The sequence below is a fragment of the Anolis carolinensis genome, chromosome 3 (genome assembly GCF_035594765.1).
Source record: "Anolis carolinensis isolate JA03-04 chromosome 3, rAnoCar3.1.pri, whole genome shotgun sequence".
Lineage (NCBI taxonomy): Eukaryota > Metazoa > Chordata > Lepidosauria > Squamata > Dactyloidae > Anolis > Anolis carolinensis.
The window spans coordinates 27041657-27113201 of record NC_085843.1 but is presented as its reverse complement, the minus strand read 5'-3'; the positions used below and the strand labels follow the sequence as shown (position 1 = coordinate 27113201).

At 38.7% G+C, this 71545-nt stretch overlaps 1 protein-coding gene across 1 annotated transcript; it reads right to left on the bottom strand.

Moving 5' to 3' along the window:
* Window positions 1–13499: 13499 nt before the first annotated feature.
* Window positions 13500–50207, bottom strand: zc3h12c (zinc finger CCCH-type containing 12C). The gene is made up of 8 exons (XM_062974614.1): window positions 48692–50207; window positions 47646–47738; window positions 46926–47075; window positions 40697–41454; window positions 31351–31490; window positions 27799–28033; window positions 25781–25887; window positions 13500–23668 (listed from the first exon to the last, which is right to left on the bottom strand). Exons 4-8 carry the CDS (start codon window positions 41380–41382, stop codon window positions 22272–22274), a joined length of 2565 nt encoding a protein of 854 aa, XP_062830684.1. The 5' UTR covers window positions 41383–41454; window positions 46926–47075; window positions 47646–47738; window positions 48692–50207; the 3' UTR covers window positions 13500–22271.
* Window positions 50208–71545: the final 21338 nt, after the last annotated feature.

Sequence of the window (71545 nt, the reverse complement as noted above, 5' to 3'; positions counted from 1 at the left end):
AGATGTGTGCCTGCATGCTTGAATCTACTTCGTTGAGATACGTGAGTAGTAAAACATTTAGTTCTAGAACCATTTAGAACACTTTAGAACAGTGGTTTTCAGTCTGTGGGTACCCAGGTGTTTTGGCCTACAACTCTCAGAAATCCCAGCCAGTTTACCAGCTGTTAGGATTTCTGAGATTTGAAGGCCAAAACATCTGTGGACCCACAGTTTGAGAACCATTGCTTTAGAAGAAGCACATTTGAATATCACTGACTTAAAGTTGCACATTAAATAACGTAGCTTTTAAACATCAAAATGGCATGCTGCCTGGTTTGTGAAATTCAAAATATCTAAAACATATTTCATGTGTACATCAGTTTGTTCAGTTTTTAATTACGGTTTGTGAGATAGATTATGGTTTGTGATGATAATTAATGCCTCTTTGGATCAAGGCAAATTTCCATCTGTCCTCAAACAGGCCATAGTGAGGCCTATATTGAAGAAGGCCTCCCTTGATTCGGCCATTCTAAACAACTACAGACCAATCTCGAACCTCCCTTTCTTGGGCAAGGTCCTGGAGCGGGTGGTTGCCTCGCAGCTCCAGGGTTTCCTGGATAACACCGATTTTCTGGACCCATCGCAGTCTGGCTTTAGACCTGGGCACAGTACTGAGACGGCTTTGGTCGCCTTGGTGGATGACCTCCGCAGGGAGCTGGACAGGGGGAGTGTGACCCTGCTGGTTCTCTTGGACATCTCAGCGGCTTTCGATACCATCGACCATGGTATCCTTCTGGGACGGCTCTCCGGGATGGGCCTTGGGGGCATGGCTCTGTCGTGGCTTCAGTCCTTCCTGGAGGGCCGTTCCCAGTTGGTGAAGCTGGGGGACACCTGCTCGGACCCCTGGCCTTTGACCTGTGGGGTCCCGCAAGGTTCCATTCTGTCCCCCATGCTTTTTAACATCTACATGAAACCGCTGGGAGAGGTCATCCGGAGTTTTGGAGTTCGGTGCCATCTCTACGCAGATGACACTCAACTCTACTACTCCTTTCCACCGAACTCCAAGGAAGCCCCCCAGATACTGAACCAGTGCTTGGCAGCTGTGATGGGCTGGATGAGGGCGAATAAGCTGAAGCTTAATCCCGACAAGACAGAGGTCCTCCAGGTCAGTCGTATGTCCGATCGGGGTATTGGGTGGCTACCTGTGCTTGACGGGGTCGCACTCCCCCTGAAGGCGCAGGTCCGCAGTTTGGGGGTCCTCCTGGACTCAGCACTGACGCTTGATACTCAGGTGTCGGCCGTGGCCGGGAGGGCCTTTGCACAATTAAAACTTGTGCGCCAACTGCGACCTTACCTCGTGAAGTCTGATCTGGCCACGGTGGTCCATGCCTTAGTTACCTCTAGACTGGACTATTGCAATGCACTCTACGTGGGGCTGCCCTTGAAGACGGCCCGGAAACTCCAACTAGTTCAACGTTCGGCAGCCTTGCTTCTAACTGGAGCAAATTATAGGGAGCGGTCAACCCTCCTGCTTAATGAGCTCCACTGGCTGCCGTTCACCTTCCGGACCCAATTCAAGGTGCAAGTGATCACCTACAAAGCCCTGAACGGTTTGGCACCTTCCTACCTTAGTGATCGCCTCTCCCCCTACGAACCTGCACGATCTCTTCGTTCGTCGGGGGAGGCCCTCCTCTCGCTCCCACCTCCGTCACAAGCACGGTTGGTGGGGACGAGAGAGAGGGCCTTCTCCGTGGTGGCCCCCCGGCTCTGGAACTCGCTCCCCAGGGAAATCAGGCAAGCCCCCACCCTGGTAGCATTCAGAAAGAGCTTGAAAACCTGGCTCTTTACTCAAGCCTTTAGATAAAGATTGCTAATCCAGAAGCAATCTGTATCTGTGACCATTCTTGTACCGGTTTGCACCTTTTACCTTTGTCAACTCGATATAGACACAGGGTCTATTCCCATCCCAATTTGCACTTCCAGAATTTGCAGCACTTTATCAGTCACCTTGTGTTTACAATATTTATATGGTGCACCTTACCCAGTCTACTTTTACAATCTCTCAGTTTTAATCCATGTTTTTATTAGTTCTTGTTTTTTATTGGCTAATGTTTTATTTTATTTTTTTTATTATTTTTTTTTATTGTGCAAGTTGTTGTCTATTGCTGTGTTTTATACTGCTACTGTTTTTATTCGGGCTTGGCCCCATGTAAGCCGCCCTGAGTCCCCTCCGGGGAGATAGAGGCGGGGTATAAAAATAAAGTTATTATTATTATTATTATTATTATTATAGATTATGCACAACATCCTGCACTGAAATTTGACAGTTCATGCAAATAAAGTTAAGCCCCAACTTTAGTACTACTTCATCTGTCCATTTTAGATGTTGTAACTAAAAATTCTCTGGATAGTCAGGTGTACTCTGCGTACTTCTGGGTTTTCCTCAAGCTCCAGCTGGCTTGACAGAAATTAGATTCAGTTACAACAGTTTTCTCCTCACCCTTTCTCGTCACTCTTTTATTTTCTGCCTTGCCGGCTGGTTTGATACTAGTATTCCATCAAATAAGTGGAAGAATGTGTTGGCTGGACTGTTGGACTTCGGGAAAATCTTGTTCAGCATTAAGATCTTTGCATGGACTTGGATTTGAGATCACCTTGCTTATGTAAAACGGAAAAATTCAGTTTAGTGAACTGGAACTCTTTGAGAGATATGTGAAACTAAACAGGAGTCTATCAATACATGTGCATAGTCTTTGTAACCACCAAAGAATCCAGCCTGTGATTCCTGTAGCATGCCACTATCCCCATTTCAACGGCCAGTTACGCATGTCTCCAAGAAAAGCATTTCAAGCTGTCATTTGTTGAAGAATGATTCAGTAAAGGTTGCTATGCTCACCATTCCCATACACCACTGGTGCTAATTTAAGGTGTACCTGCAAGAGTACAGCACTCAATTGAAACTGCTTATTATAGTGCTAATGGAAGTTGTTGGTTGTAGCGCAGATCCTAAATGATTTGCAGAATATATATGCACATTAACATATCTTTGTGGAAAATGTTGCCGTCTGCTGTTTTGGGTCACTGTGTTTTTCCAAGTGGTGTTTATGTTGTCTAGAACCTGGCTTCTCAAAAATAAAATGTGTTTTCCAGCATGTTTTCTGCCAAAAGGTTGCCTTAGGGTACATGATCTTCCTTCTCCCACAGTATATAAAAATATTTATTGAAAAAGTGAAATATAAGTTTTCTCTCCTCAATTTCAGAAATGATGTATTGGGGCTGAACTAGTATTTTTAACCCATTAGGCTTTTTTCTGATAGTTTTTAATGTAGAAAGGTCACCTGGAGTGGCTTTTTCTCTTTTAATATGTAATGCAACTAGGGTGAAAAAGGAAGGGCAACACCAATTTGAAACCAGAGAAAAGGATAACTGATAAATCATATAAACTGTAAATAATACTATTTATTTACAAAGATGCCTAAATTTGTTGTTTTTCCTAGTGTGTTTCAAATAGAACTGTGCCAGAAAGACATTATCACTTTTTCACTCTGAGATGTCTTTTTGACCAACTTGCCATCATGTAAGATTGTCATTGTTATGGATCCTGTGGTGCACAGAAAGATATGTGTTCTACTGAACAGGGTTATGCGAACTCTACCTTCACAAAGGAGGAGAGGCCTGCCTCTGCTAATGGGCTTGCATGGATATATGCAAATGTATGCATGTTTAAAAATAACTACCCTATATCATATATAAGTCTAAACATTTTTGTCAAAATATCAACTCCCAAACACTCTAACTAATCCACAGATCAGTGTGCTACTATACCATAACTCTTACCAAAGAAGGAACAATCTCCTCTGAGTAGAGTGGCAAAAGGCAAGAATTTAGTCCATCCTGAGTAAACTTATTTCTCTACCATGGCATTGCTTCTGACTGTTTTGAATGGCTGGGTGGGGAAGTAGTGATGGCCAGGGGTGGCTACCTCCTTGAGGTGGTATTGGTGGTTCCCCTCTTTGTGGAATGACCCTCAACCTATGCATAGGTCGTAGCCAAATCCATATTTTTGGCCCCAGCACCTGCCTATGACTTAGAGATGGAGTCAATTAATACATGAAAATATAGGGTAGTATCAAAAGCAGTTAAGCAGTCTTTTTGGTAAGCATTTTCTGCAGAATCCAGATTCATTGCACCTTAATGTAGAGAAGAATCTTTGAGCATTTTGAGGGAGACAGCCTGTGGAAGTATCACCCTACTACTATTGTTATTCTCGATGTGTTAAGAGTTCATCTTTCATTGTTGGCTGGAGTTATTGAAGGTTAGAAGCCCAAAAACACTTGGGGTGTGGGCGGCAGAGGGGGTCACATTTCGCCTTCATTAATATATAGGATTTATTTATTTTTATTTATTACAATATTTATATCCCGCCCTTCTCACCCAACAGGGGACTCAGGGCGGCTTACAATAAAACAGACATATAAAAACAGTACAATACACTATAAATCAGTTAAAAATTAACTTACATAAACATTCATAAAATGCATTTATAAAATATAGATAGGCGTGTACAAGTTTAAAAGACTGGGTCTGTCAATTGAGTTCCAGCATACATAATAGTAATTAATGCTGCTGATTCTTATTCGAAAGCCTGGCCCCACAACCAAGTTTTTACCTTCCTACGGAAGGATAGGAGGGAGGGAGCCTGCCTGATTTCAATGGGGAGGGCGTTCCATAGGCGGGGAGCCACTACTGAAAAGGCCCTGTCTCTCGTCCCCGCCAGCCGCACCTGTGAGGCTGACGGGACCGCGAGCAGGGCCTCATCCGACGATCTTAAGCTTCGAGGTGGGTCATAGCGGGAGACACGTTCGGACAGATAAGCTGGGTCGGAACCTAATCCTAATATATAGGATGTTCTCAATCACCTTCCATCTTGGGTTGTAGAGATCCCCAATTGAAGTCTTTGAGGAATCCAAGTCTATCAAGAAGAGTAGTATTTGTTTCTTCCCCAATCTTATTACTTTTAATTTTTTTCCCTCCCACTAAAACCAGTGGGAGGAGATTGGCATACATTATCCCCTAATACTTGCACAGACGACGAGCCAATTTGGGGCTAGGTCTGGAGGCCAGATGATTTGTGGATCTATGGCCCTTCCTAGCCTCCTCTTCCTCCAGTATAATATCGAAAGGTAGGCACCCTAGGAAGGGGGGCTGAAAAGAACTATTGCATCTCAAATATCTTCTGCAGACCATGGAATTCCAGACTAAATCCTCGGGTAAAGACATCAAAGCAAAAGCAGTAAATCGATTTCTGTAAATTTTGTATAACCCCTCTTCAATTTTTAAAACATTTTGTTCAATATCTTTCACTACAGTTAATAATAACAATAAAGCTACTGTGCACCAAGGTCCCGAAGTGCCACAGCTAAAGAGAAAGATAGCTTACACACTAACAAGGGATCCAAATGCCCTTGACACAGCAATATTGGTAGCTGAAAGGCTGCTGGCAAACGGATGAAAGAAATTTCCCACAGGACTGACAGAGTCGCAGAAACACTATTTATAAAACAGCAATAGCACTGTTTGTTATTCTAGTACAGGATGGGAATTATGCATCCCTCCATAAGTTGATAAATTGCAACTCTCAGCATCCCTAGAAAGCATAACTAATGGTGAAGAATTCTAGAAGCTGCAATTCAATAACATTTGGAGGGCTACGTGTTTCTCATTTTTTCCATACTAGGATTTGATCCCTTCTCACAATAATACCTTTGAGTCTTGTTTACGAGAGGAAATATAAAAATTACAATATAAAGTAAAAGAAGTATGATTAAATAGTTAACAATTAAGAACCTGTTGGCATTTCAGCAACTAACATCTTGCACAATATTTTATGGACTGCAGCCCACTTTATTGGATGCTGTCCCCTTTGACCAAAAAGAAAAAAACTTGATAAAGATGAGTTATGGCAATGGAGCTCCAGCACTGTAGCTACTTTTGCCATTGCCAATCCCTTCCAGAGGAAAATCTCTATCCTGGGCAGCAGCCTCCAACAGAAACCCCTGTAGATGGGATGCTGACAAATGAAGACAGCTGAACTCTTCGGGTTGTGCTTAGATGGGTAGCTGGAGAGACCTCTTGGGGTTCTGCTGCAGCTGCTTGTCTCAATACACCTGGCAATCAGAAGAACGCAGAAGTCATAATTTCGTAGCCAGCACCACCAGCAATGCCTTGCTTGAGGCACTGCCTAGGTTAAGAAGTAGGCCATGGGTGGCAGGGTGAGTCACATTTAGTCATTAACTAATGTAAACATTAATGCCAAAGTGATGAAATGATAAATCTGGTTTACAACATCATGAAACAGGACACCAGCCTAACCTCAGACTTCAGAAGTTAGTAACATAACTTTAAAGATTGCCCAACTAAACTTGAGAAAGATTGAGGAGAGTACAGGAAGTGTGTACAAAAAATCCCAAGTAAAACAAAACTTGGCTCATTAAGGAACAGATGGTGAGTATTGCTGATGTTTGGCAGTGCGCTCAGTGATGCTCATTTGAATTGTGATCTAGCAAATTTTGCATGCTTTGTCTGTTGTCATCATGGCATCACATGTATATGTAACTTTACAGAGAATAGTAATCCTTTCACATTTCTGTTGGAAGCTACACAGCTCATCATTTAAGCCAGCCATGGAGGACCCATCATCCTTTAGATAATGGTGAATTTAACATCCCATCTTCCCGGACAGCTGGCCACACTGACCAAAAGTGATGGGAGTCGGGCGTCTTAACATCCAGAGATGCACATTTTCTACATTCTTGCTCTGGTCTTTTCACAGCTATAACCATACTTGTGCAGGTATGGTCCTTTTCTCTTTTCATAATCTGCTTGATTTTTCTTCTTCTGTGTCTTTATGCAGGTTACAAAATTACGATCACTTGCAACCCTTAGGATAGAAACTTAATGGGGAACAACAGAAGAACCTGAGGTCTACCCAGGCCTGCCTCTGTGCTTCTGTTATTTGGGAAAAGTTTACAATCTTTTAAACAACTCAAAGGTGCTAAGTGGTTTTCAACTTTCTTGAAGGAGTTCATCATGGCTATAGGATATTTCTTTTTCATGTTTTTCCCTAAGTATTGCTTGAAGGGGATGGTGGTTCTTGAAAAGGTATTCATAGTTTAGAAATGCCTGATGTGATAATTCCCACCAATGTACAGGGGAAAGTTTTTTTTTCCTTGTAGTTAAAATGAAAAGCAATAGAGCAGCAAACAACCAGTTCTGTAAGAATGGATTGTTCAGATATTCCCTGCATGGAGCCTGGGCAGAAACAGACGCCTATGAGTCATTGCGGTTTCACTTGCCTTTATGTTCTTTGTTTTGCAAGTTTTCTATTATGCTTTGATGGCACATCTGGAGCAGAACAATGGAGGATTTGTCAGCAGTAAATGAAAATTTTCCACCTTTTTTCTTTTTAAAATGCTGTAGCTGATTTTTGTCTAATATACATTGCGATATTTTGTGTATATAGATATATTGTACATTGTTTCTGCATATGTATTTGAATAAATTAATTCAAATTGTTCCTGAGGCAGCTTGGTGACTCGGCCTTTCTTGCTGTACCATTGTTAAGACATCTGGCCAAGAAAATAATTGTCCAAACATCCTCAATTAGAGGCTCTTCATATTTGGTGGTGAAGAACCCTGAAGAATGAACTTAGCTATGCTCAAGCATTTCTAGTGTTTGAATTAGAATTCGTTGCCTGGAGAAACTAAAAGTAATCTCAGAGGGAAAAAAATAGCAGAACACATTCCATTCTATTGCTTCTTCTGATCTTCTGATACTCGGAACCTCAATTTGGCTTCATTAGAAATGTTTCAAACAGCTGGCCTTGCCTGCCTTCAAGGCAAAGTGGCACCAGGCCAGATGGCTTGACACCCTCCTTCTCCTGCACAGACCAGAAAGCTAGGAGAGGAGCATCTGTGAACTTGAGCCCTTTTGTTCCCTAACTGGAAGCCATGGCAGCAACTGTTTGGGGGCTTTTTCTGGGATGTGCAAATATTTTCTCTCTTAAAACACTATCACACTAGCATGAAAGGGCTTTCCTGATCAGTTCCCCAGCAGCTCTTTGGTGTATATTTGTTGTGAAGTCCCATCATTCTGTTCCAACCTGAAAGCAGGGCTCTATAGTCAACATTGTGGAATAAGCTAGCCCAAGAGAATGGAGAAAAGCACCCTTCAAAGACTCATAGCAAAGGTTGAGATTGACCATGGAGATACTTCCACTATGTTTTCCCTGATAAGGCAAGACATGACAAGATTGGATGCACAATGCACTGAAGAGAGCAAAACTACTGTTACACTATTTTTAGTCATGGGAATGATGACAAGGGAAGTGACAATTATGAAAACAAGACAGTCTCATGCTCTTCATTGGCAAGAGCTGGACTTTTGCAGGTCAAAGTAACACTTCTCAGCTGTATTTTTATCCTGCCTCTCAATTGTGCTCCCACCAAGGGAGCTTTGAAATAAAAGCTGCCGGTTATAAATAGTATCCAATGGCCTCTTTCTTCTCATCTTAAAACTCAAGGTCTGAGAGGAGGGCAGAGTTCACAGCAGTTTCAATAAGCTCAGTGGTGTCGCTATGGGGATGCGGGGGTACACATTGCATCAGGGTGACACCAAAACGACTAAAATGTTTGAACCTTATAATGTGCATGTGTTTGGGTCAGAAGTATTAAGGAATTACAATTATCTTTCAAATTACATGGTTTCATTTGCACATGCAACAAGCATTAGCTTTTTTTCATTGCTATTCGTTTTTATTGTTGGTTTTGTCAAATTTTCTGGTGTTGTAGCTACATTACTGTGGTGTGCTCTGATATGGAAGGAGGCTCATGAGGGTGACACCATTAATTACTATACCAGGTGACACTAACTAGTGATGCTAGAATAGGCTAGAACCACATTTCCTGAAATTAACAATATTTCTGGGAAGATGTGGTATACAAAACCAGGTACATTATTAAATCAGGACCCCACCCCCTTGAAATGTTTGTTATTGTTCAAGCTGATTTCATCTTAAGGCAATCTTATGCTAGGGTGAGTCTTTTGGAAAGATTTCTTTAGAGTTTACTATTACTTCTTGGGCTGATAGAGTGGTTTTCCCAAGGTCACCAGTGGGTTTCCACGGCTGAGCGGGAATTTGACCCCTGATCTCTGCGAGTCCTAGGCCAACACTAAAAAATTATAACATTCATATCATTACATTCCAAACCATTGGAGATCTGGTACGCCATTTTAAAATATGTTTAAGAAGCATGTAGTTCATCTACAAACTGCTGAATAGCAAAAGGAAATGTCAGCAAGCCTCTTTTAAGTATTGGTGGTTGGGGAGCATTAACTGGAGCTGCTTTTGCAATTCCTAAAGGCATTTGTAGGACCAGATAGACCTTTCCTGTGATGCACGAGAACTCTTGATATGTTCATAATTTCCGTTTTGTTAGGTGTCACATAAAGGCTGTGCATCAAGGGTACACGATCTATGCCAACCTTAAGGTTACTTCCAATTTTCAGTGGTGGTGGTTCTGGAGCTGGGATGTTTCCACATATCCCAATACATCTCCCAACACGCCTCCTCAGTTCCCTCTCTCCTGTCATGCATCTCCCCATTTGTAAAATGTATTTTAATCAGTGAAGGTGTTCATAGCAGCAAAGAGATGAAGTTCTTTAGAAAGTTGCATTTTAGCTTACTATCCCTGCTGAACTTTTTATTGCCTCAGGCAGGGATCCTCCTTGCTGCAACTATCCAGGACCAGAATCAGAAATATTAACTTCTCTTACCTCGCTTTTGTGTCCTAAATGCCAAGAGCAGGCAACAAGAGGGACAGGCCTTTACCTGCATCACACTTTCCTCCACAAGAAACTTACCAGTACATTCAGCTTGAACATTTAAGAAAGATGCAGCTCTGTCACTCTCCATTATCTCATTCCTTTTAAAATATCTGCACGATGAAGCCTCATCATGCAGACTTTAAAAGCTTGTATAATGTATTTTGTTTGCATTTATTAAGCATTTGGTTGCCTAATAAAAGTATCACCATAATGCATTTATTTTGAATTTTGCTGTATTTGGATCCATGACCAAAGGATCTACTGTAGCTTGTACACTCTAAACAGAGCTTACTTGGCTGCCACCTCCATTTCCAGTAAGTGACATAAACATACGGTTATCAAAACACAAGCAGTGTGAATTTCTTGATGTTCTCATTTGAGTCTAATTTTTTCTGAGCTCCATCTCGTCATATACTCTTCATTTATGGCTTCACATCATGCTTGGCTATTAAAACCCTGAGGCTAAGGACAGAAAGAAGAAACAAAGAATTTCAATGTGGGGGTAGCTGGTATAGCGTTCCTGAAGAAAGCATCACCTGCTGGCTGTACAACGTCAAGACTCAGGAGAATTAAGGCCTATTAAGAAAAACTTTCACTAACTTGGCACCTGAGAAATCCATTTGTGTTATTATTCACTACTGTCTTGTAGAGGTTGACTGGAATTGATAACACTTGTGCCATGGAAAACTACAAAAATTCACTAGTACAAAAGAAAGGGAGACCTCAACAATAAGTAAATCCAACCATCTTAAAAAGCCATAACTTTAATCAAAGATTTGTTAAATGCATTGTGTATGTGAATTTATATGTGGCTGAGCCCTTTCTTCTACTTTACTATCCTACTCAGATGGAGGTTAATAATAGCTTTCCAGTTGCCTTGGAGAACACTCCAATGATTTTCTAGTCATGGGGGACACCAGAGCTTTGCCCGTGTGGTATTATGTCTGCGTGGGAAATGACTAGTATAAAAGGATATTATACATCTCTTTACATTTAGTGCCTAAACAGTGCAATTACTGGCTTAGCCAGGAGTTATGCTGGCATAATAACTCAAAAAGAGTGATCATTATCTATTCATCTATATCCATATCTATATGTAGTTGTTCTGAAGAAAACAGTACTAGAATCATTGAATCCTAGAGCTGAAAGAAACCCTAAGACCCACCCAATCCAAGCCTATGCTATGTAGGAATACACAATCAAAGCACTAGATGGCTATCTGGGCTGTATAAACACGTTCATGGGAACTCTTGCAGCATGTTCTACTGATGAACAGCTCTTATCTAATATTTAAGTGAAATCTCTTTTCCTGAAATTTGAATCTATTGATCCGTGTCCTAGTCTCTCAAGCAACAGAAAACAAGCTTGCTCATTATTTTAAGCACATTGTACCAAATATAGCTCTGCTGGTATACTTGTAAGGCACATTGGAAGAGATATATTTGGCTCAAATATTCAGTGTAGATTTTCATGAAATCATAATGTAAGCAGTAGCTAAAATTGATGAACAGGAACACAACTGACAACTTTTGTTCTGGAAAGAACGTGTACAGTACCTGAAATGGAAGGCTACAACACCAAAGACTGAGTATTTCTCTTGTCAGGAAACTTCAGAGAACAATGTCCTGGGTCCTTCATAACCTGTCCCCACAGACCAATTAAACCACGGTTTCTGCAGGATAAGGAAGAACTAAAACATCTGCTCTGCAAAATTAAGGATGGAACGTTCCAATGGTATTCCAGAAATCCCAAGTATTTTGACAGGCAATCACGATCATCCATTTTGAGGCTTCTAATGTTTTAAATGTAGAGTGTGGAAGTTATCTTTTTGGGCTACAACTCCCAGAAAGCAATTCTGGCTGAGGGATTCTGGGAGTTGCCATCCAAAAAGTAACTTTTTCAAGCCTTGCTGAAACATACTGGATGTGCCAAATTATCTTAGTAGGGGTACACTGGAACCTACATTCACAAAATGGTTTGGGACACCATATCAGTAATAACTTATATGCCTATGAGCCACTACTAATAATGCAAATCATATGGATTAACAAGGTTAACTTCCAGACATGGATAGAAAAATCTATGCTATTTTCAGGTTTACAGGTACTCTGCTAATTAGCACCCCTACTACCAAAAATTATGCCATATACACAATCACTTCAAAACATTAATATTATATCTTGATATAAGGCGGTTATGTTTTTCTTCAGAAAATGAGTACAAACTGAGGGTGAGGACCAGCTTTCTTCCCAACACTGGTAGTGTCACACAGACTGCCAAAGTGACCACTGAAGGAAACAAGCAAAATTAAAAATGGCAAGAAGCCTACCTCTGAATTTTTTAAAAAATGTTTAAAGCAATGCAGCATACTAAAAAGTTTAACTGCTATTCCTGGAGGTTTCCAGAAGCAACTAACTTTTTGGGGTGAGCAGAAATGAATGGTTTAGGGAATATAGAACAGTCATGTACTGCAAAAACAGTCTTTGGGCCTTGTGTGCTCACAGGGGCTTCACTTTCCCTACCTCTACTTTAAATTTATAAAAATATTTCCTCGTTGTAGACAAAAATGTTTAGATGTGTGTGTGTGTGGGGGGGGACGGGACGACCATAATGGCCATCCTCTTTCACCCGGGTCTAAAGACACCTTTAATCTAGATTCCTGGGAAGAGAAACTATAAAGTATCAGTCACAAAACTCAGCATGATGTAATAGCTGACGTGATGTGACAGTGCAAAAACGATTTAGCCAGATAGCTGTACGTTTGACTATCTTTTTATCAGTTTCCCTTTCCTGAACTGAAACATTCATCAACTTTTTATTTGGCAGTAAAGTCCCAGTAATAATCTGATTTATGCTCGTAAAATACTGTGAGGAAAGCAAAGAGTCTCAGCAGACAGGCATTAAAATGATCTCAAAACAGCCATTTTTCTGTCCTTGGATGGAGCAATCTTTGCTATCTTCTACTACATTGCTCCTCTAGCATGTTGTGTGAATTCTGGAACTATAACAAGGTATACAGTAGAGCAGTTTACAAGAGGTTTGTCAATGACCATTCGTTCCATACTTTCATAACATGGAATCAAATATGTACTGACGCCAGTGTTCCATTTAACCCGGTGCAAGATCTGAGGAGACAAAAGATCTTTTTGACTGCTGCTCCTTCTTTCACTGTAAAATTGAAGGTCTGAGGCTGTTTTCTATTTTCATATAAATTCTGTGAGATGCCTCACTATTAATCCTGAGACCAAGCAACTGCTACCAGGGCATCAGTCTTTGAGCTGCACTTCAACTGCCAGCAACAGCAGAGGATGAAATAAGCGACCCATGTCTCTTCTTCATTCCAAGATTCTCATATAAAATCTCCTGCTGTGTGACTGATCATGCATCTGAAATATACCAGCAGCACAAATCTCTGGTAAAGAAAATGTGGCAGTGGTGGGAGAAAAAAGAGGGTCTGAGGTCGATGGCCCAGTGTACAAGTAGCATGTTTTTAAAATGATTTGACACGTTAGGAGGGTTTTTAAACAAGTCAACTCAAGTAATGCAATTCTTACCATTTTGTTATAAACTGTCTTTATAGTTTTGTACTGTTCTGGCAAGGTCGGTGATGTGAAACAAAAACAGCTCAACCATAAAGGGGGAAAAACCTAAGCATTTTATTTCTTGAGAGCAGGATCCATGTACATGTTTTGTCACTGCTTTCATATAGTCCAAGTATTGCATTATTAGATGTAGATAGCCAGATCACAGAGAATATACAAAACAGCCAGTGGAAAATGGAATTAACAAGTGTTTCACACACATGAACCTTTCCCTAAAAATAAGAGTTTCCAAATGGATATTAGCATTTCACCAGATGAAATCAAACAGAATGTGGGAGCAGAAAGCCAATAACCTAGGTTCACCATTACACCAGTTATATCTTCTTGTCTTTTCCCAGTGATCTACAAACTTGTATGTAGTTGTAGGATAATTCAAATTTCAGAGCTATTTGAGTAGGAATTGAAATAGATTAAAACAGTGGTTCTCAACCTGTGGGTCCCTGGATATTTTGGCCTACAACTCCCAGAAATTCCAGCCAGTTTATCAGGATTTCTGGGAGTTGAAGGCCAAAACATCTGGGTACCCACAGGTTAAGAACCACTGGATTAAAAGGAAAGCAAAATATAGAAAACACTAAATGGTCATGCATTTAAAGGGTACCTCAATAAAGAATCTGAATAAATCCATTCTGGAGGATAACATTTCACTATCTTGTACCACTTTGTTGATTTCTGTTCCTAATTGTGCCCTTTTTTTTTTTGCAACTGAGCAATATACTACACATTTTGAAGTTCATATCCAAAATGTGGATACTGCTAACAATCACATTTAAAAATAAACAAATATCACATACATCAGAATGTCTAGTGAGTACTGGTGATCACATATATACCTTAAACTGTCAGCATTTCAATGGTACAATGCCATAATACTGAACACATTGATACGTTCTATATTGAACAAGGATTTGGGGCATTTATTAAATGCACTATCACCACTTCATGCAATCATCTATGGTTAAGCTCTAGATCAGTGGTTCCCAACGTGTGGGTCCCCAGATGTTTTGGCCTTCAACTGGGATTTCTGGTAGTTGTAGGCCAAAACACCTGGGGACCCACAGCTTGAGAACCACTGCTCTAGATGGAACTGTGAAAATGTACATCAGTGGTTCTCAGCCTGTGGGTCCCCAGGTGTTTGGCCTACAACTCAGCCAGTTTACCAGCTGTTAGGATTTCTGGAGTTGAAGGCCAAAACATCTGGGGGCCACAGTTTGAGAATCAATGGTATACCTAAATGGTTTAAACTAACTTCTGTTTATCAGTAGTTCCCAACCTTTGGCCCTCCAGGTTTTTGAACTTCAAATCCCACAATTCCTAACAGCTGGTAAGATGGCTGAGATTTCTGGGAGTTGAAGTCCCAAACACCTGGAGGACCAAAGGTTGGGAACCACTTGTTTACATGGACAACACAATTTGCTTATCAGAGGAGGGAGCTCCAACACATATTTTTGTAGCATGAAGCTATCTCTTCTGAGATGTGAATGTAACAAATAAAATATTGTAGGAGCAATGTTAAGACTTAATACTACTGCCAATCTGCTCATCCCCAAGAGCTTCATTCACCTGCTCCTCTTTTTCCTTTTATACAGGCTGCATGCTTTTGCACAGTGTGGAGGTAAGCGAAGCCAAAAAAAAAAGAAGGCAAGTGGATAAGGGGCAGTGTCAATGGCAAAGAAATTCCCTGCTGCCCTAATATGGAGCCAAGACCATACTGGAATCTCAGGCCATGAAGGCTGGATAACAGGACTGCAGTTGGTTCAACCCAGACATCTCCACAGTTGCATATAACAATAAGATCTCTCAATAACAAAATACCCCAAATGGCAAAACAGACGTCTGTTTTGCCATTTGGGGTGTTTTGTTATTGAGAGATCTGGGCTGAACCAACTGCAGTCCTGTTATCCAGCCTTCATGGCCTGAGATTCCAGTATGGTCTTGGCTCCATATTAGGGCAGCAGGGAATTTCTTTGCCATTGACACCGCCCCCTATCCACTTGCCCTCTTTTTTTTGGCTTCGCTTACCTCCACACGGTGCAAAATGTATTGCTTCCTTTTTAAAAGGGGTCAAATCCACACACCTCTCCAAATACTGTTTGCTATATTCTACATAATATTATCACCATTTAATTCAATACCACTTTAAATAGTGTATATTCATATAACATTTAAACTCTAGGTTAATTTCGTTAACTTCGCAATGCTATGGACTGTGTTTATTTGCCTAAGTAGAAAACCATTTTAAACATACTATAAAAACATTAAATACCCACACATTATTTTATCATCATACCAAGTGTTACTCAAGATGGACTTTTATGTCTAATTAAAGCTCTGTTAGTAACACAGAGTTTTGCTTACAATTGCTTAATGCAGTTTTATCTACACTGGACTACAAAAGATCAAGTAAGATGTGCAAAATATACACCAGCAACCACAAACCTCTTGGAAATGTCAATCATTTACAAAGTATTAAAATGAAGACCACTTACTAAAATTGTTTTTAAATAAATAATGACCAGGAGACAAGTTGGTTTAGAGGAATCTTGTACAAAATATCTTTTCTCCTCCCACCTTCACATTCTAATATGAAAAAGGGCAGATCTCTCACTTCCCCATTTTAAATGAGAATTAAATAATTTCCATGACAATATGTCAAAATAAATAATTCCCTACACTATTATTTGAAACAAAGATGAACAGTCTTTATAAAACAGAATACAGTGTTCCCTCACTACTTTGCGGTTCACTTTTCACGGATTTGCTGTTTTGCGGTTTTTCAATAAACTCTAAAAGACTATTATAAGTCATAAAAAATTACAATTTACAGCCTAAGGAAGGGAGGAAGGAGAAGCCAAAGGGAGAGAAAAGGAGCCCAAGCGGCAACAGGAAGAAAAGAAGGTGATTTATCCACATACGGCTGGTTGATAAAGACTTTAAATAGTGTATAACTACTAAAATAATGTATAAATATTAAAATAAATATGGTATCCCTACTTTGCGGATTTTCACTTATTGCGGGTGGACCTGGAACCTAACCCCAGCAATAAGTGAGGGAACACTGTATAACATTTAAATATTAGGGAATATCCCAAATTTTATCACATATTTTCAAAAATGTGCATACCTGTTATATAAAACTTGCAGGCAGCAAGAGTGGGTTGTGCCCTTTGCTATTTGGGTGACAAGAGCATTGAATGGGCATTGATGTGTAGAGTCAAATTTGAGAAAAGTGAAATAGAATACAAATTCTCAAAGAGGGTAGATGGGGGCGAGGGACAATAAAATCCTCATGACTAAGGATTGAGGGCCTGGAAAGGAGCAAGATCAGTAAAGAAAAGAACACAAAGCAAAATGGAAATGTTTAGAAACAGAACAACAAAAAACCAAGAAAGAAAAATAAAAGTATATATGAAATTACAGCTCATTTGTACTCTATCATGTATCAAGACTAGATCAGGCATGGGAAAGCTTTGGATCTCCAAGTGTTTTGGCCTTCAACTTCCACAATTCCCAACAGCCTATCCAAACACCTGGAGGACCGAAGTTTTCCCATGCCTGCTCTAGACCCAAAACTTTGCTTTGTATTTGATGAAACCTAGCTTGCTGATTTACTGATGTCACCGTGATAAGTGCGTGTGATATTCATGTGGAGTATTTTTCTTCTCACCAGATGGCCAACAACTATAAAGCAGGGAGAGACCAAGACTCCATAGAGAAACCTGAATATTTAATATTTAACAATAAGTGGATGACCACATCCAAGCACAGTGAACAAAGCAGTACCACTGAGCATTAAAGAGGTATATTTAGTGCTCAAATCAAAGTTAAATGTAGACTGTGTGCAATTGCTACACCTTACAAATACTAGTTGAGGGATTTTGACATTTAGAAAAATAAGGAGAAATATTACACAAACAAATATTTTTGGCTACGTCCAGTCTCTCTCTTGCCTGAAATGTTGGGGAGTTCCAGGATTCAGCTTCACAACTGCATCTATGTTTAAATCTTCCTGGAGAAAAGGAATAAACTTTTTGCTTTACTAGTGTGATTCATTCCAAGACAACTCTTGGTACCATTCCTGCCTGTTATACTCCCACCCCCAACTTTGGGCTCCAAACTCCCCTCTCTATTTCTATGGTGTGGCTTCCAGCCAGAAGGAAGACTTTCCTCTTTTCCAAACTGGATCAGAATTGCTAATTATTTTGGCATGAACTAGAGAAGGGCCACTATGTAAAGGCAACTGTGATGGATTCATGTTGAAAAGTCTTCAACGATAATCTTATATTCTCTGCAATGTCAGCAGATTCAAAATATTTCAGTTTATATCAGAGACACCAGCAAGTTTTTAAAATCTATATATCCTTTCTTCACATAATTATGTTCAAGATATATATCTGTAGATATGTCTCTTGAACAATACTCAAGATACACATCTGTGAAGAAAGCAGTTAATAATGTCAGTTTGCTAAAAATAAAACAAAAATGTTTATCTTCCATTCATCTGAAGTCATATTAGGAAAGTTAAAAAAACTTCCAATAGGGAACATGTGCATTCTTTTAAAAGCTTAAATTTGAGATCACAGCTAGATCTCAAAAAAAGACATCTAGAATATAAATACAAGGTATAAGTACAAAAATTTACATATGCAATGTTTTCCGTATTACACAAATGCTGACACATTTCCAGTTAGCAATGTATATGGTATCTTCAAAATGCTTCTAAATTAATAAGGTGACTAAGTCTCATTTTCAGTATAGATAGGGGTCAATGTAATATATTTTAACTTTTAACAAAATGTTGTCCATCCAAAACTCTGACAAGGCCCTCCTTGTTTTTAGTGCAGCACTCCATCAGGTACAAACCAAAAGGAAAAATTACTCCTCTATACGTGTGTGAGTTGATATACTATCAACAGTATATGTGTTTGAGCCTCACCCTATGTCAGCACCTATGACATTTCTATAATAATACCTTTCTTCTTTTAAAAACAGTGCAATTTCATTTTCTGGAAGCCTATTAAAATAATATCTAGAATTGTGTTGTTCAGGCTTTCTGATATAGGGAACTGGCAATTACCATTTTCCAGTGTGCCAGAGACTAATGCAAAGTTAGTGCCTATTGGGTACAATTATTTCTTTCTTTCCTCAAAACTTGCTAAGAACAAACAACCACTGTCTCAGGAATTGGCACCAAACCAACGACCCTCACTTTAAGTAGCCCTGCTCTAGAACAGCTTTGGAGACAGTGGTCTTACAAATATTTGGGGACGATTGCTCCCACATTCCCTCACTATGGTCTACCTAATCCTTGGGAGGCAACTCCAGTACCATCTGCAAAGCTGCAGAGGTTCAGGAGATATACTTCAGTGAATTAATGTGTACATCATGGGAAAGAGAGAAGGAAAATAATCAATCCATTTTGGTATTAGTAAAAGGCAGGCTTGGAACTGAAAAGGGTAAAGTGAGTAAGCCCAGTAATGGCATACTAGGGGAAAAAAATCCTGGCTTCTTCAGAAAATTACTCTTCAAACTAAACATATTGTTGGGCTGAGTCCAATCAATTGAGAGAGGTAAGGATCTGTTCAGCAGACAGCACATTTACAGATGGACCAGCCAACCAATTCATTTCAGAATAAGTACTGAGGCCAGGCATATTAATCTTTCAAAGCATGAAGTGTGTGTGTGTATTTTTTTAAGAAACAGTAACGGAAAAGCTCCTGCAGCAGTGGAGCCATGGGATTTTCTTTTTTAACTACTATCTTCTCCTGGAGAGCAAGAAAGGATACATGTTTCAGGACTAAAGGAGGCCATAAAACAGGGCCACCATGAGTTCTGGACTCTCTAGACCAGCAAACCTCTGTTCATCTATGAATGTAGGCATATTCTTGTATAACCATTCCACATTAAATGAACACAGAAAAAAGCTCACTTCATATTATATCACACAATGCACAGACAACCGTTTTTTGCACTCTGTACCATGTGACCAGGCTTCAGCATGCAACATACCACAAGCCAAATGAAAATGCAAATTATGAAAATATTCCATTCCAGAAGACATACATTTCAACACTGTGCACTCCCTAGGGATAAGGAATCCCATTACACCTCGGATAAGGGCATGGATACAGAGGTGGAAGAACAGTAAAAATTCAAAGTTACAATATAAAGCCATTAAACAACACATGAATTCACAGTCCACCAGGAATCTTTGCTGTAGCAGTAACAAACAAGTCAGGGTTTTGCACAAATTCTATACATGTAACGGGGAGGGGAGTCCTGTGCACAGTACACTATATACAATCTCTTAATTAGAGCTACTCTATACAAATAGGGAACAAACAATTGTAGAAGAAGAAATGGGATCTATATTCTTCTTCAGGAGGGATGGACAAAATGTAAGGTAGTACCTACAGGAGGGCAGAGGAATTCAACACAGGCTTTCCCAACCATTTGCCACCCCCAACAGTGTTAGATTACAACTTCCATCAATCTAACATGTTGAGAGTTGTAGTCCATCATACATGGATGCTACCAGGTTAGGAAAAGCAGGCCTAAGAGAACTCAGATCCTATGTCATCAGTCAACAGTTAAGAGCAGTACAGAAGAACAATAATGAATCAAAGTTGCTGAACATGGTTCAGATTATTGGATATATCTATAAGCACAATGCTTTATAGGAGCATTTACGGTATACCAAAATCCTACTTCTTACAACACACAGTGTTGCACAAGTAGTCAAATGTTTTCCTGTTCAAAGGTGCTTGGACATTCTATTCAGGCAGCATTTTATCAATATTTTCTGATAAGATCTTATTCAATATTGTTTTAGAGCATGAAAAAGAGATATCTTTAAATAGGAGGAAAATGTGTGCAGTATATAAGGACTCAATAACTTTCTTTTAGCTTTTTCTTTTCCTCTTTTAAAATAAGTGATAAAATGTTGCCCAAAGTCTCTAAAATCATCTATAGATGTTTTATGTGTGTTTTACCGTTAGATCTATAAATTAAAATCGTTCTCATAGTTAAAGATACAATTTGTATCAACAGTAGAAGGTACTTTCTGGTTCCACAGGGTCTTCAGGTGACAGCTGCACACACATTGATCAGCAATAGCACTGAATACTAGGGGAATATCATAGTATGTTGCTCTGTAGGGAATCCTAGTGTGTAAGCAGCTGACTGCAATGCCTATAAATTTGCTGACTACCAGATCAATTGCTATTCTATCTATGTAAAATTACACTTTAAAACAGCTAGCAGAACTCATAACTTAAAACCAGAAATCTCCCTTAGAAATACCAGAAGAGACAACCTTATTTTCTTTTAAAACTACGTGGTTTCTAGTGAAAATGAGACCTACATTCAACAGGCTAGACAAACTAACTTGAGAACACAGTCTACATGAGCCAAGATACAGCACTGCACTAGTGTACTTCCCCTAGCATAATAGGAGTTTCTCCTCTTGTCCTCCTCCTTATGTGTTGCTTGAAAATCTGCTCTGGATAATTTCCCAGCTCTCCAGAGAAGACTTTGAGATTATAAGGGAGCTGCATGCAATGTGTGGGATTGAACTCAACCCCTTCCACAGGTTTGCAGACAATTTGCTTCCATTAGCAACACCATTGGATCCTGGCCAGTATATCACAAGAAAGAGTGGAACATCCCCAGTTATAATACTATAATACTATTATTACTATAGTGCACTTAATAACATGTTGCATATATTCAACACAACATAAAACCTTCTCAGGCAGTTTGATAAATAGGATGAAAAATATACAATATCTTATATACAAAAATTGCATTGAGAACAATTTGTTTCATTTAAAAACAGGTGTTTTTTTATGAAAAAAGCATTTTGTCCAGTATACCTGCACATTAATTAGAGGAGCAAGAGACACACCTTAAACAAATCTCAATTTCATTGCCATTTCTAATGAACAGAACTACACATCACCTGGGTAACGGTGTTGCCTAAACTGACAGATTGTTGGCCTAATTTTAGACAACTATGAATCAGATGAACTCAACATCTTCAAAACTTGCATACAAGGCTTTTGCCTTCTACATAATAAATTAGTGATAGCAGGTATCTCTTGCACTGATTGCTTTTGCTTACAGAAAAAATAAAAAGTAATCACACATAATTTCAATTAAAATGAAATAAAAAGTGCCATACTATAAAGTACTAATTTCATTACTCGTGTCAGTGTAAAAACTGATAACTCACAAATTCTTTAAAAAAATAATGTCAGTGATGTAGAAGACATTTGTTTTCTATAAATAAAATGATTATAGCACAAAAAATAACACAATAAAATTAAATAACTTAATTGCAATTAAAAGAGTTCATAAGCTTGGCTTAAAGAAAAAACATTGGCTAGGTGCATAAAATCCTCCTCAGTTATCTGGAGTTTAGAAAAGATTTTTTTTTGCACTTGAAAGACATAACACCCCAATATAAACACATAACAATATTAGAAAGTGCTGCATATAAACCCCCAATGCACCAACGAATCTATTCAGAGAACGCATATATAATAATATATTAAACTGGAAAGACCTCCCAGCTATAAAATATTATTTTTTAAAATTGCGTAAGTATTTAAAACCAAGCCTGTTACTTCCAATGCATGGGGTTTTACATACAGATTCTATGGCACAGTATTTCACATAAATGGATTACTATATAATCTCCTTGTTGAGAAGGAGATCAGAAATGCTATTGTAGCAAACCTCCCTCAGCATTACAGCTGAAACTGAACTAATAGACACCACAAAGATGCATTGTCATCATGTCATCAATAACCTAACTGCGATTTTTCTACTAAAATGGCTGCAGCAAGCTGCTGAGCGTCTGTCATGTGAGGATTCCTTTTCATAACAATTCTCACAAGGTCAGGGGGGAAAATGTTGCACAGGTTTATGTAGATTTTCTCTCGGCTGTCCAAGTACCTTGGAGGGTCTTGAGGCATTCCGCAGTAAGGTATCCGCCAAGGCTGTTCTTGTTGCTCAGGCAAGCTTTGGAAAGCAAATGGCTCATAACATGGCTGTGAGGGGTTACTGGGCAAGGAATACGTTTGACGAAAGCTATACGCATCCATTCCATAGCCTTGCCTATCCCAACTTCCAAGCCCCTCTTGACCAGAGTATGATTTTCTTTGTCTCAGGGGAGAATTGTCATACAAACGCGAATCTGATATGCTGTCTACTCTTGTGGATGCAAGGGCTCTCCCCAGGTGCATACTCTTTGAATGTTGTGAACTTTGAGGAGCAGGGTAGTCACCAGGACAACTGGAACGAGCCCCAACACTGGGGTGGTGAAGGTGTACAGCCATGTATGGAAGTGGAGGTTTGTGATGATGCTTTGGTTCTTCATGACTATAACTCTGAACTCTGGAGAGCGTATCATGGTAGCTCTGCAAGAAAGACTGTGAGTTTACATGGCTATGGGGGTGCATATGTTGGCATTTCAGATTCTCTTCCAGCTGAGGGTCAGGAGAACTCATATAGGACCGATCATTGTAGCCTATGTAGGAATCGCTACTACCACAACTCATGCTCCCTTCGCTACTACAATCAGAGGCTACAGAACTGATTCTGTAATCTGTGTCCAAAGAGAAACGCCTTTCAGGACTTCGTGGACCAGAGAGACTCAGGTTTGAATATGCACTCAGCATAGAGTAGTAGCCTACATCCACAGGAGACTCACATTTGGGATACGGCTCATAAGGCATGGGCGTGCCATGATTTTTGGTTACCATCATCACTGGAGGATACGGTCCCTGTGGTCTTTGATCCTGAGGTGGGAAATGGACTCCAGATGGAAGGCCATTGCTTAAAGGTGCAGTACTTTGGGGTTTTGCAGCAGCAGAATTCGGTATACTAACTAAAGAAGGAACAGACCTGGTTTCCAATTTGTTTTTGGTGGGAAGCTTTTCCTCCAAGTCTTGGTAGACTTGAGTCCTTATACTAGGATCTGATTGCCTCTTTGGAGCAGCTCGCTTGAGATCGGAAGTGCTATCTATTTTTGTGCTACAAGGAACACTGTTGCTCTTCACCAGCCCGCCTTCACTAGCAGCTTTGGCAACTGTGTTCCTAGACATGGCACGAAGTTCATCAGCTACTGACCTCTGAGGCTGATTTCCTCTTTCTGGATGGTAGTACTTGCATTTGTGTCCATAGGTGCATTTCTTCCCTGTATATATTTGTTTGAAGATTTGAGTAAACAGAAGGGAAGGAAGAGATAATTTAATTATCCAGCAATGTTAAACAATATTTTGAAAAGGTACTGAAAATAAAACAGAAAATATTGGCCATGCTTTTAAGCTAGTCAAATATTCTGGTATTAAATCAGAAATAGAGACACATCAGCTTAATGAGACACATGCCACTAGTTGTAATTTTGATTTCTAGACTTTAGCAATCATTCTTTCCAATGACCACTAGTGGGGTAAGTCAATATTCTATTCTCGTACTGAGGAATTTATATGACAAAATACTCACATTAGCTTCCCAAAACACATTTGACTGAGCAGAGAAATATAATAATAATAATAATAATAATAATAATAATAATAATAATAATAATAATAATAAAAACTTTATTTATATCCCGCCACCATCTCCCCAACGGGGACTCGGGGCGGCTTACATGGGGCTATGCCCAAAACAACACAATGTAAACAGCATATAAAAAAACAGCACAGCACAATACAATAAGCAATACAGTAAATAATATCCATTACAAAATAAGTTAAAACTCGGGGTGAGAAAGACATAAAAATAAAAACCACAGCGAACAGGGTCATAAGGGAGTGGGATATTCTGGAGGATAGATATTAGAGGGAACAACGGAAAAGAAATATAAAATGGTTACTCTCCAAAAGCACAGCGAAAGAGCCATGTTTTCAAGTCTTTCTTGAAGGCTGCTAGTGTGGGGGCTTGCCTAATCTCAGCGGGCAGAGAATTCCACAATCGGGGGGCCACAGCAGAAAAGGCCCTCTCCCTTGTTCCCACAAGGCGGGTCTGGGATATCGGGAGTGGGGACAGGAAAGCTTCCCCTGATGAACGAAGGGATCGTGTAGGCTTGTGATAGGAGATACGGTCACGAAGGTAGGTGGGTCCCAAACCGTTTAGGGCTTTATATGTGATGGGATACACCTTGAATTGGGACCGGAAAATAAAAGGCAGCCAGTGGAGCTCCTTGAACAGGGGAGTAGATCTCTCCCTGTAACTCGCCCCTGTAATTAACCTGGCAGCCGAGCGCTGGACCAATTGTAATTTCCGGCCGTCTTCAAGGGAAGCCCCACGTAGAGCACATTGTAGTAGTCCAGCCTAGAGGTAACTAAGGCATGCACCACTGTGGTCAAGTCAGACTTCACGAGGTATGGTCGCAGTTGGCGCACAAGCTTGAGTTGTGCGAAGGCCCTCCCGGCCACCGCCGACACCTGCGCCTCAAGCGTCAGCGCTGAGTCCAGGAGGACCCCCAAACTGCGGACCAGTGATTTCAGGGGGAGTGCAACCCCGTCCAGCACAGGTTGCCACCCAATACCCCGATCCGACGAGCGACTGACCAGGAGGGCCTCTGTCTTGTCAGGATTGATCCTCAGTTTGTTCCTCCTCATCCAGTCCGCCACAGCAGCCAGGCACTGGTTCAGCATCCGAGGGGCTTCCTTGGATTCAGAAGGGAACGAGTAGTGGATTTGCGTGTCATCTGCGTAGAGATGGCAACGCCCTCCAAAACTCCGGATGACCTCTCCCAGCGGTTTCATGTAGATGTTGAATAGCATGGGGGATAAGATAGACCCTTGCGGGACCCCACAGGTCAATGGCCAGGGGTCCGAGCAGGTGTCCCCCAGCTTCACCATCTGGGAACGGCCCTCCAGGAAGGACTGGAGCCACAGCAGAACCGTGCTACCAAGCCCCATCCCAGAGAGCCTCCCCAGAAGGTCGATGGTATCGAAAGCCGCTGAGATGTCCAAGAGAACCAGCAGGGTCACACTCCCCCTGTCCAGCTCCCTATTAGGTCTATATAGCATCATATCAAAGCTTGGAAGCTTTTTAAAACTACAGCTCCTAAAATTATGGAGGATCTATGGAACCGAAGTACAAATAGTAACTTCTCCAAGCTCTGATCGTAATTATTTCACCAGATTGATTTTGTGAATCACAGATCCTGATGCTTTCTAACTCTGGAACCATTGTTCAATTAAAAGACTGGAGACAAAAACATAAATCTGCAGTAAGCTATTACAGTATCAGCATTTACAAGTAAACAAATAAATAATGCTGGGTTAAATGAAATTACCATATGGACATGGTTGCTTCCTATGTTCTGGAACAACAGGTTTCTTCCTCAGAAAATTATCTAGACTTGGACCATGGCGTCCAAGTGGATCATCTGGAGGCATGAATCTACAGAGGATATAATACAATGGAAATCAACAAGGCACTTCAGACATATTCTGCATATTGCCCTGAGAAAATGAACAAAACTGTGTATAGGCCAATATTGCTAGTTTTAATAGATATGAAAAATTAAAAACACTTTAAGGCTGCAATCATGAGATATAAGAAGGGAAAACATGTCTGTTCATTAATCATATGTATGGGCCTATTTAAAACAGTATAAAACATTTCAAACATAACAGAAGTTTAAAAAGGGACCACATTCGCAACATATTATTAAAAGACCCTTCTGCAGTCATATAATCACCAAAAGCTTGTTTAAATCAACAGGTCTTTTCTTGCTGGTATAAAGAAGGGCAGAGAATGGACCAGCCTGGTCCTCTGTGATAGAAAATTTCACAACCCGAGAAAACCCATGGAGAAGGCAAGGCATGTGTGCTCACCAGATAGGCCTGTGGCAACAGTGGGGCTGGGAGAAAGCTCTTAATTGAGGATCTCAAAACATGAACAGGCTCATATAGGGAGAGATGGTTTTCAGATTGTCTGAAACTTCACTGTACCATAGAAGCATAGAATTGGAAGAGATGGCCATCCAATCTACCTGAGTTAAGGTTTGTTTGAATTAGACACATTTAATAGAGTCAGATCAATTGAAATGAATGTGGTATAAATTCATTAAATCCCATTGATTTTAATGGATCCAGTGCTTTAGTCTGCAAAACAAATACACAGGCAGTCCCTGAATTATAAACATCTGACTTACAAACAACCCATAGTTACAAAGGGGGGGGGGGGGTGAGACAACAGGAAGTGAGAGAAATCTCAAAAGAGAAAGTCACCCCTGAAAGAGTTATCATGGGGGAAACGTGTCTTCACTGAAGCTTTATCACCAATCCTTATTTACACAACAAGCCAAATTTTTCAAAATCCTATTATAATAGGGACAGAAAGTGGGGTGAAATATTCTGAACAGGAGCAGACGGGAAAACAAACACCACAGGAATGTTCACCCTTCTCTATGCTATCCAAAACTAGCTAGCTAGATGGATGGATGGAGTTCAATAGGAGCCCCATGGTGGCGCAATGGGTTAAACCCTTGTGCCAGCAGGACTGCTGACGTGAAGGCTGGGTTGCTGACCTGAAGGTTGCTGGTTCGAATCTGGGGAGATTGCGGATGAGCTCCCTCTGTCATCTCCTCCCCATGCAGGGATATGAGAGAAGCCTCCCACATGGATGGTAAAAACATCAAAACAACCGGGCGTACCCTGGGCAATGTCTTTGCAGACGGCCAATTCTCTCACACCAGAAGCAACTTGCAATTTCTCAAGTCACTCCTGACATGAAAAAAAAAAACTCTTAAAAAGTCATCTGAAACAGAAGTAATCTGAAACAGAATGAATTGCCTGGACTTTTGTCTTCCAATAGATGAAATATTATCCTATTTTCAAAAGGCTAAACCCTACAGATGGAATTTAATACAAAAATGTTCTGAAATTTTCAAAAATTCAGAGAATCTAATAAACTTTAATGAAATTATCCAGTGAATCTGAAAAAAAATGTACCTATTCTGACGTACAAACAAATTCAACTTAAGAACAAACCTACATAACATATCTTGTGCATAACTTGGGGAATGCCTGCCTGCATGCTCTTCTTAAACTATTGTTCATGGAAAATAATATGTGAATCTGATGTTCAATGCAAAGGTCCATACATATGCCTGTCTAATTTCCATGGTTTCACTATATTCTGAAGGAGACTAGCAGCACAAATTGGGCCCTTGTACATATATCACATATATGATTACAGTCAAACATGCCAATATGGTACCAGGTATATGTGAAAGCATCTATCATGTAATTCAAGTTTGTTGCCAGTGACTTTTTATGAAGAAAGGGAAATTTTGGCATTACTTACTTGTCATTGACAAATGAATACATCAGCAGTCGTTCATCAATGAATTTCTTCCATTCTGGCTTTTCATTAGCTAGATCCCTGTAGTTATCATTAGACACAATTATACCATCAGATTCAAAGGCCAACTTCACTATGAATCTGTCGTCATAGCATACCACCCTTCTCCCCTGAACACGGCGGGATGGGGTGAACACCAGAATTTTCTCTTTTTCTAATTTACGTAAGATTTCTTGATCTAGAAATATTAAGAGAAAAGGGGAAAAAGCAGAAACACTGAAGAGAAGTCAAGATTAAATTGAATCTACTGAGCTCTGTTACATGATAGCAGATGAAAACATTTCAGGTTTGACAACAATGACTTCAATATAGAAGTACTGAATGAAAGCACTTCTGATATTAGTGGAAGTAGGTCGCCAGCATTCACCAATGCATTAACTACATATAAACAAAATAAATTCATCTTGGGTCCTATTGTCATGCTTACACATATTACTACAGTTAGTTCCAGTAATCAAAATGAAAAGTGTTACTGTTTTCACAGATTGCCTAACTAAAAGATAAATACATAAGTATATTTCTATCTTTGTAAATTATATCACTGAGCAATTAAGCACATATACATATATTCCAATCTCTATTAAAATAAGAATGTGAGCAGATTTTGCCAAAGTAGCTTTAGATAGTCATTCTAAAGAGCAACGATTTTTTTTGGTGCTCTTGGTTTTCTAACTCTCATCTGCTATCTTCGAGTTTCATTATGAGGGAGGAATGGCTGCTACAATAGACAGTAATGAAAATCACATTGCGCAGTAAAGAATGGCAGGGAGGGAGGGCAGAAAGAAGTATCCCATGACTTCTGACTTATGGTAAAGTATGTGTCCATAAGAAGCAAGCTGCTGAGGCAAGGGGGTACTCCATTGGTACATGACAATGGGAAATGATGAGAGATGTAGTGTAAATGCATGGATTATATGAGAGAGAGAGAAAGAAAAAGTCTATAGGGAGAGGGTTAAGGGAAACATGGCAAAAGAGGAAAAAGCAATACAGAACAATGGACTCAAGAGGTGTTCATAGCACCTAGAACTAGAAAAAAGTATGACAGATGAAACAGAACACGGAGAAGAGGTAAGGAAAATAGGCTGAGAGAAAATTTTCAAAGAGCTGAAGGGTCATTAAAAGGAGAGAAAAGTCTGAGCAACTGGGAAGAAAGGGGGTGAATTCATTATGACAAAAAGTAACAGGATTCATAAAATCAAGGATCACTCAGTGGGTAATATAATTAATTTTCAGTGTTTTAGCCAATATAGTTTTCGTGAGAAGTAGAAAATAGTACGGTATATTAAAAAAAATTTATGGTTACAAATTTGCAAGATTGAAAAGGAAACACATTTTTCCTAAGGTTCAGACCTGCTTTAAATATTATTAAATTGAGTTGTTTTGGGGGGAGGAGGTTAAGAAGTATAGGCAGTCCCCGAGTTACAAACATCTGACCTACAAGCGACTCATAGTTAAGAATGGGACTGAGGCAACAGGAAGTGAGATAAATCTGCCCCTTGGAAGGGAAATTCACTCCTGTCAGTTACAATGGGGAAAAGGTGTCTCCACAGAAACTTTGTCACCAATCCTTGTTTCCATGACAAGCCACATTTTTAAAAATCCATTAATTACAGGGACAGAAAGTGAGGTGAAATCTAGGGAAGGATTAACACTACAGGGCTGTTAATCCTCCCCATGCTATCCAAAGCTTGTGTGTGTGTGTATAGCTGGAGTTCAACTTAAGAACAAACCTACAGAACCTATCTTGTTTATAACTTGGAGACTGTCTATATTTCAGTATAGTAGTAATTCTTCAAATATAACCCATTATGTTAAAATGATTTCAAACACTGCTGATGGTGAAGTGAACTCTGAGAGATGATATGATCACAGGTTGGAGGTTCGACTCCAGGGAGAGTGGGTGAGCTCCCTCCGTCAGCTCCAGCTCCAGCTCCAGCTCCCCATGCGGGGACATGAGAAAAGCCTCCCACAAGGATGGTAAAATATCAAACATCCGAGCGTCCCCTGGGTAATGTCCTTGCAGGCGGCCAATTCTCTCACACCAGAAACGACTTGCAGTTTCTCAAGTCACTCTTGACACACACAAAAATCACACTATTTAAACAGCTCAAATGCAGGCACAAAAAAGAGGGTGCAGGCTTGTTCTCTCTGCTCCAGAGGGTAGAAATAATTCCATTAGTTTTCAGTTACGAGATTATAAGATCTCAAAGGAACATCTTGACAGTGAGTGGTTTGGCAATGGAACCAACTGCTCAGACTGGTGGTGAGGTTACCTTCTCTTGTCTAATTCAAAAAGAGTATGGAGAGCTATCTGCTGGGGATACGAGTCTAACTGAAGGAGGCTGGACCTGATACCCCATGGGGCCCTTCCGATTCTATGATTCTATGAAATAATGTATAAATGAAAATGTATGCCTAATGATAAATGTCAACATTTAATAGCTGGATATAGGCATCTTTGTTTAATATGTGACTAAATTTAGATTATAATTTTTCCAAATAGTTTTATACTGAAAAATTACTTTATGTACCTTCTTCCAAATTGTGTTGCTGGCACTACTGATCCACCCAACACTCCATACTAATATGCAAACAGCAGCCAGAGCATCATTTTAAAGTAATCATCTTCAATGTTTATATTTTCCAACCATATTTCTGATTGTGTTGTTGAAGGCTGATTTCTGATTTCTGGAGAATATGCCCTTTGTGTAACAGGAAAAAGATCTCTGTCCATTCAGCTGATTTCCCATTAGATTTCAGTACAAAGTTCAGAGCTGTAGCAGGGAATATATCCTTCACAGGGAAATTCTTCCTGGCATCATTGTTGACAATACGTAGTCCTGTTTGCATACTTAATCAGAAATTTACTAAGCCCTTTATGTTCAGGAAGGAAGATAATACTCTTAAGAGTCACTGTGCTGGATCGAACCCAAGATCCACCAAGGACCTCATCAATTTAAATCCACTTTAAATCCACTTTAGGGAGAGGGCTTTATACAGCTCAGCCAGACAGGTCCTGGGCCTCACCAAACTACAAACCCCAGAATTCTGCAGGAGGCAGAAACTGGATTTAAAGTGGATTCATGCTCTAATGTGATGAGGTAACTAGTCTAGCATTCTAGTTCCATCAGTGGCCAGAACAAGGTGCCTCTTGGAAACTTAAAGACAAATAGAAATGTTTCTTTTTTGTCTATTCAAAACATCTGCAGCTCAGAGATATAACTGATTCTGTATCTGTAGGTTCCAGCCCTTATCACTGTCAATGGCTGTTGATAAATCCATCAATTTAAGACCATACCTACAGAGTGATCATACTTTCCATAGAAGGAAAGCATTAAATCTCAGCATGTAATTGCAACCGCAAAAGCTACTCTAAAGCAAAGAATCTAGAGGCATCATTTTGTTTCTGCAACATTTGTTTAAGCAATCAATAAAGTGATACCATAATTGTCACAAGGTTTGTAAATAAAGATATTTAAGCAGAACAAAATATACCTGTAATGAGAGCATCCGGTCGGGACTGTTCCTTTCTCCACGCTGGCACAAACACTGTGATATCTTTATGGCCTCTTTCCAAAAACCAGTCCACTGCCAGTTTAATTCCTCGACAAGAAAATACTTCTTTGTTTCCATGGCTGAAAAAGATACCCACCCACCCCAAAAAAATCACTGATCTGCTGTAATACAAACATTACTAATCGGTATATATGAATGTAATGTACTAAGTACATTTGAATATTAGTAATGTGTCCTTCCACAGAGCACTGTAATTACCAGATTCAAAATGTCCAATTCCTGTCCACTTCAGCTCACTTACTCCAAGTATTGCAATGTTTATACATTCCATCTCTTGTTTCACTATGTCTAGTTTCCCCTGCTCCATGTTCCTTACATTTGATATTCCTTTAATATGAGTTGTGCAGCTTCAGACTTTCCTTTCATCTCTGAGCATGTCAATAGCTGAATGTCCTTTCAGTGAAAAGTTCAACTGTGTCATTAGCCACAGCACTACGCATAGCTGTCTTCTGCTGTACACCAGTAACTCATTGAGTGCCATCCAAAATAGGAGTTTTATCTTTTGGGTCAATCTCTTTTTAAATTGTGGATTGTCTCATCCTAGGGTTTTCATGGTAAAAGGTATTCAAAAAGGTTTACTGTGCCTCCTATTGCACAGTACTAGCAAGTGTTAGCTATGAAGGCACTGCCTTTGTCTCTGAAAGATCTTCTCTTAGAGCCTGCCTCCACTATGGCTGCCACGCAATTGCTGTATGGCACATTCAGGCTGGCTCTTCGGTAAAAAGTCTGTATAACATGGGAGACCCTACTTACTAATGGCACTGCTGCCATCAGTCTTACAAGAGCATGCAATCCCATCACCACAGAAAGGTAATGCCATTGGTGGGAAAATTACTTAATACTAACACGTATTTAAAAACTACTCAATCAGGCACATTCTTTCAGATATTAAAAGGCAAAAGAAAACTAGGAAGGATGATGTAAAATCAATAAAGTCCACAAGTCCACACTGTGCGCATCTCTTTATTGTTCCCTTCTATTAGGAAAAAAAAACAAGACCTAATTTTTAACTTTTAGAATGCACTTAAACAAATCTGAATCTGTACATAATATGACTCTAAAGTATTACTGGACAAGAAAATGAAAGTGAAGTCATGGCACTCACAGAAATCACACACTTATTACTCTTGTTCTTTGAATTCATATAAATGCACAATTAATCTGTATCCGTCCATTGAAGAGCCAAGCGTTCTACTGTAAATAATAAATAATACCTTCAAACTGAACCTAAAGCAATCTTGTTGAGAGAACACTGTCACTAATTTATGACCATATTTCTCCTCATGATTTGTACTGTGGTAAAGGGAAATTTATGCTAGCATGGGAACAAGAGATGCACAATGAGAAAACAATGTTATGTAGATGCAAGTTTTTCTTTCACCACCAGCAGCTTCTTGGAAATGTCAGTTTGTGTAATTGGATGTACTTTTCAAGGCAAGCTTAGTATGGTTCATTACTAAGGTAGAAGCCACAAGACCTGCTGGGCGAAAGCCTGATTCCATTAAAGGCAGCAGGGTATCTATGTTTAACTGCACTTTGATTTCACAGTCAAGGTTTCATGCCTGTATGATCTCAACAGGACTTACTAAAATTGCTGTGTATCAGCTTCAGCCTTCTGGCCAAATGTTAAATGTAGAATTCAATAAAAGCTTGCTTTAGCTGATAAAAATTCGGGGGCATATTCAATGACAGATTTCTATCCAGCATTACATGCTATGATGGCATTTACACCTCAGCAGATCCCCCCCCCCCCCCCAGTTTCCTTTCTATATAAGCTTGCTGTTCCTCATCTCACAAACCAGGTTCATCCCAGAACAAGGTATTCTGATACTTGAGTGATACACGTTCTGTTATAGTAAGGCCACTACTGGATAAAGTCCATTATTTAGTTTAGGGTGTCTGAGTCAAACAAAATTAAGACATGTAAAATTGTGGATACCTTTTTGCAAGATCTAGCTTTAAGTCTTATGCAACGTCTTGGTCAAGGAGTTTCAATCAATGTGTTATGCTCTATCTATCAGGTTCTGGAATATCTTGAAGAAAATATGTCTCAATATGTAAAAATTGAAACTAGTGGAGTCTCGCTTATCCAATGTTATGGGGATTATCCAACGCAATTGGCCTCCCACCCGGATCCACAACTGTTTCTCTAGGCAGAAACGACTGAACTTTTTACGGATTTAACTTCTGACAATGTTATTACTGTAAGTTCATTTTATGCAATACTATCTTTATTTGTAGTCAATTTGTTAGTAGCCAATGTTTGGGTTTTTTTTGTATTCAATGTTTTCAATACATTGCGATGTTTTGGTGCTAAATTTGTAAATACAATAATTACTACATAACATTATCGTGTATTGAACCGCTTTTTCTGTCGATTTGTTGTAAAATATGATGTTTTGGTGCTTAATTTGTAAAATCATAACATAATTTGAGGTTTAATCGGCTTTTCTTTAATCCCTCATTATCCAACATTTTTGCTTATCCAACATTCTGCCAGCCCATTTATGTTGGATAAGTGAGGCTCTACTGTACATAAAAAGACCCATGAATAGAAAAATTCAGAACAGACTTCAGTGTTATTATGATAGTGGTCATCAATGCCCAGGATAAACTTCAGTGTTATTACATATGATAGTGCTTTACTTTTTATCTATTTTATCTATTTTACTTGCTGTGCCCGACTACGTGTTGCTGTGGCGAAGTATGATGGTATGGGAAATAAAGTATTGAGGAATTGGTGGTAGTTAAGGTAAAGGGTAAAGGTTTTCCCCTGACATTAAGTCCTGTCGTGTCTGACTCTGGGGGTTGGTGTTCATCACTATTTCTAAGCCGAAGAGCTGGCGTTGTCCATAGACTCCTCCAAGGTCATGTGGCATGACTGCATGAAGCGCCGTTGCCTTCCTGCCGGAGCAGTACCTGTTCATCTACTCTCATTTGCATGTTTTTGAACTTTAGGGTTGGCAGAAGCTGGGGATAACAGTGGGGGCTCTCTCCGCTCCCCCAATTCAAACCTGTGACCTTTCAGTCCAAAAGTTCAGCAGCTCAGCGCTTTAACACGCTGCGCAATCAGGGGATATTATTTCCTAAAGCTTGTGAATATACAATATTTCTGATTTATTTTTTTTGGTCTGATGGAGGCAAGTATGAATGCTGCAATTAGGCAAAATGATTAGCATGTAATGGCCTTGCAGCTTTAAAGCCTGCCTGCTTCCTCCCTGAGTGAATTTTTTGTTGGGAGGTGTTAGCTGGCCCTGATTGTTTCCTGACTGGAATTCCCTTGTTTTCAGAGTGGTGTTCTTTGCGATATTTTATGTGCTTCTACTGTCTGTGGCCCTCAGAAAACAGAGGATTTGCCAGACTTTGGTGATGGGAATACATTGTTGGGAGGTGTTAGCTGGCCCTGATTGTTTCCTGTGTGGAATTCCCCTGTTTTCTGAGTGTTGTTCTTTATTTAGTGTTCTGATTTTAGAGATTGTATTGTTCTGTTTTATTATACCACAGTAATTTTTATATATTCTAATTTTAGTGTTTTTGAATACTTGGAGACAGATTGTATTCATTTTCATGGTTCACAGCAACACAATAATAATAATAATAGTAATGATAGTAATAATAATGACTTTGGTAATGCACACTGCTTCACTCCCTTCTCAGCTTCCTTTGTGGAAGAATCCTTTCTTGGGAGGTGTTAACTGGCCCTGATTGTTTCCTTTGTGGAATTCCCAATGCCCCTGCTTTCAGAGTGTTGCTCTTTATTTACTGTCCTGGTTTTAGAGATTATATTGTTCTGTATTATTCTACCACAGTAATTATTTCATATTACAGTAGAATCTCACTTATCCAAAATTTGCTTATCCAATGTTCTGGATTATCCAACGCAGTCTGCCTTTTAGTAGTCAATGTTTTTGTAGTCAAGTGTTTTAAATTTATTGTGATATTTTGGTGGTAAATTTGTAAATACAGTAATTACTACATAGCATTACTGCACATGCAACTACTTTTTCTGTCAAATTTGTTGTAAAACATGATGTTTTGGTGCTTAATTTGTATAATGATTACCTAATTTGATGTTTAATCGGCTTTTCCTGAATCCCTTATTATCCAACATATTCACTTATCCAATGTTCTGCCGGCCTGTTTATGTTGGATAAGTGAGACTGTACTGTATATTTATAATCTTATATTATCTGCTTAGAACTGGATTATATGAGGCCCCTTCTACACAGCTGGATAAAATGCACACTGGCAGTGTGGAGTCAAGATAATTGGATAAAAATTGGATAAATTGGATAAAAACAATTATTCCTCTCCCTCTAATTAGGACTTTATTTTTCTTTTCTTTTTGTTGTATGAACGTAGAGGCATGGATGAGGGGTTGTGCTGCCAAGTTTAGTGTTTCTGGGATGTGTAGTTTTGTTGTTTTGTCCTAGGCTGAAATTTTATATATATAGATTGAGCAAGATAGAATCCTAGAGTTGAAAGAGACCTCATGGGCCATTCAGTCAAACACCCTGCCAAGTAGCAGGAAAACCGCATTCAAAGCACCCCTGACAGATGGCTATCCAGCCTCTGCTTAAAAGCCTCCACTACACTCCAGGCAGAGAGTTCCACTGCTGAACAGCTCTCACAGTTAGAAAGTTTTTCGTAATGTTCAGGTGGAATCTCCTTTCCTGTAGTTTGAAGCCATTGTTCCACATCCTAGTCTCCAGGGCAGCAGAAAACAAGCCTGCTCCCTCCTCCCTATGACTTGCCCTCACATATTTATACATGGCTATTTCTCCTCTCAGCCTTCTCTTCTGCAGGCTAAACATGCCTAGCTCTTTAAGTTGCTCCTCTTTAAGTTGTTTTCCAGATGCTTGATCATTTTAGTTGCCCTCCTCTGGACACATTCCAGCTTGTCAACATCTCCCTTAAACTGCGGTGCCCAGATTTGGACACAGTATTCCAGGTGTGGTCTGACCAAGGCAGAATAAAGAGGTAGCATGACTTCCCTGGATCTAGACACTATACTCCTATTTATGCAGGCCAAAATGCCATTGTTTTTTTAGCTGTCGCATGACATTGTTGGCTCCAATACTTAAATGCTCACTTGTTCAAAGAATTTAGGTTGCAAGGCAAGTAAGAAATATACAGAATAAATACAATTACACGATGCCATCAGTGTCAGAGCTGATCCCATCCCACAGCAGGATGAAGTGTTTCATGTGACATTGAACAGTAGGAGAAAGACAGGTAAAGGCAGAGAATCGATTCAGTAAGACTAGTATTTATTTCTATGTTATTATGGTCAATAACCAGCACCAAAAGAGGGACTAGTATGTAACACAATTGTCTGGAGCTAAGTTATTTTTGGGTGGGCAACAAAGGCAGAAATGATTAGTAATATAAAAAGTAAAGGTGACATTCCTTACTGCTATATAATGAGTTGCCATTTCTAATGTCTTTTTAAAAATCGCCGATAAAGGACATTTTAGAGACATCTTTAGAAGAATTGTTCAAGTGTTATGTGACTTTCTTATCAATCCAAAGGTTTTTTTCCTCTTTCCAAAAAGTATTCAAAAGTAACAGAAAAGTAATGATCAATTCAACAAGTAGTCTTTCAACATTACAGCGGGTTACTTTCCAAACAGTAATGGAAATGGATTACTTTCCAAAAGAAACATTCTGAATTACTGGAATGTTATTTGGGATGGGATCCATTTTTATTAGTCTGAACACATTGGAGAAGACGCACTCAAAAAGCCATGATGTTGTGCTTGAAAGGACCTCCCATATCCATACAATCATCATCCTTTCAGTTCCCACAGTGGTGGAACTAGTGGCTTATCTTGTTGGCTGCAGCTGTAGAAGCTGCCGAGAAAGCTCATTTTGTCCCTTCAGATACATGTAATCAGCTATTTTGGCTTGCAGCCCTGGTTTACTAAAGCATTATACTTGACTTTACAGCAGCAACACACAATCTCTCTGTTATGTAATGACTATTTTGTTTTTACAACAGATGTTACGAATCTTTGGCAGGACTTGAAAAAAACATCCCTACGCCATGGCTGTCTAGAGGCATGATGATATGATTCTAACATCTTAAATATATATTCGCTATTGTTTAGGGGATGGCATTTAAACATTTCATTCTGGGCTAAAAATCTTGTGTTGATTCTTGAGATTCAAAGTGTTTTGAATTTTTCACCAAGTATATACTGTAGTTTCTGGAAAAAAAGTTGTGTCCATTCTTTCTTTGTTCTACCCAATCAAGCTTATATTCATAATATGCTACTAATATTCATAATATCACAAAGAATTTTCAGTATCATGGAAGAAAGTATACACTAATATAATGATGAAAATATCTTGTAAAAAGCTTCATGGGTAACTCTGCTCATGAGGGGCAGTTCTACATACAGTACAGTCTCACTTATCCAACATTCGCTTATCCAACGTTCTGGATTATCCAACACATTTATGTAGTCAATGTTTTCAATACATCGTGATATTTTGGTGCTAAATTTGTAAATACAGTAATTATTACATAGCATTACTGCATATTGAACTACTTTTTCTGTCAAATTTGTTGTATAACATGATGTTTTGATGCTTAATTTGTAAAATCATAACCTAATTTGATGTTTAATAGGCTATTCCTTAATCTCCCCTTATTATCCAACATATTTGCTTATCCAACGTTCTGCCGGCCCGTTTACGTTGGATAAGCGAGACTCTACTGTACTTTAATATTTTGATGTTTAATTTTGACTTTCAATAATTTGATGTTTAATAGGCTTTTCCTTAATCCCTCCTTATTATCCAACATATTTGCTTATCCAATGTTCTGCTGGCCTGTTTATATTGGATAAGTGAGACTCTACTGTAACTACTATTTAAGTGGATCTGTGAAAGGGTCAGCAATAGTAACTATTGTTATAATCCAAATAGACAAATGATAATTACAGTTGTTACTTCTACTTATTTACTAAATGGCCCAGTTTATTTTAGGAAATGACTGCTGTAATATGAGAACTATATAGGCTTAAATTCAAAAGCCATTCTATCTAGAATAGACTAATTGAGATGAATGGGTCTTATTAGTTGTGGCTACCTAGTTGTAGTGATTTATATGGTTCTACCATAGGAAGGAGTAACATTAGACTTAGCTCATAGAATGAGTCAGAAGGAGTGAATCTACTGCCTAAGTAGAACTGAACATTCATATCACACCTTTTGCTAATAATGGTACAACACGTGCACTTTAGATCTAGAAAAGAAACTATGCTGCTATATTTCATTTAGGGTAGAGTGAGGAAGATGGGAACAGAATTGGGGAAATAAGTTATGAAAACCACAAAGCAACAATATTGTAGTAGTGTAATCAGTGACCCACACATCAGCAGATATTGAGACAACTGGGTTTTTCCCTATGCAGACCACTTCCTCCTAGTGAACCCTGGCACTAGCCAGAGTTTGCAAATGAGAATGAGGGGAAGAGATAGGAGTAAGATTAGTTAGGCAGATCATCTGGATAATACACAGAATACTTGCCCCTGTGATATTTTATAAGGTTAAAAGTATCTGCCACTATATTGAATAATCTTACTATTTATTTATTGAATGTTTATCTAGCCTTTCTTCTAAAATGTGATTCAAGGTGACTATATATATAGTTGTGTGCCTTCACATTGTTGCCAACTTTCGTGACCCTAAGGTGAACTTATCCTGAGGCTTTCATTGGAGGAAGTTTGGCTTTGCCTTCCCCTGAGACTGTTTTGCCCTAGGTCACCCAAGTAGGTTTCCATGGTTGATTAGGGATTTGAACCTTGTTGTAGTTCAATGCTCAAACCAGTTGTAGTTCAATACTAAAACCTGTTGTAGTTTGGCAAGCACCAGAGGATTTTTCTGAATGTTCAGAGGATGAGGGGGATGATGGGTTCCAAAATGAGGAGTCTGTGAGTGATCAGAAGGAACTGCAGGCAGGCAAAGCTGATGTTTCAGATTCTTCAGCTCGTTCCCAGGCAACAGGGGAAAATGAAAGTACCAGTTCCCTTGAGAAAAGGCTTTGGGAAGACTAGGAGTTTTCAAAGGAGAATACATTAGACCTGATAACACAGGGCATAAAAACCAGCAATATTCTCAGATTATTCGAGATAAGACCTTGAGGTCCAGATGTGTTAGGCATGATGCCATGGGTGTCTTGGAGGGCTTAAATTAAGTGGTTTGCTTCAGGCCTTTGAGAGGAGACAATGTTGCTAAAGAACAGTCTACTGTTAATGATTCCAGGTTCTTGGTTCATGTATTATCAAGGTTCCTGTTTCATGTTCCTGTTTATGCCTGTGTATCTTTGAAGAATTTACCTTGGAAAAATTCCTGTTTCATGTCCATGGATATACCTTTGGATTAAGTTTATGCATTTGGATTCCTTGGTTTTGTGTCATAACCTAGCATTTTTGGATTATGGCTACTGAACTCTGGCTTCTTTTGAGAACTGCATTTTATATCTTTGCTGACTCTTTTGTATTTTGCCTTTTCACTTTTTTATGGACTTTCTTTAATAAACATTCTTTTATTGAAATACTGGACTCTGTATGGTGTTTGGTGAAAGGGTATTCCAGTGTTGGAGTACAACAAAACCAGTATACCATGCTGGCTCTCTTCCTCTAAACCTAGGATACTTCAACTGATTTTTCATTCTGTTTAATATCTGACATTTGATATGTGCATGCCATCCCACACTTTTAATTTTACATTGTTATAGAATCTATAATATTGTACCACCCCCATATCTATAGAATGATACATACAATTTCACTTTTCTATGGTTTCACTTATGGTTATTCACTTAAGGTCTCCTACATAAACCATACTCTCTTCTCAGTATCTCTGTTGCTTGTTGTACTGAAAATATTTAAATTCATGAATATTCACAGATTCACGTGTCTATGTGAAGTTTGGGAACATATCCCCGGTGGATACAGGGGGCATATTGTATAGGTTATTTTTATTCGTTTTAAAGGACATATTCATAATTTACAGGTACTTTTAAAAATTGCATTTTAAACAACTGCTATACTATTCTTACTCTATATCACTGTTTTTATTTGTTACTTTTCCTTGGTTTTAGCTTTCAATAAAACTACAATAAATTTTAATAAAACTACAATTAATACTGCAATTAAATACACAGATATTAGAAGAGAAATCATAAATAAAATCTACAGCTGATTGAAATGTAAATCTAATATGCACAAGAAACATAACTAATATACAAACATACCTCATTGCAACATTGCTGCCATCAATAACAATTGGTCTCAGGTTATCACCATCCACTGGCACATCTTCCTGAAGCGGAGAGTGGGATCTCTGTGATTCAATAGAAGACGCTTCTCGTATTAAGCTACTGTTAACGTTACTTACACTCTGATCTGTTTCAGTTTTATTTCCAAGTTTGACAAGTTCTCCCAATATGTCATTAATTAAAGCATCAGTACCAAGTTTATTGAGGACAAGCTGAACTTGTTCTTCAGAATAACCTAACTTAAGTGCAAACTCTAGTTTGGTTTGATATTCTTTCACAACGTCAGGAGGCTTCTTAACTTCTTTAGACACTATCTGTGCTTCCTCCAGCTTAAGGTCTTGCAAGATTTCATTACGTTTTAATATATGTGGTTCTAGGCAAGGAGACCTACATAGCCGTCTGTGCGTCTTCGGTGCGAAGCATGATTCTGTTCCAATTGTAGCTGATTGTTCTGATTCATTATCAGAATTTGTGCTTTCCTCAGAGTCACAACTGGAACTTCCAGTTTCTTCAGAAGCTTCCTTATTAGCATCCTCCTTCCTAGAATTAATTTTATCCATTGTTAGCTTCTCTACCATTGACCAAGGTGCAATTATTTGAGTCTCTGTGGTATCCCCATAGAGGTGGCCTGCATCATGTCCCAAGTGATCCTTCAAGCCCATGAAGCTGCTGCATGTACTTGACTCCACTTTGTTGGATTTTCTGTATTTTTGAATATGAAGTAGTCTGTATCCCTAAACAAAAAATAATATAGTGAGGACTATTAGTGCTTTTTTATAAATGGAAAACTTGAATTTGCAAAGTCTCCAAAATTATTTTGAGAAAATATAGGCTGGCTTCTGACCTTTGTGTAGGCTTTGAACAGAAGTCAAGTCCTCAACTCAAGAGTCTTTCAGCATTCAACAATGAGGCAGTCAACTTTACTTCAACAACTCTTTACTTACACACTCCATCCAACATACACACTGAGGAAATGTCATGAGAGATGGAACCAAAATGTACTAAAACACATTGTTATGCTAAAGCACAAAATTTTAAGTATCAATTCCTCATCATACTCAAATATTCAGTGCTTTTCTGAATTAACACCAAGTTTGATCAATTGATCCATATATTTCATTGGTATTACATTGGTATGTCATATACGACATTCAACAGGCATAAGCTTATAAAGTTCAAAAAGTTTATAAACAGTTATCTGCTCCATCACTGTCAGGTATAATAGTTGCAAATGTTTCCACTTTTGTGACATCTAGTATATTCTTTAGGCATTCTTATAACTGTTGTAATTCTGCCAAATTCCAGCATCCAGCCAAGACGGTCTAAGTGGTAAAAATGACTTTGACCATCAAAGACTTCCTTGAATCTTTGGATCCCCATGCACTACATTCCTGCTACATTGAAGAATCTAGTATGCGAAGGGATTTTGTAGCACCTTAGAGACTAACTGTGAGAATGAAGTTGGTAGTATAAGTTTTCATAGACTAAATCTAGTTCCTCAGATGCAAATCTATGAAAGCTTATGGTATCAACTTTATTTTTGGACTGAAAAATCTAGATTGCAGCATTGCAAAACCAGACAGCTAGAGACATCAAAGGGCATGAAACCCTGGATGGTTGCTGGTTCTACAGTTTCAGATTGTTAAAATCCCAAAGCAAGAGGAAAGAACCCACAGATTTATAGTTTACTATTCTCATGTCCTATATTGTAAGGATACAAAAGCAGAATTGCATTACCACCAACAAATATATATTGTCTTACATTCTTATCTACTCATTAAAAGTATAACCCATCAATAAAATTGAACACAACACAAAAATTACTCGTACACTGTCATATTTGGGAGGACGTTAATTCAGTGGATGCAAAGCCTATGATCCACCACTGCTATCGTGCAATCTTTATTTGTTTCGAAGATTGTTTACTAAAAGCTTCAACCACACAATAAGAAGGCACAGGATTAAGCCCAAGCAGAGAATTTGGATTTTTTAAATCAATTTCAGGCACACATGATAGCCAGAAATAATATCAATTATCTAGAGAAGGCTATTCACACTAGATGTTCTCAAAGAATCCTTTGAAAACTATGAAGACATTTATGTACTTCGACTTCTACATAAATAAAAAAGATTAACTATATTTCTTCCAGTGAAAAAATGGCAATCAGAACAAAAAAAATCAGCTCTGCATTGGTGATTACTTTTATGTTGGATGTCCCATACGCTGAAGCCATCACTGTAGGATGAAGGCTACACATCTTTCCAGGAATTGCAAAGACTTTTTTCAGGGACTCCTGTTTCGAGTCAATTCTTGTCCAACAAAATCACACCTGGTAGTGCTTACTGTCTGTTGGGCTTGAGAGATCATCACACATGGCAGACTTTGAATGGGGCTTAATACATGTGTATTATATATATATATATATATATTCTAGTCAAAAATGAGTATTTTGATCTGTAATATCCTTCTTTTTCTGTCACAATTCTTTAGTTTCTAAGCATACATTTTTTGGACTTCATCCAAACTTTTCTACCCTGATCTTACTGTTTGTAGTACAGAACAAGAAAAGCAATTTGCCTGTGTACTTTACTTCAATCTCAAAAAATAATTACAGTATTCATTTTCTTGGAATTCCCAAGAAAATGGGAATAATGCCAGTTAACAGAATGTCAGTGTTAACTACATAAAGATGCAACAGTCTTGACTTTACAAAAATAACAATCTCTAGGTTTATTCACACAATGCTGTCATCCAAATGAATGTTAAATTCAAGAAGCAAAGCTGAAGAATATGGTGATTTACTAACTCCTGCAATTCACTCTCAGCCTGTTGCCACTAACAAATCACAACAGTATCCTAATAAAAGAATACAGTTCAAAACCCACACTTCGGTGGCCTTCGTAAAACTAAACCACCAAAAAGTACCTTAAACAAGAAAAACCTATGGAAAGCTATGTTGCTTAGCAACCAACCTTTCGTTGCTAGGATGCGTTCCTTTAACAAGCCATCATGAATGCTAGCAGAGTGCAAGAATAATTTGGTATGAACAAAGCCTATGAAAAAAGATGGGGACTTAAGTGCGTCTGGTATACCCTTGGAGAACAATGCAGCTGCCAAACCAATCTGGAAGCTCCGACATCATTGTTCCATAAACCCTGCAATCTGCTTTGACTGGAGGAAGTATATTTAGTGGGCAATACATTTAAACTGAGCTGGAAACTTTAGGTTGGTTCATGCATTGTAACAGTAATACACAGATAATGGGCCTTCACCAAATCCATGCACTATGAAATGCTTACTTGCTTTTATCAGTACCTGGGCACAAACAATATGGATTGCAGTAAGATTTATTTTCATGCTTTCACATCTATGATTGACATGCAATTATTTTTGTTCAATTTAAATTGGTAGGAAATGAAGATCAAAGAGAATCTTTTTTAGAAATAACTGTTTGCTGCAGATGGTGAACCAGTCTTAAGGGGGATATGAAACATTACTGGCTGCTAAATGAGAAATGTAATATTTACAAAGCTAACCACCATACACATGTTATGGGACTCCTAGGATGTCATGAAGATGGGTTTTATAGTTACTATTAAGATGAATACAACCTGTGGGTTTTAATACTGCCCACATTCTTGATACGTGAATTTACTTGCACAAAATGCTTAAGTTCTATCACACAATTACCTGAAAAGATATCATAGAATGATAGCGCTGGAAGAGACCACATGGGCCATCTAGTCCAACCCCCTGCCATACAGTCAAAGCACCCCCTGTCTGACAAATATCACACCAATACAAAGGAAATGATTAAGAAGTATATATAGGGATCAACAACAGATCTTTTTGGGACATTATTTAGAAATAGTACTATCTATATACACTAATCAAAATAAGACATAGTTATTTCAAGTATCCACGGCTAATTTAACTTGTTTTAGTATAACACAATTTCATCCAAGTTTATCATAAATATATTCCATAATATTCCAGGCACTGTACAACGAAGTGTGCTTAGAATTACAGTCATAATAGCACAACATTTTGATTCAACTTTCCTGCTGTGGAAACGGAACCTACTCCCATTTCAATATATTCAGGACTTCAGCCTCAGGCAGATATTCATCAGAATATAAACAGACACCATGGCTTCTGTTTCCAAAACTGCTTTCCAACTGTGATCTATACATCTTTTTTGTTTTTTCATGACATGTAGTGGTTGGAACTTTACAGAAGTTGGTAACCACATCCTTATTAAGTTTTTGGGGAAACCATCTGATTCACTATATAATAAATATAAATTGTACCCCAATGCAGTGGTATCAACTGTCTGCATATAGCATCGAAAGGAAATTATCCAGCACTTAGCCGCCATACAGCACTGAAGAAGCCTTGCTGAGTTATACTGAAATCCTGAAATGAATTTATACTGAAATAAACCGAACATTTTTCCTAAACAGAATAGACATATTGAAATACATTACACTGAAGTTAAATACGGAATGCAAAGCTAATTTGCTCTACTTTAGGTAAGATTAATGTTTAGCAAACTGATGTAATTTAAGAGGTTTACTTAATTTATCAGCCCATTTCCAATTATCATCAATTTTATTCACATTACTTTTTGAACCATGAAAATAATTTGAAAATATTAATGAGAATTTACCAATTTTATATTCAAGACTATGTTACAGTTTGCCCAGTACAGATCTTTGCCATTGTACATAAGAACTATTAGTGTTATATCACCCACTGCTTCTCAGGTGCAATAGTAAAGTTTGCCACTAATCATCAACACCAAAAATGTCATTACAGGATCAGCATCCCTTATCTAGAATTCTAAAATCTGGCTGAGATAGTGACACCATTCCTTTTCAACATTTCTTATACAAAAATATTTAAAATATTGTATAAAGTTACCTTCAGGCTACGTATATAAGATTTGTATGAAATATAAATGACTTTTATGTTTAGACTTGGGCCCCATGTTCAAGAAATCACATTATGTACATACAGTATATGGAAACAGAGGTATCCATAAATCCAGGACGGGGGGAAAGAATAAAAATCCAAAATACGTTTAGTCTGAAGCATTTTGGATAAGAGATAATCAACCTATACTGTATTTCAAAGGAGATGCTAGGCTTGGGAACTGACAGACCAATTAAGCTTTAGGTATGCAAAAGGAATATTGGAATATCTGGCCAGGGTTATAAATAACAAAACCATGGTGACAACGTAAATCAAAATAATGAATATGTAATAAATATCATTTGCAGGACTTTTAATGTATTTAATTGCCATTGTATTTCAGAGAGTGATGCAGACAACCGTCCTCACTCTAACAAAGGAAGGATGTCCCATTGAACAGATTGGTTAATGCTCTGGGGCAACAGATGTCTACTGGAACTGCAGGAGACCAGCAACTGGTGGCCTGCCCATCTTCTGAAAACTTTCAATAGACTTATGCATATGTTCACACAATAGGGCATGTGGCAGAAATGCAAGCCTCTTTTTAACCCTTCCTTATGGCCTCTTTTCCCCTCCGATCTGATATAGGAAAATATCTTTTTCTTCCCTATTTGACAGGCTCAACATAAATCATTACACGTGGCTTAGCTTAGCACCTAAATCCAAATTTAACTCAAAAAGTTTTGAAAAAATTGAATGGCTGTGAATATGCATCCATACACCAAAACAATATGCACTTTTGAGATCACTAAGGCTACAGATATCAATGGCAAAATATTCTTTGGTTTCAGGAAAGCTGGACTGAATCTTTAATTGCGATATACATTACGAAGCCACATACATTAAATTCAACCTCTAAATACAGATAATAAAGTTTCCAGGCTTGCTTCTATATATTTTACAAATAAAAAAACATTTTCTGAATGTGTTAACTGTTGAATTTTGGCTTGCTACAAATAATCAATTAATGATAAATTGTTCATCAATAACCAGTTTCAAGCTTCCCTTAATGTATCAGTCTTACTTTTTCCCTTATTACTCACTGTAAGTTTAAGATTTGAATAAAACATTTAAATAGTATGTGATGGGGGAGTAAAATGCAATTTTTCAGATTTTAAAAAAATGTCCAACACATATTGTGCTCCTATGATTTGGATACAGATGAATAAACTGGTAGATCAGAAGTTTTTAAAATGTTATTCCCTGGCAAAGGCAAGTGCAAATACTTACGTTCACCTTGCAACACACAGATTTTGGGTGGCTTTTTTTTGCAGCAGTTCCAAAAGTAAGTCCTGATTTCAGCTGCAAACTTCCAGGCAGGCAAGCAGAACAATGAATGGTTGACCAGATGGAATAGCAATGGCTTTGCTTAACCTATTACTGAGGAGAAGAGCAACCAATCACAGGCCAGAAAATGCTCACAATTAGTTGGCCAGGCAGATGCAAGGCAACCTCCCTACCCTGCGTCAGGTTGGTAGGTTTCTAAGAGAAGCAAGTTGATGTCATTCTCGGGGTCTGCCCCGGGCTGCATGTGCATTAAGGAGGGGTGTGCAGCAACAATAGGCCATACAAAAGAGACTAGCAGGCAGCTGCTGTATGAGAGCCAGAGTCATTAGGGAGCAGGCTGCCAACAAGAAACACCTGGCCTGGGCAGACTTCAGCTTTTTCTTCATTGTTTCTAATTCGTGAAACAAAGAAAGGGAATTATTTTTGAGTAGTAAAAGTTGCAAGGTTGTACTAGAAGGACAAAAACAAAACAAAAAAACTTCCCCAACAACCCACAGCTAACTGTCACAAAGAACATTTCACATCTCTTGGGGGAGAAAACACCACATCACTGGAACTATAGCATAATTATACCTGTACTCTTCTCTATCTTTGTAAAGTAAAATCAAAATGAGACAATGAGAAAATTGCTGGAAGGATTCGCATTTGTGCCAGATTACTTACAAATGTATTCATTTAACTTGAAGTGTTTGCTTATTTTCTTTAAAAAGGCTACAAAACAGGCTGTTCATGGAACCAGGAAGTGACAGAAGACAACTGGAAGGAAAATCGCAGTTTTAGAAATCTCTTTTTCGGGAAATCTCTAACAACATGTGGAAACAAATCAGAAAACTTTGGGGGAGGAATAAGTTATGACAATGTGAGCTTACTGAGCTTTATCTAGTTTGATATATTTATAAGACGAACAGAGCAATTCCACAGACTTATTACTGGTGAAAACCTCAGCATATATGGACAGTATTTCGATAATAGGAAATATTGAAATACGTTTTTCAACTTAAATCATGTACAGCTAGAATTTAATTTATAAAGTCAGTACTAATTCTTAACAAGTGTGGCTACCCTTGCAAGGACTGTTCTATTCAAAGCAATTCTTCAGTTTTACAGAGATACCCCCTTCTGTTAAATGTAGGGGCACTCCTTATTTATTAGATTCACATTCCATCTATCCTTTTCTAAATCGGTTTAGGTGCACTAAATACATTTCCTACACCATTCTAAATGTAAATAAATCTTAAAAATTATCAATGTTCAGAAATAACAAGTCCTCAATTCCTAGAGACATACTGAGTAAAAGTTAAATTGAACAGAGAAAATAAATGGTCCTTTATGAGTCTTGCAAAATGTGCTACACAATGAATCTCAATTTCAAAAAAAAGCAAAAAAAAAAAAAAAGACTACATGCAGTATTGCAATGTGTATCTAGTTTTCCCAGAGTGCCCTATTTTAGTTCTGAAATAAACTGCAGATTCCATAGCTTTATTGTATTATTTAACTATTCTTTCTGGTAATGCAGCAGACAAGTTTAGAAAGATGGAAAGAAAGTATATTGAATAAGCTAAAGAACAACTGAAACATTTTAAATGATTCATTTAAAAAACACCACCCATATTCTGCGACAGTCATGGCTATTTTGAGGTTTTTATGAGAAACAGGAATCCCCTCCCTAAATTCTGCCATTGTGAACACAAAGAATAAGAGAAAACTACCTCAAACCACAGCAGGAAGCCTGATCTCCAGCACTGGATTAAGCTTCTTTGCAAACAGCAAATAAAGGCAGTGATCTGAAAAAGCTAATCAGTCCCTGCTGTGGTATTTAGACTACCTCAGTTACTGGTATTGGATAATGTTAAGCGTATTAAAAACATCTGTAGGTGAGATGAGGGATCCCAGTCTGGTTTGCCCGGTAGCAAGTAATACCTTTATCAGTATCACTGTTAGCATGGCTATTTCTTTGCTGTTTTTATGCAGTGCCAGGATTGCTTATTTTTGAGTAAGGTAAGACAGCTTAGGGAAAAAGTATAAAGTTAACCACAAAGCCTCTGAGAATATACACCAAATTGCATTGCATAATAGGCACCCCCCCCCATTTTTTTGGGGAAAAGGAGGGTGTGACTATTATGTGACAGCAACTATTAAGCTGTGAAAAAAAACCCATTTGAGGGGCTTCTTTCACTGTGTCATAGTCCATGTGAGGGTGCAGCATGGTTACACCTTTAAAGGAAACACTTGTGTGGGTGGGTGACACCTTACGCGACTGCATGGGTGGTCGGTCCTTCAAAGGCAGCCATGCAGGAGGGTGGAGCCCAGGCAATTGCCAGCAAAAAGTTTCAACTTTTGGAGTACAGTATTTAGGTTTTCAGGATAAGGGAGGCTCAACTTGTTACTGTCTAATAAACCTAGAAAGAGATACACACACAAAATGCATGTTATGTTCTTAAAGTAACAAAGTCATGAGGTGTGCAAGTCTTCAAGTTGCCTGCCAACTTATGGCAACCCCATGAATGTCATAGGGTTTTCTTAGGCAAGGAATACTCAAAGGTAGTTTTTTCAGTTCTGTCTTTTGAAATACATTTGGCCCTTCTTATCCATGAGGTCTTCGTCCACAAATTCCACCATCTACACATCTTGAAAATATGCCCAAAAAAATCTGAAAAGCATAGCTTTATTTCATCATTTTATTTAAGTTACACCATTTTGCTGTGCCATATATATAATGGGTTTTGGTATCCATGGGTGTGTGCGTATGTCATGGAACCAAATCCAGAAGATATTGAGGGCCCACTGTATAGTCTATAGCACCTGGTATCACTGGTAGTATCTCATCCAAGTACAACTAGAGCTGACCCTACATAAATTTGAAGATCAGATGGGTTCTAGTGCCTTTAGCAAGAATGCTAAAAATTTCAATTTTTTCTGGGAAAAAAAACTGGAATCCCTCATCCTGATTTCTGAAAAATTTATATATTCACTAGGGGCTGAATTTGACATGCTGTGGATTCAAAGCATATGGTCTATTACTGAATTGTAGTCCTTTTCCAACCAGGAAGCACAGGAAGCAGTTGGCATGAACCCCAGGAGCAACAGACACTGCTCTCCATTGTGCAGTCCATGTCTTAAAGATCAGGCCTTTGCTTTTCTAGGCACTTCTTTAATTGCTTGTACTAGAATTCAAGGTTCTACAACTTTACATAACAATTTTATGAAAATGCAGTAGCAGAAACTGAACAACAAAAGGCTATGAAACATAAAGTTCACAATAAAAAGCAAGTAGTATTCCCAAACTATGTGTGTCAAATGGAGTCTTTGTGTCTTACTTCAGTGTTCTAGGTGTTATTGTAACATGAAACCTGTCAAGATGTTTTAGACATGGTTCAGAACATTTTGTGGATGTTTAACTGAACCTGAAAATCACTAGAAATGTAAAAAAAACCAAAAAACAAAACAAAAATCAATGTCTAAGCAAACAGTTTTTTTCAACATGGTTCTATCCCATATAGGCTTTCTGGTGACGTTCTGACTGCTGTGCTAAAAAATTATCTGAAATTCTTTTGTTTCAAGCCCATTTTGAGCTAACAGTTATTTTCAGCAATCTATGATTATTATAACCAAGGGAAAGAAAGAGAAAATGTACATATAAAAAGAAGATAATTCATGTCACATTCCTGGCATCTAAACCATATTTTTGATATGGGCTATTGTAACATATAAATTTAATAATGTGTGTGTGGTTGATTCTTTTTAAAAAGTGAGGACATGAGCATGTGTACTAACATTACAAGGCCATCACACTATTATTTGTTTAGGTTCATCATAAAAGCTGTCAGAAACATTTCTAAAATACTTCCTGAAAAAAACTGAACATTGTTGAAGTTTAGAAATTCTTCAAGATAATTTTTAAAAATGTCTGGGCAATTATACTGCCAGAAATGCATCCATTTTAGGTTTATAACTACTAGACTTGATTCCTACTGGAATCAACAACAACAAAAACCTAAGCAGGAAATAATGTTAGCCCTTTGTCGCACTAGTGACAGGGTATAATGGCATTACTAGAAATGACACACATCAGATGAACAAAGGAAGCTCTAGTTCTGCACCAAAGCATTTAGATCCAGCAAACTGAGCAGTCTGTCCATTACCCACTGGTACATTTAAAACACAATGCTGAAATTTAGGAGGTTACAACAGGTCACTGAAAAATGTGGCTTACAGATCAGATATCTACATTTCTAGGCTTTTTGCCTCGAGGGGCCAGAAATTCTCTTTGGTCCTAGGAAATAACAGCTCTATGTATCTAATTTTATCGTTATTTCTGGGTGTAACCCTCTACAAAGTCCTTGTAATCCAACATTCCTGTTACAAGAATAGCTAGATGATACAAGAGATTTTAGATGAGACTGTTGGTGATAGCTATTCCACATTGCATGCCGCAAACCTTTCTTTTTAATAAGGAAGAACCATACTTATTGAATAGGGTTTCCACTGATAACTCACTGTGATTAGTAGCTATGTCACTTTCCATTAACGAAACATTTTTTAATCCTAGATAATGTAAATCTCAGACAAATTTGACAAAATAAATTACATTAACATGATAGAGGTCTATATGCAGGATTTTTACTCCTCAAAACGAAAACGGACACGAACAGTTTATAACATTTCCTACAAATTTCATCGCAGATGATAATACACCTAAACACTTTTGTAATATTGATATTACAGTAATAGTTAACTACTTCATTTAGAAACACATTCAGAGACAGCAAATTAAATTCCTTACAATATTTCACTTTGCTCCACAGTTCAGAGGAAACCATGAAAAACTACTTAGCACTTGCCTGTGACCACCTCTGATGCATGCAGCCCTTTAGAATCATCCCTTACCTGCAAACCCAGAACAAAAATTGCAGCTATTCAGTTCTCCAGGCCAAGGGAAGAAAGGAAAGTATTATCTGTCCTTTGGTCACATGAGGGGAAGACAGGGTGATTTCTCAGCCTGCCTGATGGGCTTTTCCAGAAGCAGTTCTCCATTGCTTCCCTTTACTGAGAGTCTAGCACCAAGGCTGAAAAATACATTCCTTCTTTCTCTTGAACTGGAATAAACTTCCGAATAAAGAAAAGGTCCTTCCTTCTTGTTTCTACTAGAAATGGAGGGTTCAACAGGGGCCACAAATAATTAGTACCTATAAAGGGTGAGGAGGGACCATGCCTCTAGGCTACACCAGCAGATCTGTAGTATCATAAAAACACTCAATGTCATCCTGAGAGACTGTGCTGATGAAGCAGCTGGCAGACCCCAGTTTAAGTACTTCTTTGTTGCTGCATCAAGTTCAGCACACCTAATCTGATTTATATACAAATATGCCAGCATTAATTGGTTCCTTGGCAATACCCTTCTATTTAGTAGATAATACCCCAAAAGATTCAAATCTCAGGGTTTTGAGGGTAGTGATGTGTCCCTGCTCGGAACGTTAACAAATCTCAAATTTTCATGCAAAACAACAGCCTGATATTTGTACAAGTACATCTTGGTCTAGATCATGCAATTATGCTGTTTTTTTTCCTCTTGCAAAAATTGATCTTAAAATAAACAAAGAGAACATGATTTTAAACTACAATCTAAAAATACAGAGAGGGGCACAGATCTAAAAAGAGAAACCACTAGTGATACTTAAGATTTCAATTATTTTATAGCAAAGTAATCCAGTAACTGGCTCTGCAAACCAAGCACAACTGACACTCGAATCTAATCCAATATTATGCTTCTCACAATAGCTAAAGCAGATTGCCTGAGGAGAAAGCTTAATACTCTCCCCTCCCTTCCCTGTCCTGGCCCCACTGCCTTTTTAGCATTGTGTGGGGAGCTGGATTTTCTATGACCTCAGCTTTCATCAACAGGCCCTGAGGCAAAGCTACTGTTCACCTCTGTGATCATTCTCTGGTTGGAGGAAGTGGAACACAAATTATTCACACTCAGCTACCTTAACCTTGCAAAAATAAAATGATGTAAAAATTTACTTGAGCAGCCAATTTACTAGGGAATATTATGGCAACTCTAATTTCATTTTAAAGTTCCTAGTCACTTTTGGTGCATATTATATCAGCTTTAACAGAAAATATGTTGTTGAACTAGCAACAAAAATGAAAATGATGTGTGTCTTTTCTAGTGCATAGCTCCAAGATTATTAATCACACACTTCTAAATTTTGGCATGGATAGTATGGGCCTCATGAAAGTATACACGTTGTGGTTATTTTTTAAAAATGGATTAATTAAAACATTTGTAGCTTGTAGTATCATGTGGAGTCACAGGGTTTTCAGGAAAAGGAGGACTCTTTGGAAGTGGAAGGGGTCATCAAGAGCAGGAACCTGTAAGATTTGCTCCAAATCATGGCAGTTTGCTTCAAGTAGAGAATCAGAGGGCACGATTACCCTGTATAGTACTGCATAACTCCAGAATTTTGAATTAAAAAAATCAACCCCCGAAACCCGGAATGATTTATCAATGAGTTAATGTGAGTACTGTACTTTAACTCTTATAAAACAAAGAAGCATCCCTTTCTCTGAACATAGTGATATAAGGCAAGAGCTTTGTTTGACCCAAGAAAACCTAAAAGATACACTAATTCCCTCAATTATCCCCACTATGACGTTGTCTTTGGCATTTTAAAATGCCCAGGCAGGGAAATGGCAGTGGCAGACAGGAATGACTGGACCCCTGGGGTTACATTGGCACTCTCCCTCTCCATGTAATGACCCTCAATGTATCCACAGGTCATATCAAAATTCATAATTTTGGCCCCTCGACTAACACATGAACCTATACAGTACTGAAAAAACACTAGTGCTACCTCTGTATAATTCAGCTAAGCATTCTTTCTTTATGATCCCAAATATGTGTATATACTGTATTTGTGTCCACCTAAAATATGTATACATGTAAGTAATACACAGATATTAAGTATCAGGTTTCTCTTTCATCTGAAGCACTTGAAGAAGATGGAAGTCAAAACATTTCACTTATGTTTTATTTTTCTGTTCTGTTAACTGCATCTTTCTGTGATTCAGAACAAATGCTTTGGGTTTGCTTTTTATTCACAGCCATGGTAAAGTGACATTTGTTGGTATTAATATTTATCTATATTGTATTCATTTTAAGAACTCAAGAATATTTGTATGATGGTTGGTGTCCCAGATGGATGGTGGAAAATCAGTTTGAAATCTGTCCTAGATACGGCTAACCCACATTTGTTTCCTATAGTCACTGCATATCATATACCATAGCTGAACTATGTCAAAGTTTATCTATATCTCTCCAACAATGAAGAAAATGAATTCAACTATTTATCTGAAGAAACTCTGGAATCAAACAACTTCTTTTAAAAATTATGGAATCCTAAATATGAAATATTCTTAATCCAAGATAAAGCTATACCTTTCTCCCACTACATTCATTGCAACTCCCTCCCAAGGAGGTATAGGTTGCACTATTAACTAAGTTTAGTTCCTAGTAAAACCAATGAGATGGAAATAATCACAACGTTAGTTCTGTAGGAGCATCCGGTACTGCAGCGGATTAAACTGCTGAACTGCTGAACTTGCTGACCGAAAGGTTGGTGGTTCAAATCCGGGGAGCGGAGTGAGCTTCTGCTATTAGCCCCAGTTTCTGCCAACCTATCAGTTCAAAACCATGCAAATGTGAGCACATCAATAGGTACTGCTTCTGCGGGAAGGTAACGGCGCTCCATGCAGTCATGCTGGCCACATGACCTAGGTGGTGTTTACGAACAATGCCAGCTCTTCGGCTTAGAAATGGAGATGAGCACCAACTCCCAGAGTTGGACAAGACTAGACTTAATGTCAAGGGAAACTGTTACCTTTACCTAGTTCTGTACTTTTGTGCCTGTAAGTCAAACATTTTGAAATTAAAATTTAATTACATTATTGTAACATTTCTGCACATTTAAGTAAATATTTTAGGGAGTTACAGTGTTTAGAGAAAGGTAGGATATAAATCAAATTAATTAAAGGAATAATTTTCATTGCCTAAATCCAATTCTTTAGTCTCAACTAAACCAGGCCAAACATTTAACTTTGCATGGAATCTGTGGGGTTTTTTTCTTTTTAAACTGTTTTCTTTTTGCAGACAACATAATTGTTCTCATATAAAATAGCATGCAAAACTACTTTTAGAACATGTTTTTATTTGAGCACACACAAAATTCTTCTCAGCTCTCAACTTAGTAAGCCTTTTTTTAATAAATACTTTTTTACTCACACATTTTCCAACATATACTGAAGAACTTAGGCCCATCTGAGTGCTCTTCAATCAAAGCGAGATAAATAATTTAAATGCGAAATTAACTACAAAAAGAACTTATCAAGATTTTAGTACTTATCAGCAAAAGCTGGGGGCTCCCTAGGCAAATACGCAGGTGACACAATAAAATGAATGACAGCTTTAGTAATTATGTGTAGCAGTATACTATGGATGCAACATTTATTCTGGGTAGCAACTTAGGTTCTTAGCTTGAATGTCTAGGTTTTTTTTTTTGTTTGTTTTTTAGGAAAAAGGGCTCCGTTGATGCTGAAGGACAATTAAACTTTATGATAGCATTCTGCTGCCATTTTATACATGGTTTTTTCTATTTTTTTTCTGTCATGTTTCTGGAACCTAGATAACATTCCTTTGGGCTTTGGTCTGAAAAGAGAAAAACATGAAGTAATCTCATCGCAAGTGTTAGAAATGGCTTAAGATACAAACCCATGTCTAGAAAATAAATCTACCTTCAGAAAATAATAATTTCATTGCTTAAAATAAAAATGGTGGTAAATCTCTTATACATTTCTTATATGCAGTATTAATATTCTAAAAACATATCTAAGATCTCTACAATGACAACTTCAAAAACATGAAGTATCATGTACATAAAACACTTACTGTATATACCTAATGCGAGTGGTGCTCACCCATCAAAATCAAGATATGTTATACATTCCTTAATTTTTAAAACTAAAACCCCAGAGAAACTAAATACCTAAATATCTAATAACATTTGGACATCAACAAAACTGTCATCTGGAAAACAATGCCAGTGACATAATAGCTTCAACAAGTACAGCCACAGATTTAGATCAATTAACAACAGAAAAGGCGCTGAAGCTATTATTTTTATCAGCCCTAGAATTCTAGATACAGGTCAAAGATAAACAAGAAGAAAACGTAAGTGCTCCTAACCATCTTATATACAGTTTAAAGGGATTTGAGATTTCATTGTATTTTGATGCATGGTCAACATGGGGTAACCATGTTGCCCATGAATCAAAATGCAATGAAATGTCAAATCCATAAAACACTGTTGTTGTTTTTTTGTTTTTTGTTTTTAAAAAATGGCCAAATGTACAGTATGTATCCTGCAAGTTTCCAATAATGCTTCACTAGCTTCTTCATCAGGCAAAGATGTTAAAAATTATACAAGAGAAGAAAAATAACAGTTAGAGGCTTAGGTCTACAATTTGTATCAAATGTTATTTCTCTTACTAGTAAAGATGATTGTGGAGAGGGGATATAATCAATGCAAGCAAAAGTCACTTCTTTTCTTGGTGATGTGGGTACTAGGGATAAAGGGCAATAAAAGACAGGAAATAAAATTCCTATTATAGAACTGACAATGTTTGCAATTTTTGTGACTGCACATAGCAATGACTCCATGTAGAGACTAAATTGCTGAAAAGAAAGAACACTTCTATTGTGTGCCTTCGTCTAGAGCCGAGATGGCAAACCTATGACATGCGTGTCAGCACTAACACACATATTTATTTATTTATTTATTTATTACATCATTTCTACCTTCTCACCCATCAGGGAACTCAGGATGGCTTACAGTATAAAACCATACATAAAAACAAATTACACCACAATTAGCCATTTTCAAGCCATTTTCAATGACACACGGCTGTATGCGGCCACATATAGAGAAGTATGGAGCCACATATCGAGAAGGACGTTTCATCCTAAGCTCCTGCACGGCCAGGTGCGGTAGCCGAGGATAAAACATTTGCTATAGTGTAGTGTAGACACTCTGTGCCAGAGGTCTGTAGGCCAAAACAACAGAACCCCGGCACAGAGTGTCTAGTTCTGGGACTTCTGGTTAGGCCTTTAGGGGATCTTTGACCTCACTTCCAGCCAGTGGAGCAGGGAGCAGCGGAATGCCATGGGGGACGTATCTCTGGGGGCCCTGTGATCGCAATTACCAGCAACCACGTAACCACAGTAACCATAATCCAATCTACTGTTCTGGGGTGTTGTGGATTTCTAATTGATCATCATTACTGAGATATGTGAGGGGGAGGTTGGGAGAGGTGAGGGCCTGTGCTATGGGTGTAGTTTCCCACTATTAGAAATAGCGAAGTGACACAACTCCTAAGTTATGCTCGGGGGTTTTTTTTGGTGAATTTTGACACATCAAGCTCTTGCCCATCTAGAGAGAAAAAAAAGAAAAGTAGTTAAATCTGGATTAGATTCTATTCTCCTAGCATGTGAAAGATAGTGAAACCAAAAACTATCATAGTTGTTCTGACATTTTCTAGCTGGTTGGTTTGTAGAGGAAAGTTGTAGCTAGTGCTCTTCAAACTAATACAGATTCTGTATAAGTTACCTTTCATGGAAATGTTTCTAACTAATGGAAAATATATACAGAATGGAATCAGTGGATGGCAAAAAGGACTGTGGGATGGGAACAGAAGAGATGGAAAAAGGTATAAGTGATGAGGAAAAACTGATTTACTGAGTCAGAACACATACAACTCAGAAAAACGTACTTTTATATTTGCTAAGCACAACAATATGGGAGACTAACTTGGAAATTTAGATTCAGATAACTGTCCAGAGTGCTAACTGTAGATGTAAAGAAAAAGAGAAACAATAGTCCTCCCACTCAAGTTCTACTGACAATCATAACATTTACAACCATGTCTTGATTCTTCATTTGCTTTCCCTCTTGAACACTACTGTATGAGGTCCTGTTTTTTTGTGAACGAATCAGTAATGACATTTATATCTTTCATCAATTCAGCTAAGCCATTAAAATGTACTTAAGATTCTCAGTGTCAAAATTAGTTATCAATCTAGTTATGCTCCAAAACTAGAAAAGAAGCCCAATTGTTCTGCCCTGACAACATTGTGTGTGCATTTGTTGAAGAACCACCCATGGTTATGTGCTTCAGGTAAGGGCTGTTGAATAAATGTAAATCAATACTTTGTTGGTAAACCATGATTCTACCTACGACTACTACCTGTCTCTCCTAATTGCTATCCTTATTTAAAAACCTAAAGAATCAATTTTCCATTAATGATTATGCTAATAGTAACTTGTCAAAACAAGTTAATAAACAGAAGAACAAGCTGCATTTTTACAGACCTAGTAAATGATAAAGCAATAGCCCTATATACTTGCTAACACGGGGCCTTGAACCTCTTAGATCACCACTATATACCACAAAGATGATATTGGGTTTTTCCCTTTACTATCCCTGATGCAATATATTTACATAGTAATTATGCACATACAGATCTTTTCAACTGCAGCATGAGCCCCTTTCATGCACATCTTAGAGGTACACATCAAATTGAAGGGGTTGCAAGACGGTCAGGAGAACCATCACATTTTTTCTAGTAATGCATACCCTAGAAATCAGTTGTAATGTACATGAAATGATTATCGTATAAAAACATATACATTATCATTTGTCATGTGGAAAATATTAGCTTGCGCATTATTTTTCCCGCAAAAGTAGGCAATAAACCAAGAGGAAATTAGGTAGTTGATATGCTTTTGCTGAAGCTAACGATTATTCAAAAGTACATCTGTTCTTTGGTTTTGCTGAAGTGATAAATTAAAATTTACTGCATGTAAAATTGCTAAGAATGCAATTGTTTTAAATCTGGGAGACACAATTTTATATATTTATCTATTTATACAAAAAAAACCTTTATTTTCAGAACAGATAGGCAGTTAATTGAAATGATCATATAGATTAAGATTGCTGTATATCACACTGCACATTTTCTAATATTCACAGTCTCTGCTGAAACAGTGAATTTGTTTTTTCTTCACTAAACTACAATGCTAGGGAATAAATAGTGATCTCTTTCAGAGTCAGTGTAAAAAGAGTCCATTGTCATTTGACATGCTTAAAACTATAGTATCTACATGGACCTCGAATAGATAGGACTTCTGAACAAACATTAGGATTAGGAGTAAATTTTAAAAGTATATTTCCTGTAAATGGAATACAGGAAAGATTACACAAAAACATTTAACAGAAGGCAGATGACTGGTCCATCTGGCTCAATATAGTCACCTGTACCTGTTTTATCATTGTTGTTGTTTGTACCCAATTTTTTCTCAGGACTGACAATACAAAAAATAAATGCCCAAATTGTGAACCTGTGTAATCCCATATAGCATAGACTGAAACTCTATTCCCAGATCTGCCTTCTAACTAACTAGAAGCACTTCTGTCATGTGTGGATTAAATTTCAATTTGTCTGTCCTCATTCAGTCCATTACTGATGACAGGCACTGGTTTAGGACTACGAACAACCACCTTGGCTGGGGGGGGGGGGGGGGGAGGAGAAGTAGTTAGGTGTCATCTGCATACTGACAGCACAGAATTGACAACTCTGGAAGATCTCTTCCAGAGGTTTCATGTAGATGTTAAATACTATTTGGGGGGGGGGGGCAGAGTACTGAGGGACCCCATAGGCCAATGGTCAAACAAGAATCCCTCAGCACAACTTCTTGGGCTTGGCCCCCTAGAAAGGAATGGAGCCACTGTAAAACAATGTTTCCAAGTCACATCCCAGTGAGGTGGCCCAGAAGAATACCATTGTAGATGGCATCACAAGCTGCTGAGAGGTCCAGTAGAACCAACAGGAACACACTCAGCCTACTCAGTTCCTCGCATAGGTCATCCACCAAGGAAATGAACATTGTTTCTTCACATAGCCAGGCTTGAAACCAGAATGAAATTGATCTAGATAATCCATTTCATCCCATCTCAACCCATGGAATTGAGAGACCACACACATTCCAAGACCTTAGCCAAAAATTGAAGGTTGGATACTGGTTAATAAGCATCCATTATAAAGGGGGTTCAGGGTTGGCTTTTGCAATATAGACTTTGCGACTGCCCCCTTTAGGCTAGTTGGAACTCTGGCTTGTTATGAGGCATTGACTACCAACTTCATCCACTCAGCCACTTCTCTAGCCTGTTTGTTCAGGTAGGAAGGGCAGGGGTCTAATATACTTGTAGTGACTCTCACCTCTCCAAGGTTCCTGTTCACATCCTCAGGCTGCATAAATTGTATCCAAACAACCCTGGACAAACAGATCCCAAAGTTACACCCACTGGAATTGTATCAACGGCAGCATCCAAGTTGGAGTGAATCTGAGTGACTTTATCTACAAAATGCTGTCCAAATTCTTCAATGAGCTCAGATGTGTTATCCAGTGTCGTTACCTGAAAATACTGGTGTGTGAACCTGGAGATGATGGTGATGATGATTATTATCATTATTTATACCCTGCTTTTCTCTCTCTCTCTCTCTAAAAAAAGACTCAAAGCGACTTATAGCAAAATTGTTTCTCTCTCTCTCTCACTCTCTCTCTCTATATATATATATATATATGGAGAGAGAAAGAGAGTATGTATATATTAGCATGCATATATAATATATAGTGTTCTACTGTTCTAGGTGTTGGAAGTCAGCCCCATACTGCCCAAGTCTGCAGTCCTCAATGAGGAACAGTTAGCTTTAGAATAGGCTAAGGTAACCCCCCCCCCCCCGCCCGACTCCTGAATGTCAGTTGGAATGTATCTATTTGTTCTCTTTTTCTGCTCCCATCCTGATTGAGGGGTGTAGAATGGATACTCTCCGGGTGCATTGCCTTTGCTTAAATCTTCTGCTCTTTTCTTCTTTGCATCTCTCTCTACTCTGTGTGTTTGAACAGATGTAGTATAAGGCAGTTTTTCCTCTTGTTTTGAACCTTAGAAGAAATTGCGTTACAGAGAAGTTTAGACCCAATTCCGTCCTATCAAGAAATGTAGTTCTTCTTTTTTAAATAAATCTTTTTGTAACTTTAAAGATTGAATTCTGCATCTTTGCTTGCTAAGCTCAAAAATTCTTTTGCAGCCTCACAACACTTCACTTTTCCATTTGCTGTGAGTTGACTGCTCAGTTAAGTATCTTGTTTGCATTTTTGGATGCTCTCCTATTTTTGGGAGAATTATCTAACACTAGGGATCTTTTCATTAGCTATCCCATTCTAAACACTAAGGGTACTTTCATAAAATTGATTCAGAATACGATATATGACAGATATTGAAATGGTTTTAGGTATGTGCGTACCGTGGCCTGACTAAAGGTTTCAACACAAACAAAGCCATGTTCAGCCCCTTAACTTGGAAATAAGATTGTTTCCTAATAGGTGGAGATCCACTTCATCTTCTAATAACAGAAACACCAGAATGAACCGCAAGGAATGCTTTCAAAACTTCAGTAAATATGGGGCAAGAAAGTTCAAAAAAGTGAGTGTTAGACTCGAGTAAATATGTAATAATGCTTTGTAAGACAGAGGGCATAAGGAAAACCTCATTCCAGATGGATAGACTCAACCAAGAGTTCCATAGTCCTGAATCTTCAAGACCTGAGCAGGACTGTTGAGGATAGGGCAGCTTGGAAGCTTCTCATTCATAGGGCCAGCATATAATGAAGTTGACTTGAAGGCAGTTAACAACAAAGATATGGAGCAGAATAATAAACAGTGGTGGTGGGCTTTTGGTCTGTGTGGTCTTCTGTCAAGTTAGATTTTTTTAGGAATAACTAAATTTAAAAATCCAGGAATTTAAGACAACCACACTGACTAAACAACCACAAAACCAGTTCTGATGTCTCAGCTAATTTCATGAAGTACGTGAAATAATGATAAGCTTATCTAACTCAGCACACCATTTTTCTAAAGCAGTTGTCCCCAACTGAGGAGAAAATATGTGCCACAGGGCTTTTAAAGTAAGTAGTACATGTCTACAGACAAGCCCAAAGTTCATCGCCTTTTTAGATTTTCTGCCATCTGCTAGTGATTGCAATAAATCACCAAACTACTATGACAGCTGTTTAAATAACTTTGGTTTTTGTAATAACACGCTTTGTTTGGATGCCTTCCTTCTGGATTCTGTGCCATGTATCATGAATATTTAAAAATTATTTAAAAATTATTATTTAAATAATTATTTAAAAATTAAATAGTTACTAGAGTTGGTGAATTTATCAGAAGAATTTTAAGACCCAATGGAAATAAACACAACTTCGACCTTTTGCTGATTGATTTTTAGTAATTCACTTTCCAACACACACACCTCTGAGGGCCCTTCCAGACAGGTCCTATATCCCAGGATCCGATATCAGATTTTCTGTTTATCCCAGATAATCCAGTTTAAAGCAGAAAACCTGGGATCAGATCCTGGGATATAGGGCCTGTCTGGAAGGGCCCTGAGTAACAACAACACTAGGACAAATAATATTTTTCTCCCTTAAAATGTAAACAAAGATATTTCAGGAAAAACAATGTTTTACTGCATAAAAATAAATATTTAAAAATTAGGAAAGTATTCAATAATGTTGAGTAATTAATTAACAAAATACATTATATACAGTGGACTTACGGAAGATGGAAACTACTTTCCACCTATCTAACAAACTCTTTTGAAGATAATTTGATAAGGACAATTGATCGCCGAGAATGAAATTACAGCTCAAATCAAGTCTCAACTGTAGCATAAAAAACAAAGGAAAACTGCTCCTTGTAAACATTTTTCAAAACACACAATTTTGTTAGTTTAAAAAAGACAGATATAGTTACCCCAATCTCTCTCTTTCAAATTCTTTGTATACCCAGAAGTATGAAAGATGAAATTATTCATTATTGTTCAAAAAAGCAAATAACCTTTTTCAAAAGCCAGAACTGGAATGTAGACAGCAAGTGTCTGTTTTACAACAGTGCCCACGTACTTTCATTGAGATTTGCTGTCAAATCAATGACACATGTATTTACTACCGTTTTAACTAATAATATATTACATTTCAAAAGAACACAGTTTTCTTTCCAAATAACACCTCATAAAATACAAGGAGTAACTGAACTAAAAGCATGTTTATCACATTCTCTTTTAAATTGCATACTAATTAAAACCATAATCCTTAATACAGTACAGTGCATCAATGCTATAGAATTAATGCAATTTAACTTTAGCGACCATGGCTCTATGCTATGGAATCATAGAAATTATAGTTGGGTGGGTCAGAGAAGGCAAAAGACCTTGTAAAACTACAGCTCCCATGATTCCATAACATTGGGTCATGACAGTTAAAGTGGTGTCAAACTGCATTAATTCTATACTATAGAATGCATCCCAAGTCTCATTAAAATCAGTGGGGCTTACTTACTTATAGATATTATATATCTAAATATAATAGATATATATTGACAAGTATAGAGTTGCAGGGTCTGTTTGGTAAAGTGAAAAACCCACTAACTACTTTGTTTTGCTGCTTACTGTATAGAGACACAATCTATTCCCTAAATCATTTTGTACATTTGTATTTCTAGCAGTGGGTCATTAGGCTTAATTTTGGAAGTTGCAATACAGTACTGGCTAGAAATATGCATTGGATATTGGACCTGGAAAAACCTGATCAAAATTCTTCCTTATTTATGAGCTTGCTGGGTGAACATTATAGAGCTGACTCACATTTTACTATCTGTGTTCCAGTACAATACTAAGCCCAGAATACATATATAAATAGAACAAACGCATACTCTAGATAAACACATACTATATAAACAGAAAAACGTGAACACACATTTATCCTGCTTCCTCTAAGGAGCTTGGGTGACATACACATCCGTTTCCCCTACCTTCACAACAACCCTATGCAGCAGGCTAATGTAAAAGGCAAATTCAAGGTCACTCAGTAAATTTAATGGCTAAGAGGAGATTTAAGTTGTAATCTCCACAACCCAAATCCAGAAGCATGTCTCCTACACCTCTTGGAGCTCAATCTTTTAACATATTACAGCAAATATGTATTTTATACTGTATGCATTTTGCATTTTGGTACCCAAACCGAACAAGAAAAAATAAACCTGTGACTTCACACAATTGTTGTGAGGACATGGGTGCATTTACACTGTAGAATTAATGCAGTTTGACCCTATTTGAACTGCCATGAGTCTATGCTTTGAAATACTGGGAGTTTTAGCTGAGTGAGGCACCAGTATTATTTGGAAAAGAAGGCTAAAGGCGTGTAAAACTACAATTCCTAGGGCACCAGGTGATTGACCTATGGCAGTTAAAGTGGTGCCAAACTTTATTAATTCTACAATGTAGATGCACTCCACAACAGGCCAGCTTGACCAATATTCATAAGAAGTCTTAACAGTTGGGTTTACTTCCAAAGTATTATATTTGAATTATATATTTTTAGAATCCCACACTATTACAACACAGGATGGGTGGTGCTGATAAATAAACATGCTATGAAATAAAGACATTAAATGACAAGGAAAAGCTAATTGATTAATCAATCAATTACTAAAACAAAGCAGTTTTACTTCTAGGAAGGGGTGAAGAGCATTTCCTACTCTGTGGAAGAAATCCCTATTCTTCTGACTATTACTATCCCACTTTCTACTACAGTAGAGTCTCACTTATCCAAGCTAAACGGGCCGGCAGAAGCTTGGATAAGCGAATATCTTGGATAATGAGGAGAGATTAAGGAAAAGCCTATTAAACATCAAATTAGGTTATGATTTTACAAATTAAGCACCAAAACATCATGTTATACAACAAACTTGACAGAAAATGCAGTTCAATACGCAGTAATGTTATTTTGTAATTATTGTATTTACAAATTTAGCACCAAAATATCACGATATATTGAAAACATTGACTACAAAAATGGCTTGGATAATCCAGAGGCTTGGATAAGCGAGGCTTGGATAAGTGAGACTCTACTGTATTAAATAAGACTCAAAGCAGCTCACAGTACAAATTACAATTTAAAGCCTAAAACATATAAACATTTAAATAGAATTCAACATAGAATAGTTAAAACAAATACTTAATATCACCCTCAAATCATTAAAACTGTAACAACAATAATATCATCATCCCCTGGTAGGCATATAAGAGGGGTATGATGATTATTATCACCTCGCTTTCTTCTCTTAAACAAAACTCAAAGCGACTCACAAAACTAAAACACTACATAATTACAATTTGAAAAATACAACATATAAATGCCAAAATAGAATTAATCACAGTAGAGTTTTTAAAAAATAGTTAAAATCACCCTACACCATTTAAAACTGTAGTCATAATAACAAAAACAACAATATCACCTGACAGGAATATGAAGCATTCAATGAAGGGAGAATAATAATAATAATATCCCCTGACAGGAATATGAGGGGGCTAAGAAAGTAGAAGTGGGAGAATAACAACAACAACAACAACATCCCAACAGGAATATGAGGAGGGTATAAAGTAGAGGAGGGCGAATAATAGTTGTTGTTGTTGTTATTATTATTATTATTATTATTATTATTATTATTATTATTATTATTATATTTCCTTACAGAAATATGAGAAGGCTAAGAAAGTAGAGGTGGGAGAATAATAGTAATTCTTATTAGTACTATTATGTCCCCTGACAGGAATATGAGGGGGCTAAGAAAGCAGGGGCTGGAGAAAAATAGTCATTATTATTATTATTATTATTATTATTATTATTATTACTACTACTACTACTACTACTGCTGCTATTATTATTATACCCCCTGACAAGAATATGAGGGGGCTAGGAAAGATGAGGTGACAGAATAATAATAATAATAATAATAATAATAATAATAATATCTCCTGATAGGAATATGAGGAGGCTAAGAAACTAGAGCTGGGAGAAAAATAGTTATTATTATTATATCTCCTGACAGGAATATGAGGGGGCCAGGAAAGTAGAGGAGGGAGGAGAATATTAATAATCATTATAATATCCCCTGACAGGAATATGAGAGGGCTAAGAAAATAGAAGTGGGAGAATAGTTGTTGTTGTTGTTGTTATTATTGTATCCATGACAGGAATATGAGGGGGCTAAGAAAGTAGAGGTGGGAGAAAAATAGTTGTTGTTATTATTATTATTATTATTATTATTATTATTATTATTATTATTATTATTATTATTATATCTCCTGACAGGAATATGAGGGGGCCAGGAAATAGAGGAGGGAGGAGAATACTAATAATCATTATAATATCCCCTGACAGGAATATGAGGGGGCTAAGAAAGTAGAGGCGGGAGAATAATAATAATAATAATAATAATAATAATAATAATAATAATATCCCAACAGGAATATGTGGAGGCTAAGAAAGTAGAGGCAAGAGAATAATAGTTATTGTTGTTGTTGTTGTTATTATTATTATTATTATTATTAATAGTTATTATTATTATTACTATTATAGTAATAGTAGTTATTATTATTACTATTTTAGTTGTTGTTGTTGTTATTATTATTATTATTATTATTATTATTATTATTATTATTATTATTATTATTATTATTATTATATCCCCTGATAGGATTATGAGAGGGTTAAGAAAGTAGAGGTGGGAGGAGAACAACAACAACATCCCAACAGGAATATGAAGAGGCTATAAAGTTGAGGTGGGAGAATAGTTATTATTATTATATCTCCTGACAAGAATATGAAGGGGGTTCACAAACGTGAGGGGGGAGAACAACAACAATATCAACACCAACAATAACAACAACCACCCCCTGACAGGAATGTGAGCGGGCTCATGAAAGAGCGAGAGAACAACAACAATAATAAATAACCCCCTGGCAGGAATATGAGGGGCTTTATGAAGTGGGATTGAAATCGAAATGATGGCAGTGTCAAGGCGGGATAATAATAGGGTTTGGAGGCCTTCCTGGCTTCTGAAGGGAAGGGGGCGAGCCTGCCAGTCCCTTCTCTCCCGCTCCCTTTTCCCTTTCCTGGGCCCTTCCTTTCTCGCTCACCTTCCATCCCTGCCGGCCAGGCGAAGGGCCCTTCCTTCTGCCTCCTCTTCCCCTCCTCGCCGCCGCGCGGGGTCCAGCCCAGCCTCTGCTCCACGTCACGGCCGTTTTATTCCTTTGAGGCCGGGAAGCTCTCCCTCCGAAACAAGGAGGAGCCCTTTCTCCCTGCCTGCCTGCCTCGTCAGAACTGGGCCTGAGAGAGAGAGGGGGAGGGAGGTAAGGAGAGAGGGTTTTCCCTCCGGGAAGGCAGGCGCGCTCTTCCTCCCTGGCCTCGCCGCCTCCTTTCCCTCGGCTCTCAACGGGCGGCCAAGCCGGGCAGCGGGAGGGGAGGCGAGGAAGGGCCCCGAGGAAAGCCCGCCGCCCTTTCGGCCTCCTCGGGGTTGAGAGGGAAGGCCGCCTAGCCAAGGGGTTGGTTTAGGGGTTCAGATCAAAACAAAAAATTCTGGAATTTTAACTGGTTAACCAAACCCCCCTACCAAGTCTATGAGAAGCAAAAATTAGAGTCCCCTCAGAACTGCAAGCACTGTCTCAACCCAATTCTGATTATTGACCCGGATTGCAGGTGAAAACTGGAAACTGAGGGCCCTTCCACACAGCCCAGAATATCAAGGCAGAAAATCCCACAATATCTGCTTTGAATTGGGTTATCTGAGTCCACACTCAGACAATGTGGGATTTTCTGCCTTGATATTCAGGGATATAGGGCTGTGTGGAAGGGCCCTGAGGGGACTACCACTGGAATCCAAACCTTGCCAAAGAAACAATAGAACAAGAGCAACAAGAAGAAGCTGTGTCATTGGACTGCTTCTGGTGACCAAGCTCAATTACTTACCCTGTTTCCCCGAAAATAAGACAGTGTCTTATATTAATTTTTGCTCCCAAAGATGCACTAGGTCTTATTTTCGGGGGATGTCTTATTTTTCCATGAAGAAGAATTCACATTTATTATTGAACCAAAAAACCCCCGAACATTTATTATATACTGTTCAGTAGTTGTCATCACAAACCAGCATGACCAGACAAACTGGATCCGATCAATAATAATAATAATAATAAACTTTATTTATACCCCGCCACCATCTCCCCAACGGGGACTCGGGGTGGCTTACATGGGGCCATGCCCAGAACAATACAATATAACAAAATATAATAGAACAACATATCATAGCACATTAAACAACACAATAAAAGAAAATATACACTACATTAAACAAGATCAAAAGAACAATAAAACCAAGGGCGGGCCACATGAACACTAGGTTAAAACTCGGGGTGAGAAAGGAAGTAGGAGTAAAAACCACAGAGGACAGGGTCATAAAGTGGCGGTGCAATCTGGAGGACAAGAATTTCTTATTACAGTAGAGTCTCACTTATCCAACATTCGCTTATCCAACTTTCTGGATTATCCAACGCATTTTTGTAGTCAATGTTTTCAATACATCGTGATATTTTGGTGCTACATTCGTAAATACAATAATTACTACGTAGCATTCATGCATATTGAACTACTTTTTTTGTCAAATTTGTTGTATAACATGATGTTTTGGTGCTTAATTTGTAAAATCATAACCTATTTTGATGTTTAATAGGCTTCTCCTTAATCTCTCCTTATTATCCAACATATTCGCTTATCCAACGTTCTGCCGGCCCGTTTATGTTGGATAAGTGAGACTCTACTGTTCTACCACTATTTCCATGTACACCTATCTATGGTACGTACATTACCGATCCTGCATGCTCTGGTGTTCTGTTCGGCGGGCATGCTTCCGAACAAAAACCTTGCTAGGTCTTACTTTTGGGGAAGTTCAGCAAAACCTCTACTAGATCTTATTTTCAGGAGATGTCTTATTTTCAGGGAAACAGGGTACTAAGGGCCCTTCCACACAACAATATAACCCAGAATATCAAGGCAGAAAATCCCACAATTTTAAGCCCATCTTTAAATCTCTTCTCCTGTCCACCAACATTCCATTTTCTATTCTTGAGTTGGGAGTATAGTAACTGCTTTGGGAGACGGTGATCGGGCGTTCAGACAACATGGCCAGTCCAGCGGAGTTGATGGCATAGGAACATCGCTTCAATGCTGGTGGTCTTTGCTTCTTCAGCTTACTTACTTAGGCAATCCCTCATAGCTCGAGATTGCTGGTCCTCCAGGTGTAGTGTCTTGGCGGTGGATGTATAGGTGGCTGTGGAAACCTATTCTTGACCTGCATGCTTCTTCCAGCACACTGACATTTGTCCGCCTGTCTTCCCAAGAGATTTGGAGGCAACGCTGGTGGAATCGTTCAAGGAGTTGAGTGTGATGTCTGTAGACCGTCCACGTTTTGCAGGCATATAACAGGGTTGGGAAGACAATAGCTTTATAAACAAGCACCTTGGAGTCCCTATGGATGTCCCGATCCTCAAACACTCTCTGTTTCATTCGGAAGAATGCTGCACTCGCAGAGCTCAGGCGGTGTTATATTTCAGTGTCAATGTTGATTTTGTGGATAGGTGGCTGCCAAGGTAGCGGAAGTGGTCAACGGTGTGGTGTTTGGAGAAGAAATTGGGAGTAAATGTGGTCATCAGAAGCTTGGTGCATTGGTTTACCATTTGTGTGGTCCCAGAGTGCAGTCTGCTCAGCGCCTTCCAAGTCGCCCAGTCTTCTGTGTGCCCAGGAGGGAGTTTCTCATCTGGTACCAGCCATGGATTGAGGTTCTGGGTTTTAACTTGTCATTTTTGGCCTCTCGCTTGCTGAGGTGTTCCTGCGAGTATCTTTGTAGATATCAGGAAGCTATTTCCTGATTTAAGGCATTGGCGTGCTGGCTGATATCTGAACACAGAATGGGCCGGAGATGTCAATGCCTTGGCCCTTTCATTACTGGCTGCTACTTCCCCACAAACTCTGCCGCTTGCTTCCTCAATGCAGTGTTTTGGCGACGATGCGCCGCTGCGGAGCTGCGGAAAGGGGTGACTGGCTGGTTGAGGATGCAAGCGGCAGAGTTTTGTGGGGAAGGAGTTGCCAAGCTCATTCATTGCTATGATAAGTACCTAGATTTGAATGGCGAATATGTTGAAAAGTGGTATTTGAATGTGGCTTTCAACTGCATATGGTAAATGTTTTCTCCTATACTTCGTTGATTTTTAATTCCAAAACGTAATCTACTTTCTGGATAACCCTCATATAAACCCCACTTACCTAGCTTCCAACAGACCTCACAACCTCTGAGGATGCCTGGCATAGGTGTGGGTTAAGGCAGGCCTGGCCCTGGAGGCAGGCCTAGCCCTGGGCCAGGCCCCGAAGGCGGCCACAGGCCCCGAAGGCGGCCACAGGCCCCGAAGGCGGCCACAGGCCCCGAAGGCGGCCACAGGCCCCGAAGGCGGCCACAGGCCCCGAAGGCGGCCACAGGCCCCGAAGGCGGCCACAGGCCCCGAAGGCGGCCACAGGCCCCGAAGGCGGCCACAGGCCCCGAAGGCGGCCACAGGCCCCGAAGGCGGCCACAGGCCCCGAAGGCGGCCACAGGCCCCGAAGGCGGCCACAGGCCCCGAAGGCGGCCACAGGCCCCGAAGGCGGCCACAGGCCCCGAAGGCGGCCACAGGCCCCGAAGGCGGCCACAGGCCCCGAAGGCGGCCACAGGCCCCGAAGGCGGCCACAGGCCCCGAAGGCGGCCCTATGGCCGAAAGCCCGCCAAAGGCCGGCCCAGGCCTGAAGGCGGGCCCAGGCTGGAGCGACCCTGGGAGGAGGCGGCAAGGGGTGCACGCGCACGAATGTGTGCACATGCAGGAGTGCCTCAACTGCGCCCCCTAGAGGATGGCGCCACTGGCAACTATCTAATTTGTCTCCTGGTTGAACCACCCCTGACTAGACCCCATCAGATTGTGGAAGTATCAGTCCTGGATAGTATTGGAGGGGATTCCACTTAGGGAGAGCAAGAGCTTGGAAGCTATATTTGAAAGGAAGAAATTGCCCAAACCTAGGCATCTCTTGCCCAAGAAAGCTATATGAAATTAATGTAGTCACTACAAGTCAACAAGCAGCTTGAAAGCACATACACTACACACACGTCATTCTTACTATTATTGCCAAAGAAAGCCCTATGAAATGTATGAGGTTGCCATAACAGATAACTTAGAACAACATTACCAAAGGAGATATCATGCTTTAATTACATCTGTTTTACAAGATATTCCTGGTGGGATGAAATAATTCTGTCTTTCCATTCTGCTCCCAGATCAGGATGTAGAAATTATAGATATAATCATTGGATTTTGTGCCCTTGTCATTCGTAGACCAATGATAAATCAGCAGTAGATAATGGCAATAGAAGTATTCAGGTAGTGAGGTAAAGAAGGTCTTTAGACTTCTCTGCCAAATAGTGCTGGTTCCTCACCAAACTGAAATTATCATGATTCTATAGTACAGTGTTCCCTCACTT

Coding starts and splice junctions, on each gene's coding strand:
- zc3h12c (XM_062974614.1), bottom strand. CDS start 41,382: ATGGGCTTGAAGGATCACTTGGGACATGATGCAGGCCACCTCTATGGG. Junction 31,491..40,696: donor GGCAGCAATGTTGCAATGAG/GTATGTTTGTAT, acceptor TATCTTTTTCAG/CCATGGAAACAAAGAAGTAT. Junction 25,888..27,798: donor TATTCATTTGTCAATGACAA/GTAAGTAATGCC, acceptor TATCCTCTGTAG/ATTCATGCCTCCAGATGATC.